The sequence below is a fragment of the Papaver somniferum genome, chromosome 6 (genome assembly GCF_003573695.1).
Source record: "Papaver somniferum cultivar HN1 chromosome 6, ASM357369v1, whole genome shotgun sequence".
Lineage (NCBI taxonomy): Eukaryota > Viridiplantae > Streptophyta > Magnoliopsida > Ranunculales > Papaveraceae > Papaver > Papaver somniferum.
Genome location: NC_039363.1, coordinates 65,983,679 through 66,055,767, shown reverse-complemented (window position 1 = coordinate 66,055,767; position 72,089 = coordinate 65,983,679). Strand labels below are relative to the sequence as shown.

Sequence of the window (72,089 nt, the reverse complement as noted above, 5' to 3'; positions counted from 1 at the left end):
TTAAAACTGGAATTATAAAAAAAAAATCCGGGAAGGTGAGGGGTATTATTATTGTTGATAAGGGCATTTGTTAAGGCCCATCAAAAGTAAGGGTATTTGTTCAATTTTCACTAATTGAAATATCACAAGTAGTACGTTAATCGACCTATATAGTTTTTTAGCTTGATAGTAAAGATCCTACAAGACTTATGTCTTGTTTAATTCGTGTCTTGAAACATAGATTAGAAGACTTTGTCTTGTTGGAATTCGATTTTTGAAGGTTCGGTACACACTAGGTTGACCTTGATATATAATTATGAACAATGATCTTATTATTAGAGATCGACATATTGACATAGTCCCTACAGGTTCACGGACGAAAAAGTTGGTGGTGTACTAGGTACCCTTTCCTTTTCAGTATCGATTTGTTCCTTTTGGATAATTCCCTAAAAAAACAAATAAAAATAGAAAACAAAAATAATACACATAATTAACAAAAAAATTATCAAATAAGAACATGAAATTAACATTGAAATATAGAAAATATGCTTTTTTTTTCTCGGTAAATATAGAAAATATGCACTTATCACAACTTGGTTACATATTTTTACATTCTATCTTGCTAGTCGTTTTTGCATGTTTTCAATGAGACAACATAAGACATATATTGTTGAGAAAAAAATGCCAAGGTATCTTTCATTTTCATCCATTTTCTTAATTATCTCTAAAAGTGTTGATTGTATCCCTTCAAGGATCCCGAATGAAACTCTTGTTGAAGCTAATACCACTTTTTTGATAGTTGACTAGTTGACCCGGGCATCTACTGAACATATCAAGATTCCCTTGCAAACTTCTGATTTCAATAAATTAACTTTTTTAAGAAAATTAAACGGTCATCTGCAAATAGCAAATGAATGATGGGTGAAGCTCTCCTAGAAATTATAACCCCTTTGATTTGTATTCTTGACTCAACTGCAACCATGATTCTAGAGAATGCTTTGATATAGTAATGATGAAGAGATAGGGAGGAATGGGATCTCCCTGTCTTATTCTTGCAGTAGGATGAAAAGAGATTTCAGTTAATTGTCATATCATGTCAATATTAAGATTTCAGCTGGGAACAAAGCATATGATAAATACTCAGCAATCTCGGCATTAGTAAATAATGCAGACAGAAGCTTGAATAAAATTCGTAGAATATTTGGGATTGTTTCTACATGCACCAATATTATTCTAATAAATTTCGTAAGTGTTAAATTACATAGTTCATATGTAAGCAGAGAGGTATAAATACTCATCAACTTCTTGGATGCTCTACTTCTTTGCAGAAGGCAGACATACAAATATAGAGTTTTACGATTTTAACCCTGAACTAAAAAAACACCATCAACACAGTCTAACTGAATGCCTTGACAAGAAAAACTAGTTAACTAACCTAGTGTTTGTCTTGTCTAAATAGAAAGGTCTAAGTTATTATCTGAATAATTAGAGTCTGATGAGACAAATAAAGTTAATTATGATCTTTATTTTGGTCTTATCGAAATAAGCGATTGTATGTTTGCAATCGGTTTAACAAGGGAATTAAGTTTCTTAGTCGATTTTTTAAACTATTAGGGAAAATTTCTTCGGGAAATTGTTTCCTTGATAACATATTAAAACTAAATTACTTGTAGTTTCGGTTTTAATATTGGTTATCTAAAGTGGTATGTGAAACCTTCGTGCTTAACTCTTATAGATTGTTTACAAGTCTTTTAGATTTGTAAGATCCTTTCGGTTTGTCCTTTATTTGCTCGAACCTTTGTCATCTTGTGACAAAAAGGGGGAGAAATATATAGAGTAAACAAGTTATTTGCAATCACTAATGAAAGGACAATTGTGCTTAAACATTATATCTAATGAAAGAGTAAAGCATTGACTAAGGGGGAGCAACATATCATATTGTTGTGTAGTAATTCTGACTACAAAGGGGGAATAACAATTGTGCAAGCTAGGTAATAAGAATATCTTTCCTTTAGGTGGAGTATAAGCTTTGTTATTGAAGTGTCAACATCGGCATTTATTGATTGAATATATGCAGGTTATTGTGTTGATAAAATTGGAATCAAGCGTATGTAAAATGAATTCTTGTAATTTTTTTACCCATATATGTATTAAGAGTTTTGTCACTAAAATTGACAAAGGGGAGATTATTAGAGCATAGATCGGTTGAACACGCCAAGCGTTGGTATGTCAAGTTTGGTTGTCACATTTTAGTGTGTCAAAACTCATCTAAAATCGCTTGATTGTATACTAGAGTCAACTTCGTTTACATTAGACTAGAAAGTTTGGGAATGTTAAGACATACAAGTATTACTCCGAAGACCTGAAGAATGTGAAGAAGAAACGAACTACAATGAAAACATCATCGTTCCTCTTGAGGTTAGTAATATTGACTTGAACTGTTTCATTCCTAACCTATCTTTCAATTCGTGTTATATTGAAAACATAATTGCGAAGCTGTACATACTGTACATATTGTATTATATTCTAGTCATGTGACATAGTCATATTTATATGATCATAGTATTAGGGAATTAGACTACAAAGTATGACGCTTATCTTTTGAACTTCGTAGACATGACATAGATATAATCTTGTATATAGTGTTATGATTATGTGAATGGGTTATGGTGAAGATTTCATCCTAGGAAACAATGTTTTACATTTGTTTAAAGGAAGTACATTCCTGAATTTGTTTTATGAATCGAAATGGAAATCGTTAGGCTTATTGGTATGGCTATTCATTGCAAATCTTTGGATTACCAATATGTGTGAGATGGTAGAACCGATCGTAACTTTGTTATGTATCTTGGTATAACTAATCACAATGCCTGACTTATGATTTGGTATGACTAGTTTTTATTAATTAGTGTAACCGATCCTAAGTAATCACCGTGAGATGGTATGATCGATTTTTGTAACTGGTGTGACCGATCCTAGTAATTGGTGTGACCAATCACGGAGTATGTGTAATCGATCCTTGTAATTGGTAATCGGTCCTTGTAATTGGTGTAACAGATCCTGGTAATCTGTGTAACCAATCCTGGTAACTGTTGTAACCGATCACAAGCAATACCATGACTAAATGGTAACCAGTACTGGTAATAACTGATGTAACCGGTCCTGGAAACTTGTGTGACTGATCACAAGTATTTCCATATTAAAGTATAACTGATACTAGTGATTGGTAGGAGCGATTGAACCCATGTATGTGATTTGATATTTGATCAATCACATAGTGATCTTGGAATACAGGTGAACCAATTCTAAACTTGTTTGGAAGTGTGGTATAACCGATTCCAAGAATGTAATCCATGTAAATATGAATAAGGATTTACAGTGAAAAGATGTCAACATACTTTGAACACGTACAGTAACTCATATCATTTATTGTTCAAATATATTCCTTAGTACTCAAGGAGATCTTGTACCGAAATAAACTGAGAATCTTTTGATTAAGGCTTTTGGTTTTATACGCTTTAATTACCAGCAATTAAATACATATCTCTAGAGAATAAAAATTAGTAGTGTGCATTTACTAATTGGAGATTTTCTATTGGGATATTTTGGAAATTTTGGACAAGCATTTATTGGAATTAGGAAAACCGAATTTTTTTATTCATTGCATATCTTGAGAATATTTTCGATTTTGGAAATTCCTTGTTGTCCAAACATCCTTGGTTTATAAATACCTAAGTTTGCATTTCTAGCAAACTATCCTAAGAGCCAGGCAAACTTCAGCTTTTTGTTGTTTTTGGTGGAGCGGTCTAATCGAAGAGAAAATTACCCTAATTAGGGGAAATCTCTTATGACCGCTCCTTTAAAGACTTTTGTGGAATCAAGAAGCTCTACGAGTACCGTTGGTGGGAAACTAGATAATATTAGTTTTCGATTGATTTGATTGACTAGCGGTTGTTGAAACTTTGATTGCACCTATTTTGTTTATTCTTGAGAATATTCTCTTATGATATAAGATTCACTCAAACTAGATCGAAGTATTGACAAGATCTTTAGAAATGTTTGTAGATCTAAAGACATTTTGTGATAATCCATTGTTAACATACTTCGTTCTATGTGTGATTGATCACAAGAGATTCAAGTGGTGTTGTGCAGGTGTTTATTGAAGATTAAAGAAGATTTGAAGACAAAGAAGATTTCTTATTTTGTTCACTTATCCTTGGGTGCGCACAAACCTTGATCGTCTGAGATCCAACTAGAATCAGATTTATTCGATTGATTAGTTGTGTGAGATCGGCATCACTTTATAGTTTCTTGTTGGAATCTATATCGATTGATTGCGAATCTAAACTTGACTACTTAGGAAGTTATTGTATAGATTGAGCTAACCAGGAAAAGGAGTTTATTAGATTAAACGGAAGAGCCTTTGCATATGACATAACATATATTTATCTTGTAAGAATCGAAAGAGTTGTTACCAAATAGATTTGTTGTTCCTTTACTGTTTGGAATACGATCCAAATGAATTGTTCCAGTGCGTTCACTTATCAATGTCGGAAGCGCATGGATACTGAGGAAACTAAGTGAACTAGGGGTAGTTGCTTGGTCTCAACTGTACGAAGTAGGTTTAGATTTTGTATAGCGGCTTAATTCTGAGAGTATTCAATTCTGGACTAGGTCCCGGGGTTTTTCTGCATTTGCAGTTTTCCTCGTTAACAAAATCTTGCTGTTTGATTTACTTTTATTTTCCGCAATTATATTTGTTTATATAATTTAAAGTAAATTACACAAACGTTAACTCCGACATACACGATAGTGACCTATTGAGCTTGGTTAAGTTCGAACCTATTATCAAGTATCACACGTTGGTAGTCGTATTGTCTCGATCTCGTATCCATAGACAATCACACAAAGTGTGAATACCGATTTGTTGCACTGTCTCAACTTTGTCCATAGACGATCATTTTCGGTAAGAGGACTTATAGGTGGATAAATAAAAGATTGTAGTGTATTTGGGTACCCTCTTCTTTTCACAAAGTAGATATATTCATCCTTGTTTGTTAGATACAACTTGATTGATTCTTGGATATTTATCTTTGGAATCGTCCAAGTATTCTCACACATAATTAGGTTCACGGACTTGGTTCTGTAAACATTTTAATTGTGAGAGAAAGATATATAAGCTATTCATATAATTCCTTAATTGAGATTCATTAAGTTGAGCTCTCAGAATTGTATTCGAGTTTAGTCCATACAGATTGCCTAAGAAAAAGTTGGTGGTGTATTTAGGTACCCCTTGCATTTTCATACTCAACTAAATATTTCATCCTTAGTGAACTTTTTAGCTAGATATAGCTTTGCGCTTACGAAACGTCATTGCAATGGTATAAGGAATGTAATCATATACTTAAAAGGAGTTTGGTTTATCTCTGCAAAGACATAAAATGGACTACTAACGGAAGTGCAATCCAAAAGTTATTTACTCCCATGAAAGTAATCAGGGGAAGACATTGAAAACGCGGGGGTACCAAAATACACCACCACTTTTTTCTTAGGCAATATGTATGGACAAACTCAATACAACTATGAGAGTTAAAATCAATCAAGGAATAATATCTAGAGTTATATCTCTTTTTCTCTCTTACGATTATAATGTTTACAAAAATAAGTCGGTGAATCTAATCACAAAGAGATTACTTGGAAGTTACCAAAGACCAATTTTCCAAGAATCTATCTAGTCGTACGTATCCAACAAACTAGGTCAGATGTATATACTAAGATTGATCAACGTACAACCTGTGATATTTCAAATATAAAGGTAAACAATATAATGCAGAAAAATAAATAACACAAACACCAGAAGTTTTGTCAACGAGGAAACCGCAAATGCATAAAAACCCCGGGACTTAGTCCTGATTGAACACCAAATTGTATTAAGCCGCTACAAACACTATCCTACTACCAATTAGCTTCGGACTGGAATGTAGTTGATCCTTAAAAGGTATCCCACCGATTAAGATACTTTCGCACTCTTTAGGCCTCTTAAATCCCAGCAGGACTTCGCGTAATTGATTCCCTTAGATGACGTCACACCAACTAAGAGTTGATTCAACTCAATTGAAGACTTTAAACCAAATCTGTCTCCCACTGATTAAGTCTATATAATGATTTCCTCTTGAAAAGAAGAAAACTTTGACGATTTCTATCTATCTTGATCGATGGAGCAAGCTCTACAAACAATCAAGATCAGGATACTCATGTTATCAAGGAAATATAACTGGACCTTGCTTCACAAACTCCTATGAAGGTTTTGTAGTCTCTAAGCCCTAAAAGGGTTAGGAAGAGGACGACTCTAGATACAACTAGGACAAATCAAAAAGTAGTGTCGGGATTCAAATATCCCAGTTGCTTGAAGTTCCCATTTTATGGACATTCAAAGTATAGGTTGTTTTAGGTTTAAGCTAAGATATAGCTTTGGAACCAAGCAAACAATATCCACTGTAGATGAATCTTTGAATTTGATTTACATAAGCAAGATATATACTCTGGTTAGGTGAAACCGTAACCGAACCATGTACAAAGACTATGTTCAACATGGTTAGCCGAAACTAGCCGGTTTGAACTTAAAAGCTTAACCTTCATTTTCATGAACACATAAGACATTAACTCTGAGTCACAAACATGTGATCAATTAAGTCTAGTGTTTATAGAGAATTAATCAAATGCTGATTATCTCGAAGAAATAATTTAAACAAACTTAAAAATATAATCGACATGGTTAGTAGGAGTACAAGGTACAAATACCATTCCCGTTCGTTAGTCGGTTCAGTCACAGTACGCATACCGGTTTGGAAATTTTAACCAAAACCAAGTTCCGGAGTTCACTGAACTTTTTAGGTTTGCATGTCAGTTTGTAAACTTTCCACTAAACCAAAGTTCTGGAGTTCACAGAACTTTTTAGATTTGCGTACCGATTTGGAAACTTTAAGACTGTCGCCAGTTCTGGAGTTCACATAACTAAATCGGTTTGCATACCGGTTTGGAAACACTACCGAGTTTAGGAACACATAACTGTTTTAGTTGCGTACCGGTTTGGATACTCACCCCGGTTCCGTAACCACAGCTCAAGAATGGTTTGCATACGAGTATGCCTACCGATACGGTTGACGAGTTAAACAGATTTCCATATGATTTGCATAAGAATATACGTATCACAAATCTGTAAGTCGATATGTATAGCTACTCCGCTACGTGTATGAGTACATGTAATACGGGTTCAGACGTATAATAGTTTCCTCAGTTTGTAAGACTGACATCACTGTTTTGTATCCGAATCTGTAGTATTTTTATATTTTTCTCTAAATCAATTCGAAACATTTCCGAATAACATCAAGGACACATATCACTGTTCCAGGATATTTTCGAATGATAAAACTTGAACCATGATTTTGATTCTGAACAGTAAATTGTCCTTAACCGAAATTCATCAAGCATGAATAAATGTTCATTAAGCTTAGACATTATATTTCGAAAAAATTATTAAGATAAACTTGACTCAAAATTCTTGTTTATGCATACTAGTGTAATTAGTTATGCGACATCGTCTCAGATGATAGAAAAGTGAATATAATTTGAGATATAGGTGGTTCAGTATTCACTTACCTTTTGTTGATGAAGTTCTTCAAAAGCTTCGGTTGATCTTCGCCTTCAAACGGTAGGATGCAATGATGACTGCCATGATCCCATGTTTATCACCTACATTTCTATCCTTGTCCGAGACTTAACTAATTGTAGACTAGAAATCAATATAATTTGACAACAATCTTGAGATAACAACACTTGTAAGTTCGGCCGAGTAATGCTCTAATAGACATGACTAACTTATTTACTAAGTAATTTCCTATATTCACTTTTGGAAAGTATATTACTAAAGGAACTATCTGGAAATTCCTCTGATTAGAATCGGGAGGAGATGCCGACATCAGGGGAGGATCCAAGGATATGATGTCGATATATCTGACTCCAAAATGTGAAGTTGTGTTGTACTATTTTTCCCTTTGATCGAGATTAGTTTTACCCCAGATGTTTCTTTCCCTGTTCAATCTTGACGTCTCCATCTCGGTTTGACTATATCTTCTAGTCGCTGTTGTTGTTGGAGAGGTATGGGACTCGTGAAGAATAGAAATGGAATTTCCATTTGAATCTCTTGTAGAAAACTCGACACAAACAATGAAGGATAAATATGCCTAGTGTACACCAAGATAGAGTTTACTCCTCTTGACCTTAGAAGCTCACGTGCACACTTCTTTAGATCTTAGTGGACTTGCAAGTGACTATCCCACTCTACCATCATCTAGCCGCAAGGTGGGTGAATTATGCGGAAGCATAGTAACTTGGCCTCCCATGATAAAGAAGAAGTGAGTAATTTTGGAGCTTTTCATCGCAAACACCATTTAGCTTCTATTTAGCCATTATTCTCCGGATTATCGGAATTCATCTGTACTTTCTACAAAAGCACTAAAATAGAGTTATTAGTCAAAATACCGAGTCTTAGCTAATATAAAATGGGTATAAAATGTAGCACATGCCGTGCTTATCAACACCTCCACACTTATATTTTGCTAGTCCCGAGCAAATCAAAACTAATAAATAAAATTCTTACTCACTGTAGCAGGCATCGTCGATTTCATTTAGCGTATGCAATAAGCCTTTAAACCCCTAGGTGTCCCTAGTGGCCGAGTTATAGTCTCGGGAGGGCTTACTAGAGATATACCCACAAAACCTTAATACTCCAGACCCTAGCTATCTACAACGAACCTTGGAAGGCACTAAAGAATCTCCTTGGTTGGCATACTTATTGACTACAAGAGGAAGTACCCTGATGCGAAATTCTAATTTATGTACACGAGTTTGCATTCAAGCATACTAAAATTCATATATAAGTGACAGAGCTCTACTCAGATAGTTGCACTATGGACATCATATTCGGAGTCAAACTAATCACATGGAAAGATTAAGAGATGGATATAGAAAAACATAGATAGTGTTGATGTTGACCAAATGATCGATGTTTCTCATATATGTCTGAAGGCCACTGCTAAAATGAACCTATCCTAATGGACTGAGATACCGGTCTGACTAATATCAACACTGCTGGCATATACAAGGGAACCAGCGGCCGATAACCTAAATCTAGATCAACAAACTGGCATATACAAGGGAACCAGTGGTTGACTACATAGAATAATAACCTTTTTTCTCGATTTTTTTTTTTAACGGCATGAATAAATCTTTTGGATCCAAGCGCATGCTTCTTGTCAGCATATTACACGATAGTTCCCACGGGTTTTGCATTCCACGCTTGTTTAGGCGACGGAGACAGGGAGAACACACACATATTGCTATCCAAGTGTTAATATTTATTACGATTGGTCTAATTGGTCCGGTCTCAACTTTTTTTTTTTTTTTTATATAGTAACTCAATCACTCTAATTCACCCTAGCAGTGGTAACAACTTGAATCGTGTGCCCCACCTAATCACTTAGAGAAACATAGTTTAAAATGAAAAAAAATAAAAATAGAAGTGAAAAGGACTCAACGAAATATGGTGAAACTATCATGTTATTTCATTTCTAACACCTGAGCTATGTGCTTTTATGAATAGACTCTTTAGATGTTTCCATCTATTCATATTGGTTCCTCAACTCCTACAACCAAAATGCTTCCATCCACTTAGATTGGTTAGTGCCATCCTAAATACGCATAAATTTCTAGGCTCTGGAGTTTATTTATTGCAACTAAAAAGTTTCTCCCATACCCCCAAACTTAAATCTAACATTGTCCTCAATGTTCTAAAGATAAAATTAAAAGCACGAACAAGGAGAAATTGTTACCATTTGAAGCAAAAGAGATAAGGAAAGATATTACCCGTTGCATGAGCATGGGATGCCTCCAAGAAGTGAAATGTATTTGTTTCCCTGCTGTCAGTAGAATGTTCTGAAACAAGGTGGGGCTGGTACCCCAAAGTAGATATCCAATCATATATATAAAGTCTGAAAAGTTTAGGATCATCCCAACTAGTCCGGTCGGCTGAAAATATGCAGCTGCAAACACTATATTCATCCAAAAATATATGTGAATCCATTCCCCTTATAAAATAATCTTTAGTAATCAAGTCATGTACTGTCCGGAAATGTAAATCATTCACACAATGAGATATAAATTGTTCAATAGTTTCTTGCTGAGGTGCATACCTTAAATCAGGCTCTAAATCAGCGGTAATAACTTCGACGGATATTGGTTCAAATTCAACAAAATCAGACATACAAACAGATATTGGCTCAAATTCATCCGTGGAACAAAGGCTCAATGGCGCAATAATATCATGACTAATTGACCCATTCTCAGAAACAACAGTTTCATTATTAATATCTCCAAGATAAAAACAATCATAACTTGATAGCTTAAGGGTCAAAGTCGGAGCTTCCTCGACTGATGGAACTAGTCGAAGCTCGGGCAAAACTAGAGGTTCTAGTTTGGGCTTCCATTTATTAGTGTCTAACAACGACGTGGAGTCTAACAAGGCATTGACTTCACAAATAACACTATCATCATCAAAATCATACCCAAAATGAGCTAAGCAAACCTCTAATAAATCTTCCGAGTGGCTCTTGCAAAATCCTTGCGAGTGCATAATTTCTTTTCGCCCACAGCACTTCAGGCTAAGGTACCTAAAAAAAGTCAAATAAAATGCATAAAAAGAACCAAAAGAAATCTAAAATAAAAACAAAATAAAATTATGTACAAAAAGATATCAATCAGAGAGTATTTTGCAGCCACTCCCCGACGGCTGCGCCAAAAACTTGGTAGGTTCGGAAACCTACAATAAAATACTGCAAGTGCACAGTGTCTAACTAGTAGAACAATGGCAAGTACAGGTCGTTCCCACGAGGAGTGTGAAATACTACTACTAACTAATATCAAAAGTAACTAATCGACAAAATGATATTTTAATGATTTTCAGAATTTTGGAACAAAATAAAATAATAATAATTCTAGCAATGAACAAAGTGTGAATGGGTTATTAGGATTTTCGATTTCCACCAATTCAATTATATAAAACTCTACTAATTTCTATTTATTACTCAAGACAAATATCGAAATAAATCTCATGTCTCGGAAGATGGTATATTAAATTCTAAAATATAGTTTCTCTGATGTAACTTCCTTCGCTTCATGGGTAGTGATTCTAAAGCATTACCTATCAATCCTAAAGCATATCACGTCATGGGATTTAATCAAAGCACGAAATATCAATCGAAAAGCATAAATAATCAAGAAAATCACATAATCGAATAAATACCAAGCTTTATGAAGAGAAATTATTACTCAATGAATCATTATTAGAAATATCATCGTAAAATTTATATTATCAAAATGGCTTCCATCTAAACCCTAATAAAAAGTTTAGCTAGACATGGCTTTCTTAAAAGCCATAAATAAATTTAAATGAAATCCCTAGCTAAACAAAATTGAAACAGAGAATGAAACAGTTGTTCAAACCCTAAACGGCTGTGTGCCGCCTCCGGCTTCCTCCCCTCTTCTCTGTCTTTCCTCTCTGTATCCGTACCAAAGGCAAGGGAAAAAATCCCAGTAGCCGCCCCCCTTCTGGTTTCTCTGTTGAAGTATAAATACCTGGTGTTGCGAGAAGTCCAAAAATCAAACCTAGCCAATAGCCAAGGCCCAATCCAATACTCTAAATCCAACTCCGGCCCAAGGTGAAGCACAACACCACTTTCCATTAGCCAATCTCCAATCTCCAATGCATGCATACACTACAACCATCTTATTTAGCTTCCATCTCAGCCAACACCGATTCAGTTCTCCTGTATTCTAAGTCTCATCATCTTCCTCACCAATTCCACATATTGAATTACCATTTCATTTTAGACAAGACCCACAGAAGACAGTACCACCAGCTAACCCATGGCATCAGTTCTATTCTCTCTGATTAATTTGCAGTCCATATCAACCCCAAATCCAGTGTTGTTGTTTACGACAACATTATATGCAATTCATAAAGAAACCCAAAAGCCACCAGATATTCATTCTTATTGTCATTAAATCCACAGCACCAACTACTTCGATTCTCGCTACCAATTACTATTCTATCCGATCCTCTAGCCATCTAACTTCTCACCACAGAGAACTTTTGTTGTTGCAACCTCAGTCCATCTCCAAGTTCTCAGTGCAGTCGTTGTGGGAAAACACACAGATCCTTACTTCACTTCGAACCAAAATTCCACCAGCGCCTTTCTTCACTGTCGACTGCCATTGTTGCTGCTTTCCATTAATCATCTCCTTTCACATCAAACATCCCATGTAAAACCAGTCATCTCCACTTTCTGTAGCAGACAAGCTCACGGTTTGTTTCTTGAAATCCCAGATGGAATAAGACCCAAACCTTCAAATACAACTGACATTTCCCTTCAACTTCAAGAGGAGCTGATGATTCTGATTTCGGTATCGAACTCGAACGCAATTGCCATTCATCTCAGGTCACTAGCCAACTCTGAATACATCATTCAGCTTCCAAACTGCACCACAGTAGACTCCAAGTCCATCTAGCCAATGCTTTCCTGCCTCCGGCTACAGCAACACTTTCTCCATTTATTTCTGCAGGCCTGAACTGATCTTCAACACCACTGACTAATATAGCGGCCCACATCAATTGTGATCCAACTGTGGGAAACAGAGAAGCCATTACCCCCAGATGTTTCTTTCCCTGTTCAATCTTGACGTCTCCATCTCGGTTTGACTACATCTGCTAGTCGCTGTTGTTGTTGGAGACGTATGAGACTCGTGAAGAAGAGAAATGGAATTTCCATTTGAATCTCTTGTAGAAAACTCGACACAAACAATGAAGGATAAATATGCCTAGTGTACACCAAGATAGAGTTTACTCCTCTTGACCTCAGCAGCTCACGTGCACACTTCTTTAGATCATAGTGGACTTGCAAGTGACTATCCCACTCTACCATCATCTAGCCGCAAGGTGGGTGAATTGTGCGGAAGCATAGTAACTTGGCCTCCCATGATAAAGAAGCAGTGAGTAATTTTGGAGCTTTTCAATCGCAAACACCATTTAGCTTCTATTTAGCCATTATTCTCCGGATTATCGGAATTCATCTGTACTTTCTACAAAAGCACTAAAATAGAGTTATTAGTCAAAATACTGAGTCTTAGCTAATATAAAATGGGTATAAAATGTAGCACATACCGTGCTTATCAACACCCCCACACTTATATTTTGCTAGTCCCGAGCAAATCAAAACTAAAAAATAAAATTCTAACTCACTGTCGCAGGCATCGTCGATTGCATTTAGCGTATGCAATAAGTCTTTAAACCCCTAGGTGTCCCTAGTGGCCGAGTTATAGTCTCGGGAGGGCTTACTAGAGATATGCCCACAAAACCTTAATACTCCAGACCCTAGCTATCTACAACGAACCTTGGAAGGCACTAAAAAATCTCCTTGGTTGGCATACTTATTGACTACAAGAGGAAGTACCCTGATGCGAAATTCCAATTGATGTACACGAGTTTGCACTCAAGCATACTAAAATTCATATATAAGTACAGATCTCTACTCAGATAGTTGCACTAGCAACAGTTTTCGGCACAAGTCAACTAGTAGTATTGATACTAATATTGCATATCAATACTAGGGGTTCACCAATCATCAACAAACATAAATAAGATTTTATGTATGGGTATTAGGCATAGGCATACTTCAAGACTTATCATGTTGTAATATTTTCCCTTCGTCACCACAAGGTTTTTTCCTTGTCATGGTTTTAACGAGGAAAATTTATGCGAAACAACTCTATTCTAAGTTTTCTTAGTATTGTACTATTTTTCCTTAGTTCAAGTTTTTCCCTCTTGGTTTTCTTGGCGAGGTTTTAATGAGGCAATAGACTTAGATACAGTGGTCATCGGGGAAACAACCACATTTAAAGAACTACATCTGAAGCACTATATGTGAAGCGCTACATATGAAGCATTAATTTTGGACCGCACAGGAGGGGGGGTGTTGTAGGGCCTTGGGCCCATGTATGTGCGGCACATATATATGTAACCAGGGTTTATCTCATAACCTATATATAGAGGCTCAAACCTGTGTAATATATAACTTACCTCTAATGAATAAGAGTTCTTCTTCTTTTGTTCTTCAATTTTCTATTTGTACTTCAACAATTTCACAAATTAACCAAATAAAAACCATTATCCTCTCCACTTTTCTTCTTCAATCCATGTTTCAGGTGAATCGTGAGATCACTCCTCAATTTTTCCTTTTAGAACTAATCTTCTAATCACAAAGATTATATTTTGAGAAGAACCCATGAAGGCAAATTATTTAAACCTTTAATCTTAGACTTTTCGGGTTATGAAGGTGTTGGAGAAGATGTGAACTACCAAATCTTGATTTACAGAGAGGTAAAACCCAAAATCTGTTATTTCTTGAAAAATCGAAAGGGCTTTATTCTTTATCTTCTTTCTCAACCTCAAATCTCTCATTCAAAACAAAACTAGGGTTTTATTCTCACTTTGACTCGATAATTAATGCCAGCAATCACAATTTTTCTTTGAGTTTTGCTGAAACCTAACCAAAACCTTTTATAACTTGGATGAAAGCTTACCCATGTTCTTTATTCTTCTCATACTACAGTTATTGTACAAATCTTCTCCAATCATTTCACTTATTTGTCTGACATAAGGTCTTCTTCTTATTTTTGTTTAATTTCTCAGCTGATTTGTAATTTAATGCAAACTCGTGTCTTTAATACCTTCCAGGACTCAAAAATCATCAAACCCATCTCTTAAGTCCTTCACAAATTCTAAATAACCTCTCCATCCATCTCTCAGATCAACACCAGCAGCAACAATTGTTCTTCCCTTACACATCTGAATCTACTCCATCCTTTATTTTCGTCTTAATCTCCTCCTTCATCATCTTCATGGATGCTTGATGAATCCTTTAACAACAACAAATCTGATTTCTTGTCTCGACCAAAATTCTGTCAATAATGATTGAAACACAACTCGATGTTTTTTTTGGACTTGTCTTAGTACTTTGGAAATAGACCTGTCGACTCACCGGAACCATGGAAGCCGCAGTAGGAGATATACCAATGGATAAATTATAGTCATCCATTAATAATAATAAAAGAGAATTTTAAAGAATAAAATTAAAATTATTTGAGTTAAACAGAGTCATCAACAACTGACCGTTAGTTCAGGTACCAACCCTTAATACGAAGTATTTTAAATGTTGGGTACTCCATCCATTTCAAAAACATAGGCTTGGTTTTCTTTTTTGGGTATGTCAAAAACATAGACTTGTTTCCTTTAGTGGATGGTCAAATATTGTAATTTACTACTTTGCCCATATTAGCAACCACATCTATATCTCTTAACAAATTTGGGGGACCATTTTTTTCTCCTGTTTTTTCTTTAAAATATAAAGGAGGTCACTTTTACTTTAAGGATAAATTTGGAAAAAAAATGAAAAAAATGGCTTAAATGATGGTTTTCTTATTTTTTGTGAAAAATTATGATTGGTTTTCAAAACAAGCCTTATCTTTTTGAAAAGCATGGATTACTAAAGTTAGGTGTTGGACGTTTATAGCTGGGTACTAAACATTAAATAGCCCTAAAAAAATATAATATTTCAAGTTTTGGTCCAAAATTATACCCCCCGTACCTATTATATAGGCGGAATATTGTATTTTCCTTGTACCATTAGATAGACGGAATGGCAATTTCAAGATGGCTTTTAACCATTTTATTCCTATTTATGTTGCTTGGTTAACATAAAAAATATAATAAAGGATAAAACAAGAAAAGTCATGGGTATTTATAAAATCAAAAAAAAATTCTTAATCTAAGAAATTCTTAAAATTATATATGTGGTACGGAGGGAATATTAAATTTCGAAAATGTAGTTTACAAATTTAATGGAAACTATAAGGAAGATTAAATTTTACTATGAGAATCTAATCCCCAATGCTCTAACAAACAAGGAAAAAGAAAAAGAAAATTAGGTACTGCCAAGTGCCAACCAACTGAGAAAAAAAAAAAAGGAAAATGACAAGAACGAGATTATGAACCCAGAGATCGTCCTCATGGACCTCATCTAGGATAAAGTTCACTTATTGAAGTTTCATTGATGCTCCATGCTGCTGATTCATCAGGTGACTTGTCCTGCGGGATTCCTTGTTCTTCACTTTGGCCTAGATATGGAGACGATTTGGGTTCTATGCACCTTGTACTACCAGCAAAAAAAGCAGGTGCTGAAGGTAAATCGAGACTGACAGAGTGGCTATTGAGCATTAGGAGGACCGTTGGCATTGTGGGTCTATCTGCAACATTTTCTTGAACACATAATAACCCAATGTGGATGCATCTCATCGCTTCACTTCTAGAACATGTGTCCTTTAAAGTTGAATCTAACAATTCTACAGGAGATCCATTCTTCCAATGTCTCCATGCCTGCATCAATTTATCCATTACTAAATTAGTCATCACGTCATAAAAAAAAAATACAGAAGATTGGACACAAACAAGACATTATTGATACTCACATAGCTTAGAAGGTCCTGAGAAACATCTGACTCTTGAAAACAATTGTTTTTCTGTCCACTGAGAATCTCTATAACTAAAACACCAAAACTAAATACGTCTGATTTCACAGAGAATTGTCCATGCATTGCATACTCAGGAGCCATGTAGCCACTGCAGCACAGAACACCAAAAGATATAAGAAACTCACATTTGATTTGATGTCATTAAGAGCAATAAACTGTTCAATGATTTGAAGTTTACACTTACTAAGTTCCGACAACTCTATTTGTATTAGCTTGTGTTTGGTCAACCACAAAAAGCCTAGCCATGCCGAAATCTCCAATTTTAGGATTCATGTCTGTGTCTAATAAAATATTGCTAGCTTTGAGATCTCGGTGGATAATTTTTAGTCGAGACTCCTCATGAAGATAGAGAAGACCTCTTGCTATCCCTCCTATTATCTTGTATCGTCTTTCCCAGTCCAGATGTGCACACTTATCTGGATCTACACATTCATCCAACCAATAGAGAACATTCTGAACAACAATTTCAATCTAAGAAAAGTATGCATATCAACTTATTTATGTTCCAATAACAATAAATGGACAGTGTAGGAGGCAAACCGAATAGGAATTGGTCAAGGCTTCCATTTGGCATGAATTCATAGACGAGTAATTTTTCTTCACCATCTATACAGAAGCCTAGAAGTCTCACAAGATTTCGGTGCTGAAGTTTAGCTACTAAGGTAACTTCATTTTTGAACTCTTGTGCACCTTGACCTGAATTTTTCGAAAGCCTCTTCACGGCTATTTCCTGTCCGTCAGAGAGTGTACCCTGAGGACATTACATAAATAAACACAAGAGAGAGAAGTTCTTAGCAATCTGATAACTTAAAATCATGACCTATTCGAACTTAGATGTGTGTTAAATGTTTTTACCTTATAAACAGACCCAAATCCACCTTCTCCAAGTTTATTAGCTTCAGAGAAGTTGTCTGTTGCGCCACTTATAGTGCTGAAGTTAAATTGCAATTCTGTACTTTGCATCTCATCATCAACATCTTCATGAGCAAGAAAGACAAACAAGAAAGTGAGTATCAAATAAGAAAGACAAACCATATGAAGTAGCATATGCTCCTAGGTGTTATGTTTGAGGTAGTAGCTACTTACTGACGAGCTTCTGTGTCTTTGTTCTCTTTCTTCGAAAACAGAAGAACCAAAAGGCAATGGTGGCAAGTGCTGCAATAACAGAAGGAATGACGATACTAATAGCTAGTATGGATGAATTTCCCTTTGCTGCAGAAATTTGAACATTAAGATTAAGAACAGAGTAAAAGTAGTCGAAAAACAAAGATCCTAACTACCAAAAAGCATTAACTGATATCTGAACTCTAAATGCTCAGATATCAGTCATGCTGATTTCTTTCCGCAAAACAAGGCCACGTAGACCTATACAGAGTTGTAATTTGAGTACTTGAATACCCAAATTGAACTCTCCCAGTTTGATTTATAATCACTAAAATGAATTAAAAATGAAACCGAATACAATTTCTTTTGGGCGTAACTGAGCATTGAACTCATAAATCACAGATTTCCTTTATAGTTCTGTTGGGTAGGATCGATATATCACATAACAAAGGAGTAGTACTTACCGTTTGGTGTAGTTGTACTCGTATTCGTCGATGATGGCTGTAAAACGGGAGGAGAAGGAAAAGGAGACAGTGGAGGCGGCGATGGAGTAGGTGCAGATTGAGCGAAAGGATATAATTCATATCTTAAATTACAACTTGGTCTAATAACCCTTCCACCTTGTTTCCCATAACAGCAATTAGGTAATTCAGAGATAGCTCCAACAAGACATTCATTACATCTCCTCGGTAAAATATCAGTAGTACACTGTACTAACCCATATACTTTTTGGAAATCATTAAAACTTGTATCCGCAGTAGCAAAATTTGAAGAACCATTTGTAATAGCTTTTTTCACCAAATCGTTCAATAAATCCGCTAAAATTGGATTAAACTTAACCGGATCGGTAACGTTGTTAACATTTAATAAATAAACTCTCGGACTATCTTGCATTAAATTGAAGTAATACTGATTTGAATACCTTATCATGCACATTTCATACCATATAATTGCTTGTTTAGAGGTTGGGCATCTCTCATCTGTAATGATATCTTTAGCTGCAGTTTCAGCACAAGTTTGACAATCCTCTGATGAAATATCACCTCTACATTGTAAAGAGCCGTAAACCGTATCCGGGTTTCGTCCGGCTGTGGAGTTATAGTATCCATTTCTTATTCTTGAATTGTTGGGTGATGAGAGAGAAGGTAAAAGAATATTAAGGTTCTTTTGAAACGCACTGTTAGTCGTATAATTACTTCCCAAACAGAAATGGTAAACATATACTGGCTGTGCTTGTGCAGCTGTGTTTTGTATGATCAGTAAGCTTGAGAGAGAAAACAAGTAGATGAAGAAAAGAAGTAGATTAAAACAACCCATGTTTTTTGTTCTGATGATCATACAATACATTTTTTACTTTCTGACTTTTGTAATGAACTCAATCAACCACAATCATAAAGGGTGAGGTTGGTTTCGCATTCAAGTCTGAAGACTAGCTAGAGAAATCAATTTCCACATTTGAAGATTATGTGGTTCTGTGTTATTGGGTGTCAGTCAAAGTCATGTTTGTTTAGAAGACTCGTTAGTCAAACCAGGCGAATATAAAGTGTTGCCGTGTTGGAAGCGGAACTGCGCTTTTAGGATTCCTACACTTAGGTGGGGTTATCTCATGAAAGATATCCGGAGGTTTGCCCGGAATGATTTATTTGGGGCACCACTGCGAGATTAGGGTATACCTGAAAAAAGTGGGGTCTAACAACCTCATTCAATATTTCGTTTAGACAATCTGAATGGACAAACTCTAATTACAATTTTGAGAGCACCAACTATTAAAGCTAGTTCAATCAAGAAATATATTCAAGAGTTATATTTCTGTTTCTTAATGTAATTAATAAATCAAACAGATAGAAATCTGTGAGCCTGATTATTATAAGAAACAACTTGGACGGTATCAAAAACCAATATCTAGGTGTCAATCAATTCAATCAACAATCAAAGGTTGGATTTACAATTGATTGAACTTACGCACAATCTATAATATATAAACCAATATAATGCGGAAAAGAAATAACACAGACACCAGAAATTTTGTTAACGAGGAAACCGCAAATGCAGAATAACCGCGGGACCTAGTCCAGATTTGACCACCACACTATATTAAGCCGCTACAGACACTAGCCTACTCCAAGTTAACTTCGGACTGGAATGTAGTTGATCCATAACCAATCTCACACTGATCAAGGTACAGTCGCGTTCCTTACGCCTCTGAAACCCAGCAGGACTCTGCGCACTTGATTCCCTTAGCTGATCTCACCCACAACTAAGAGTTGCTACGACCCAAAGTCGAAGAGTTGATAAACCAATTTGTCTCACACAAAAAAAAGTCTATTTAATAGATAAACCTGTCTCCCACATAAATACCTATGAGTTTTGTTCCGTCTTTTGATAAATCAAGGTGAACATGAACCAATTGATACACCAGACTTGTATTCCCGAAGAACAGCCTAGTAATATCAATCACCTCACAATAATCTTAATCATATGGTAGCGAAACAAGATATTGTGGAATCACAAATGATGAGACGAAGATGTCTGTGACTACTTTTTATCTTGCCTATTGGAGATTAAATCTCGAACAAATCTTAGAGAAGATAATACTCAATACCATAGAATACAGCAAGATCAGAACATGTTGATGCGTGTCGTAGGTGCACAAATTAATTTACTTATCTTCTACTTTACTAATAAATAATACAGCAGTGAATAAGATTCGTTTCCACGAAGAGCAGGGAGTTTTATTTGTCAAACAGTGTCACAATGGGGATTTGTTTTGGATTTTTAAAGCTAAATAAATAATAAAGCAATGAAAAGTAATTAAGATTGCAAGAAATGAAGAGAAATATGATCAGAGAACAGTTTTTCGATAAACGGTCTGACAGTTATGGTCTTTGGCTGAACTACGTGCAGTCTGAATTTTTCTGACGAAAAGGTATTCGTCATAATCTTCTTCTAAAATAGATTCCGGACTCAATAAAATTAAACATGGGGATGCAAATATGATATGAAAACAATAAAAACAAAAAATAAAACGGTTTAAGATACAAAACCTATGGGTTGCCTCCCATTTAGCGCTTGGTTGAAAGTCGTCAGCCCGACTTGGCATTCTCCTAATTACTTCTCCAGAGGGAGTAAATCTTGAAACTCAAGGGAGTCTAAATCCACCTTGTCATGTTGAACCTTCCCAAATACCAAAATTCTGAAAATTTGAGGATCCACCCATAAAATAATCTGCACTGCAAATAATAGCTTTACAACGATGTTAGCACAGAATAATAATAGTGATGCTATCACTCGATAGGAGTTTCCCACACACTTAGTCCTTTATACACCTGGAAGTGTATAGAGAACATATAATTTGGAAACCTCTATGGATTCCTCTTGGTGAACCTGCACAATGTGAGAATCAAGTATTTCCAATGGTGGATATTTAGAATCAAAGTCCAATAAAACTTCTGAAGCACATGCGTTCAAGCATAATTGAGGTAAAGGAGAAGAATCAATATGCAAAGGATTAGACAAACCTTGCAAAAATTCTTGTATTGCGGAATCCTCTTCATCCTTAGATAATTCAAGTGAATTACTTACCTCTTGTATCTCGTGGTCCTCTTTCAAACCTTGTAACCATTTCTTATCATTTTATGCTTCAACCAAAGTGTCAGCATCATTATAATCATTGGCAAGCATAATTGGGTCTTCCACGAATTCATTTAACTTGGTTTCATTCTCGAGCATCATATCTTCCATTGCTTCTCGGCAGCATCACTACCATGAACCACAACCTAACTCCTCCTTCACAGCTCCAACTTGAATCAGTAGCAATCAATCATCGCCAGCTTCAGGACTCCATCAATAACAACACCTAACTCGATTTCTCTGTCCATCACATCCATGGCAACAAACCTTCTTGATACTCTGCTCATCATCGACTCGCATCGTTAATCATTGGCAACACACTCCATATTATCTCGTAATCATCAATCTTCATAACTAAACTCGAGTGTCCATCGTATTTCGCTGCCAAGACTACACTGAAGATCCAACTACATCTCGTCATCACTGCCAGACTCGAGTTTCACCATCGTTTATTAATTGAGACTCTCCAAACCGAGCTTCTCCCATCTATTCCATCTTTATTGCCAATGACCGAGCAAACCATGGCAGCAACCCAGTTCTTTGTCAATATCCATCTCCTCCCTGTTTGGTTAATATCTCTTCGTAAACAAGACGACAATGGAAGCAATTCCATAGTGCAATTTTCATTATGTGACTGCCTTGAGTAAAAGGCACGTCTGCCTTTAACAATTCCGTGGGTACACAATTCTCGCAACTTTGACTTTCTTCAAATGTTCGTAACTTCTTCATATGAGGTCGGAATGACTCCATTCTTTCGCTATTGGCTTCGTCTTTTCGACCTTTTCCATGTGATAACAAGAAATTATAGGTTTGAATGAGTTCCAATTGGTCTTTGTCCCTTTTTCTTTTGTAGCTAACTTCTTTATTTGCAGAATTAAGTGTCAATTCGCTTCTTTTGGATGATTCACTTAATAAAACACAAATAGAGAAAAACAAACGTAATATACAATAATTTGCAAGAATATAAACAATTACTAGCATGGATTTGACACTAAATATGTGCAAAATATGCACCAACACATGCAACCACAGAGAAAATAGTTGGTTCTGGCTTCACAATCCCAATGAAGTCTTTAAGTTGTTAACCTACAGGGTTTTGGAAAAAACCTAAGCTTAAAGGAGAATCGACTCTAGTCGCAACTAGTATCACACAAGAGGTGTGGGGATTAGGTTTCCCAGTTGCTAGAGTTCTCCCTTATATAGTCTTCAAATCAGAGTTTGCAATCAATACTACCTTGGTAACGGATGGGATTTTGATTTATCGACCAAGCCGTAAAAACAATAACAGCTGGGAAGTTTTATTTTTCATTGCTTACTCATATTACGGATAGGAAAACCTAGACGTTACCACTACCGCTGAAACATGAATTCGAACACAGAGATATATACGGCTAGGAAAGTCCCAGCCGTGATTAAGTTGTTGCGGATGGGATTATTCTATCTCGTACGCATCGACTAAATTACGGCTGGGAGTTCTTAGTTTTCCCAACCGTGAGAATATAAACGGATGGGAGTTCTTGGATCTCCCAACCGTGATATATATAAACGGCTGGGAAACAAACATATCCTAACCGTGATACTTATTTACGGCTGGGAAACAAAGAACTCCCAGCCGTAAACAGTTTCTGAAACTTTTTTTTTCAGACCTAAAATCTTCGAAACTTAATGATAGATCGATAAAAAGCTTAACTAAAGAGTGGATATTTCGATTCATACCTTATTGTTGTCATCTCAGGAGTCTGGGAGGCTGGTGCATCTCCTTCATTCAATTCCTCTTCATCTTCACTTACCACTTCATTAGTTGAAGTTGGTTTCTCTGCTTCAATAGGAGGTTGATTCGACGAAGAATGACCTAACTTTTCTTTTGCTTTCATGCTTTTATATAATGAGTTTAACCGACGACGTAATTTTTTTGAATCGACGATTAATCGTTGATGAACGGAGAAGAATGGAAGAATGGAAGAAGAAGAAGAAGAAGAAGAAGAAGAAGAAAAAGAAAAGAAGAAGAAGAAGAAGAGGGGCAAAGAAGAAGAGGCGCAAAGAAGAAGAAGGGGAATGCAAATGAAAAGAGGCAGTTTTTTTCTCTTTTAATTCATTTGATTTTCAGTTTTTTTTTTATATTTAATGAAAATCAATTTTTTTTATTGATTAGATTAATCAGTTAATGGAAGGGTAGAAGTGCCTTAAATGAAAATATATGAGGGTATTTTTGAACTTTCACATAAATCTGATCTCCCCCAATACCATTTAGTCTCCACCTAGCATTTTAAGCCCCAAAATCACACCCCTCAAATCCCCAATAATAGGATTCTTGCTTTTTTTGTTCTTCTTTTGTGTGAATGAGTTGCTCAGTTTCTTACAGTGGGTCTATATTACACCTGTGTACATAGTGAAGTATTTCATTGGATTCGTGGTGCATTTTTGAACATAATCTCTTACCAATTAGTAGACACAGAAAGGTAGAACACACGGGACTACTTTTATCCTTTTAAAAAACTTCTCAATACGGCATATAATAACTTGGTTCCACTGAAGGGATTAGGGAGATCCATTTTTTGGACATGAACAAATTTGGCAAATGGCTTAAAGAAAAAGTATAACAAGTGTTGTACTAATGTATGCGCGCTTTAGTTCTCGCAAGTATAAGAAGAAAATTTAGATCGAAGAAAATAAGCATATATTTGGATTTGTTCTCTACCAAATCGGTATAAACGGAGAAGATTTTCCTTGGTTTGCTAAACAAGATACGTTAGCTAATAAAATGGCCGTAAAATATCACCTAAAACAGGGAAAGTTAACTGAGATTAAAATTTCGATTTGTTTATGTCAAAAAGGACCAAATGATTGGTCCCGATGGTGCTAGATCAAAAATGATCTAGCAGTGAGAGAGAAAAAAGTTTTCCGATCGGCCAGTATCTGAAAAGTATAAATTAATACATGTACCGATATAATAATTATTTTTCTTTTTCTTTTTCTAAATAATAGTATGGTTTCATGCGTGATTTAACGGATAAAATATGTTGGATGAGTATCAACATGTACAAATACGCCAAACCATAATCTTAATCTGTCATATTAACATTGGTATCCGTGGAAATCTGATCTCCAAGTCTTAAATTGGAAATCTGATCTCGAAGTTTTAAATGAATTAGTACATAACAATTTCAAATGAATCATAACTTATATAAGAAAAACAGAAAAGTTATGTACTCAAAAAACTGCATGTAGTCGGCTAGAGTCTTGTCATCGAGGGTATAACTCGGTAATTGAATTTTCATTCACACTCCATGCTGCCGAATCGCTGCGTGATTCGTCTTTGAGGATCACCTGCTCTTCACTTTCACGAAAGATGGGTGCAGTACCAGTCTTTGTATGTCTAGCACCATCTGAGAAAAATGCAGGTGCAGAAGGTAAATCTAGACCCATAGAGTAGCTGTTGAGCATTAAGACGACTGTTGCCATGGTGGGTCTATCTGCAACATTATCTTGCGCACATAATAATCCAATATGAATGCATCTCATTGCTTCACTTTTCGAACATGTATCTTTCAAAGTTGGATCTAACAATTCTAAAGCTGATTCATTTTTCCAATGCGTCCATGCCTGCATTTGATTACTGGGTGATCACTCAATGAAAAAACAAAGAGTCCCCCATACACAAAAAATCTCTCTATACTCACATAGCTAAGAAGATCTTGAGCACCCCCTGGCTCATAGAAACAGTTACTCTTCTTCCCGCTGAGAATCTCTAGAATTAGGACACCGAAACTAAAAACATCTGATTTCACAGAGAACTGCCCATGCATTGCATACTCCGGGGACATATATCCACTGCAAATTCAATACCAAAGCAATTAACCGTGTATTGATACAAGAGTATGTTTTAACGCATTCTACAAACATACAAAGTACTTACTATGTTCCAACTATTCTATTTGTGTTCGCCTGAGTTTGGTCCACCACAAAAAGCCTCGCCATGCCAAAATCTGAAATTTTAGGATTCATATCTGCATCTAATAGTATATTGCTAGCTTTCAAATCTCGATGAATGATTTTAAGGCGAGAATCCTCATGTAGATAGAGAAGACCTCTTGCGATCCCTCCTATAATCTTGTATCGCGTTTCCCAATCCAAATATGTACGCTTAACGGGATCTACACATTCATTCGACCAAAGACAATCAATCTTAAAGGCCAATAACTTGAATATATCTCAGACTCACATGGTTGCCTAAGTATAACGACATAGAGAGAGTAGAAAAGCCATACCGAACAGGAACTGATCAAGACTTGCATTGGGCATAAATTCATAGATGAGCAGTTTTTCTTCTCCATCCAGACAGAAGCCAAGAAGCCTTGCAAGATTTCTGTGCTGAAGCTTAGCTACCAATACAACCTCATTCTTGAATTCCTGTTCCCCTTGGCCCGAGTGTTGTGACAGCCTCTTCACAGCGATTTTTTGCCCGTCTGCAAGTGTACCCTGAGGACACCAGAGAACTCAATCAAATAAACTCCTCAATAGAAGAAAATTGTTGAAAACTCCCAGTGTTTGCGACTTGGTATTTCAAGGAAATCATTGCATGTATATTAGTACCTTATATACACAGCCGAATCCACCTTCTCCAAGTTTATTAACTTCTGCGAAATTGTCCGTTGCAGCACTTACTGTACGAAAATTTAATTGCAAGGATTCTGCACTTTGGATCTCGTCATCGACAACTTCATGAGCAGAAAAAAAAAAAAGACAGTAAATGATTTGAACCTAAGACTTAAGAAGCGAACTTTGCAGTGTCGTATTTGAGTTGTCGTTACTTACCATCTAATCTCCTTGTCCTATGTTTCTTTCTACGGAAACGGAAGACCCAAAACAAAGTGATGGCAGCAAGTGCCCCAATTACGGAAGGAATGGATATAATGATAGCAAGTTTGGATGATTTCTCCCCATTTGCTGCAAGAATATGAGCCACATTTCTTCACGGATGATAAAATTATGAATGCGTAAAATATGTTAAGAGACAGAGTAATCTAATGTATTGTATATAACAAATGAGTACTACTTACGGCTTGGGGTCGTCGTAGACGAAGGTGGGGGTGATGCTGGTACGCGAGGAGGAGATAACGGAGGTGGCGATGGAGTAACCGATTGAGCGAAAGGATATAATTCGTATCTAAAATTACAACTTGGTCTAATAACCCTTCCACCTTGTTTCCCATCACAACAATTTGGTAATTCAGAGATAGCTCCAAGGAGACATCGATTGCAATTACTCGAAGATATATCAACAGTGCATTGTACTAATCCATAAACTTTCTGGAAACTAGTAAAACTTGCATCCCCGGCAGCAAAATTTAGGGAACCACTAGAAATAGCTTTACTTACTAAATCATTCAATAAATCAGCCAAAATCGGATTAAACTTATCTGGATCGGTAACGTTGTTAACATTCGACAAATAAACTCCTGGACTATCTTGCATTGAATTGAAGTAATACTGATTTGAATACCTTAACATACATTCATCATACCAAATAATTGCCTGTCTAGAAATTGGACATCTCTCATCTGTAATAATATCTTTAGCTGCTGTTTTAGCACAACTCTGACAATCTTCCGATGAAATATCACCTCTACACTGTAAAGACCCATAAACTGAATCCGGGGTTTTCCCGACTGTGGCGTTATAGTATCCATTTCTTACTACTGAAGTGTTGGCTGATGAAATAGAAGTAAGTAGAAGATTGAGGTTCTTTTGGAATGTACTGTTATTAGTATAATTACTTCCTAAACAAAAATGATAAGAATACGTTGGTTGTGCTGTTGTGAACTGTATCAGTGTGCTAGAAAGAAAAAACAAGTACAAGATGGGGATGGACAGATTAAAACAATCCATTTTTTGTTTTCGATCATCAAGAGAACGGAAGTTTTATTGAGTCCGGAAATATGTGTTCATCAAAATGGACAAAAACTGTTGGTCTCTGACTTTTATGGTTGAATTGATTAGTCTTCCATGCCATGTTTCAACTTGGCAGACTACGTACCATCACAAAATCATATTTTAATACAGCTTCTAGATTGATATTTATTTGGTAATCGGTTTGGGATTCGGTGGTTGGAAAAGAATTGTGCCAACACCATAATGCATATGACTATGGGTATATGATTATTTTTAGTATTTATTTATTTTTGGTACTGTCATGATATGGTGAGCAAAGAATACTATGATCACGATAATGTTGAATGAAAATGTAAGATACTAGATCGGGAAAGGAGTAGAGGACTGTAATATCCAAGATTAAAGTGCAGATAAGATAGGTTGTTAGGTGATTGACAATGACGGCTTTGTCTTACAATATTATGGGTGCTAAAATTATAATATTAGATGTCTTTTTTTTTTCCCCTTTTTATTGGCTAGAATGCGAACATTGAATATGATGGAAGTGAGTCATTGGAATTTGAGTTTCCACTTTCCAACTTGAAGGCTCTGAAGCAAGCTAATTTGAAGATAGATCTAAGTTATTTTGACTTTCAGTTTTGGCTGACTCACGTGAGGATAATTATTTGCAAGTTACAACTAACCCAGTTGGTTCAACTCATGGAAGTAAAACAGTAAGTTTTTAGCTAGTACGCGCCGAATAAGACTTTAAAAGCTAAAAAGAAACATAAGTTGGAAAAACTGTCAGAATTAAAACTACTTTGACAACAATCAAAACTGTTTTTTGGATTACTCGGGTGAAATACAAGATTGAAGAATAAACCGGCTCAATGTATGATGCATATGTACAGAAAGCTATTGTTTATTTACTGTCAGCGAGGATCTACTTGAGTAACTGATACCTCATTCACAGTCCATGCATCTTCTTCCATTGCTGGGTCTGACACAAAATATGCGGGCCGTGTTGGTAATGGGAGAGTCACCGAGTTGCTATTAAGCATTAGAATGATTGAGGCCATGGTAGGTCTATCAGCAATACTATCTTGAACACATAATAGTGCAATGTGTACACATCTCATCAGTTCACTTCTTGAACAGTTCTCTTTCATGCATGAATCTAGCAGTTCCATGACTGATCCGTTTTGCCAATGCCTCCATGCCTGTAAAACGACATTTCTCATTTGGTTTAAAAAGAAAATTATGTCACAAACTTAAACTTTCTAGTTAAACAACCATAGAAACAAATGCGCAAAAAAGTGAAAAGTAAAAATAAAGACATTAATACTCACATAAGTCAGAAGATCTTGAGCACCTCCTGCTACGGATTCATAAAACGCCGTGTTCTTTTTTCCGCTTAGAATTTCAAGAACTAAGAAACCGAAACTAAAAACATCTGACTTTACAGAAAAATGCCCGTGTAGTGCATACTCTGGAGCCATATATCCACTGCAGTATCAAATTCCAATTAATACTAAGACATTTACAAATCATCTCAATGTTGCTTTGTTATGGATTGATGTTTGTTCAATATTGTCGAAGAGAACATATTTGTTAATGGTTTGAAGTATTTGCATAGATAGACTTACTATGTTCCAACGATTCTAGCTGTATTAGCTTGAGTTTGATCTAGCACAACAAGCCTGGCCATGCCAAAATCTGAAGTTTTTGGAGTCATATCTTCTGCTAACAAGATATTGCTAATTTTAAGATCTCGATGGATAATTCTTACTCGAGAATCCTCATGAAGATATAAAAGACCTCGAGCAATTCCTCCAATAATTTTGTAGCGTCTCTCCCAATCTAAGTATGTCCGTTTCACATCATCTACATAGATTCATTGAATAAACTTAGGCTACCAAATTTCATAAATAAGAAAACAAAATTAACCGCATACGGTGCTTCCCAAAAAATGTTGCATGTATACATACCGAATATGAGTTGATCGAGACTAGCATTCATCAACTCATATATGAGTAGCTTCTCTTGTCCATGTAAACAAAAACCTAATAGTCTCACAAGGTTCCTGTGCTGAAGTTTGGCTAATAACATGACTTCATTCTTAAATTCCTGATCACCTTGACCTGAACTTGTAGCTAGTCTTTTTACAGCTATTTCTTGTCCATCACAAAATGTACCCTGAACATACCAACTAGTACTCAGAACTGAGAACTAAAATTTCTTAAGAAACCTAAAAGAAACTCTAAATTCTAATATGAAGTTCGAGTTCTAATTGAGTATATATGTACCTTATAAACAGGGCCAAATCCACCTTCTCCAAGCTTATTAGCCTCGGAGAAGTTATCTGTTGCAGCACTTATCATATTGAAGTTGAATTGTAGTGATTCTGCACTCTGAATATCTTGGTCCATATCATTGGCTATACCACAATAAAGACTTGATCAGTATAGAGAAGGGGTAAAACTTAAACTTAAACTTGATCAGTAGATAACTACTTACCGTAAGAATATTTCTTACTAATCCTATTTCTCTTATGGAAACAGAACCACCAAACAGCTATGCAGAATAGTAATACTGCGATTCCCAAAGGAACAGCTATGCTCACTGCAAGTTTCGATGAAGCCTTTCCATTTGCTGCAAAATTCTGATCCAATTAGTAAATGCATGATAAAATGAAGATATCAAGAAGAATTATAAACGGAATTAGCTCTATTTATTCCACCCAAAAAAACGAAGTTGACAAGGTGTAATCTGTTTCGGCAGTTCAAAGGTTGAACTTAATAACCAAAATCATAAAAGTACTCACAGTTGGTTATATTCGATGTCGTTTGCGTAGTTGAAGGAGGTAATAGTTGAGGGGTTGGAGGTGATGACGCTCGAGTAGGAGTGTAAAAAATAGATCGACCATAAAAATTATAAATCTCAAATCTAAATGTACAACTTGGATATAGAACTCTAGCACCTTCAGTACCAGAACAACATTCAGATAAATGCCCAATAGCTGATCTTAAACATCTATTACAGATACTTGGTGTCAGGTCTGGTGTACACTGAACCATTGCATAGACTTCCTGATGTCTTGTGTAATTGGTTGAACCAGTAGCAAATAAAGGTCTTGAACTGTTGGTAACAGCGTCAATCACTAAATCATCTAATAATCCACTTACTATGTTCAAAAATGGACCTGGGTTTTTCATACTAGCTTCACTAGTAAGTTCTTGAGATGGTTCTTCTGTCAAGATTGAGAAAAAATACTTACTGGAATACCTCAGAACACATCCATTGTAAAACATAATAGCTCCTTTGGAATTCGGACACCCAGAGTCGCTCAAAACTTCTTCCGTTGCAAGCTGTACACAATCTGAACATTTATCTGGTGATACATCCTCTCGGCAGTGTAGGGATCCGTAAACAGTATCCGGGCCTTTTCCGACTGTAATGTTACGGTAGCCATTTTGAGGGATTGTGTTGTTGTTCTCGAACGTTGTTGAGAGAGAATTAAGTAGGAGATTTAGATTGGCTTTATATGTACTGTTGTTGGCAGTGTAATTGCCATCTATACAGAAGTTCCAAGCTAAATAATTTGGGGTAGGTTCGTCAGCTTGTGCGGGTACTATTTGATCATTGTAAGATATGAACATCAAAATGAAGACAATGAGTTTATCAGAGAAACCCATTGCTTGTTTTTCGATTAGAATTTGCAAACAACTCAAAATCGGTACTATATAAATGAGTACCCGTTATCATGTTTGAATAGAAGAAGTTGAAGCATAGTTTTGTGAGCAATTGGAGGTTGGTTTTGAATGATTAAATTCTATGCACTTTTCTTCTTTTCATTTGTAGTTAGCAAATTGTCCTCGGTAGGGTGATGGCCTGCCTAGGCGGCTTTGTGCAAGTTGTACTATAATATTTGAAGATACTCATAGAACTTAGAGGATATCACAATCATTTCTTTTTACCCCAAAAGTAAGAAAATCCTTCTTTCTCTTTTAATTTATTCATGAATCTATAGAGTTGTCTTCAATTAAGCATTGTCAAATTGACAGACAATCAATGACATGAATGTTTAAATTGATGTTCATTTTAGTGGAAGCACTTAACCCGAGAATATGCGACGCTGTTTTTATCCAGTCACCAGATAATTCACCCACACATGAGACATTTCGTACTACATATTCATTGATACCAAAATATGGTGATTGGATTTTCAAAAAAGAATACGGTGATTGGGTAAAATCACCATATTTTACATATATATTGTTGGAAAATAATTAATAAAAAATAATTTTTTAAAGTTTTAATAAAAAATTATAATTTATTGTTTTCTTTTGCGAATGAAACTTATTAGTTCACATCGTGGAGTTTTCAATTTTAGTAATTTTAAGAAACTATATAAATCTTTTAATCCCACATCGGTGAGTTTTTCTTCTTAAATTGTATTTGTCAATTATATAAACAAATTCACTATTTTTGTAAAATCTATGGGAAAGGGATTGCTCTATATTTAGAGGGACCCCTAAGGGGAAAAACATTTCATTTTGTTTTCTCAAGTGTTCGAGATTTTCCATTATGGTTTTTCCGGAGTTGCCAAGCTCAAGTTGAGCACCTATTACATATGCTAGTAGTAGGTGTTGTAGGGTGTTTTATCTTGGAGATATCCGTCCTGTGAGGGCTATAACATCACTCTTGAGTGTAGCCGGGCGCTAATGTCTTAAGAGCAACGTGTTGAACACGTGACTCACTCTGTTTTTCCAAAGTTTTATCTTGTTGCTAGCGGAGATATGGGGAGCTCATCCGTTTCATCAAATCGATCACTTCCATTATAAAGGAGTTAAGTATCAATAACTTTTGCTTATTTGATTTTTCCTTGTTTTTGATTATGCACCCAACAATCTTAAGACATTATAATTTGTAATAATCGAAAAATGGTTGGTTGGTTTGTGAATCATGGATGTTAATTGTGGAGTGAAAAACAAAAACGAATTTTTGGTCAGTTGTATAGTTTCGAGTTTATCTCTTAACCTAGAAGGAATTTCGATGAACCTTTTTGACACAACGTAGTAGACATCCTGATAGTTACCCACGTAAAATTTCAGAATTTTTGGAGTTGTAAAAGTATTTTTTTGATATTTTACAAAACAGAGAAACGTTCCTGAAAAATTCTGACGGGCAGAATTTTGTTGTTAACTAAAGTAGTTTTTATGGGGTAACCATGAGTTTTTTGATATGGTGGTTCAAACGAAGTTTATAAATCTAGATATTATCTTCAAAACTCATATTTTATCTGAACTAAGGTTTGTGAGATGTGGTGTATTAGGTGATTAGGAAATTACCGTGTCCGTGGTCAGAGTATAAACGAAGTTTGTGACATGAAAGTGAAAAGGAACATGGCTACCAGGCGCATGTGGATGAACACAAGTCTTCCAAAGTTGACAAAGGCGAGAACATCAAACACAACTCTAAGCATAGTCTTCATAAGAAAGATATGTTTCGTAAAACTGAATCCGGCATTACTTTAATTAAGGATGATTGTTATGTTTGTAAAATTCATGGCCATACGGCAGTAAAGTGTAGACAACATAAAACCTTAATAAGTACAAAGTTAATGCTAATTTAGTTGAAACAAATTAGAACAAGTTCATTGACATGATGTCGGAAGTTATTTTAATAACCAATGTGAGAGACAGGTGGCTGGACTCTGGAGCCACTAAGTATGTTTGTTGAAACAGAGACCTGTTCACCTCTTATCAGAGGATAAGGGATGTCGAGAAACTCTATATGAGTAACTCATCTGCGACAGAAGTTGCATAAAAGGGAAAGGTCGAGCATAAACTCATATCTGCAATATTCTCACACTGAATGAAGTTTTCATGTTCCGAGCATATGAAAGAATCTTGTATCTTGTTCTCTTGAAGATGGTAAAAGATTGAAGATCTTAATTAAATGTGGAAAACTTGTTATAACTAAGGGCATTGATTTTTTAGGCAACAGTTATAGGACTTAGGGTCTATATAAATTTAAAGGAAAATCTGATGAAGTGAACATAGTTGATTCTTGTGCTTTCTTTTGTGTGTATTTGAATGTTTTGTGTGGTAGACTTGGAACCGTAAATTATAAGTTAATGCATAAACTTCCTAGCATAGGCTACGTACCCAAATTTAGTTTGGATCTTGAACACAAAAGTGAAATGAATATGCTATAAAATCTTTAGCACAAATGTTCATAGTAATTCTAAGCCCTTAGAATTAATTCAGTTAGGCCCAGTTGACATGAGTTCAACCCAAAACCACTATGATAAAAGATGGTTTATAACTTTCGTGGATGATTGTACGATGTACTATCTTGTATACTTTATTAGGGATAAGGATGATGCCTTAGAAGCCTTAAGATGTATAAACTTGAAGTTCAAAACCAATTAGAAGCCTTGAACATAACAACTGTATCCTTAAGAAGATGATAATTGCCATATTGATTAGTTCAGGATTACCTGCGGCCTTGTGGGAGGAGGCAGTCCTCTTAACTAGTATATTCTGAATATAGTACCCTTAAGGATCAGATGAAACTCCATATGATTTATGGAAAGGTAGATGACCTTCTTATGAATACGTCAAAGTGTGGGGGTGTTTGACTAAGATTGTCATTCCTCTTCCTAAAAGAACTAGATAGAAACTAAAAATGTTGATCGTGTCTTCATATAGGGTATGTTGAGTATACTTCTATATATAGATTTTTGGTTGTGTGTTCTGATTTTTCTGACTTTGTTGTTAATACTTTTACATAATCTATGGATACTGAGTTCTTTGAACATGTTTATTCTTAAACCTGTACCTCATTAGAGATGTATTGTTGATCCCCTAGATTTATTTTCAAATAGTCAGAACTTATCTTAATGGAAGATGAAGTTAAGGTTGAGCCTAAGAGAAGTAAAACAATTAGACTTGAGACTTCTTATGAAGCCGACTTCATAACATTCCTAGCTTAGACTAAGCCCTGGACTTGTAAACAAGCCTTGATATTTACTGAAACCCCATTCTGGTAAGAAGCTTAAATAGACTCAGTCCGTCGGAACCTGACTTGGAAGGTTTATAGTTTACCTCCAGAGAGTAAGACCATGAGATGTAAATGAGTCTTTAAGAGGAAACATTAGGTATATAGAACTGTGGAAAAATATTAGGCTAAGTTGGTAGCTAAAGGCTATAAACTAAAAGAAGGTGTATATTTCCTTGGTTCTTATTCACATGTGACGAGATTTACTTCCGTTGAGATGCTAATTGTTATTGCTGTCATAAACAAATTAGAGATACATCAGATGGATGTTAAGACAACTTTTCTAAAATCGTGAATTAGATAAAGAAATTTACATAGACCAACCTGAGGACTTTGTAGTGAAAGGTTATAATGACAAAGTTTGTAAGTTGAGCAAAATTTTGTATGGTTTATAAATAAGCACGTAAACAGTGACATTGAAAATTTGATCATGTGATAATGTGTAGTGGATTTAAGTTAATGAATCTGACAAGTATATTTACAAGTAACTTGTTAAGGATGCATGTGTCATTGTATGCTTGTATGTTGATGATATGCTTATACTTGATACAAACATAGATGTGATTAATTCCACTAAAAACATGCGCTGAATGAGAATGTTGACTTGAAAGACTTAGGCCTTTTTGATGTAATCTTAGGGATGAGGATTAGAAAATAATCTAACATATGTAGTCTTAGTCATTCTCATTATGTTGAATTTGTGCTTAAGAGATACAATCAGTGTGATTTTAAAGCCTGCTTGTACTCCGTACGATTATTCTTATAGACTCAAGAAAAAAGGGTAATGAAGTATCTTAACTTGAATACTCAAGAGTTATAGGATGTCTGATGAATTTAATGAACTGCAAGAGTCCAGAAATTTCCTATATTGTGAGTAAGTTAAGTAGATATAATTGTAGTCCAGAGCAATAGCATTCAGATGCACTGAGTAGAGTATTATGGTACCTAAAATACTCTATTACCTTTTATTTGATTTATGAAAGGTATCTTGCTGTCCTTGGGGGACTTTGTGATGTAAACTGGATAGTTTACTCAGAAGAGTCTAAGTCTACGAGTGGATATGTTTCACTCTAGCATGAGGGTTTGTTTTTGGAAGATTTACAAACAAACATATATTGCTCAATTCATTATGGAATCTGAGAGTATTGAGTTAGATAAAGCACGAGAGGGGGTCGAGTGCCTAAGATGCTTTTTAGAAGGCATTCCTCTCTGGCATAGGCCTGTGCCAGCTATATCTATACATTGTGTTAGCCAAGGTATAATAGCTAAAGCTGAAAATAACTAATCTCAATCGGCATTATTTCCATTGATTGGATAAAGTCCAAGGAGAATATCGCGCAACCTTTGATGAAAGGTTTATCCCAAGAGATAGTTAAAAATGCATCGAGGGGGAAGGAGCTTAAGCTCATAAATTAAACTTTCCATGAAGGATACTCAACCTTGCTGACTGGAGATACCAATATCAAGGTTTCGAATGAGACAACTAATTTGTGGTGGGTAAAGGTAAACACTATCAGAGAATTTTATTCTCTGTCCCTCCCCTATGATGTAGACGTGATAGTGTGACAGCATGTGAAGGATGACTTTTAAGAAGTCTTAATGAGTTATATTGTTTCAATTTAAGATTGAAGTGGGGTATAGCAGTAACACTCTTTATGGAAACTCACCTATCTGAATGAGGAAGTGGGCCGCTTCCTATGAGAATATGAGCTTTGATTCTCTAGAGCATTATGAGAAACAGGATATGTCCATGGACAAATTGGACAAAACGGCACGAGCTTGGCAACAACCTTGGAGATATCACCCGTGGTTGTTATCGCGAATTACATCAAATGCTAGCAGTTCAAGACATAGTTCACTGTCTCTAGCAAGTAATTCCGGTAATATCTCACTAAGCAAAGGTTCAAGACCTCATGGACACCTCTGCCTAAAATGGTATTTCCTGCGCTTTTTATGTGGTTTTCGTTTTGATAGTTTTGGTATTACTGGAACTTAGGACCTAAAGGTCACTAAGGTTTCACTAGTTCATGTTTTTTCACTTTGGTGAAAGATACCTATAGTCTCATCATGTGAGAACTAAAGATGAAAGCTCTCAATACTATTATGATTTGTGCAATCCATAGTATGACCATGGGGTCAACACACTTTTGTGTGAGGGAGAGGACGTAGAAATGACTAGTATGATTTCAACACTTGCACGATCAGTCTGTTTGGATCGTGAGATTGGGATGTTGATTTACCAAGATCTATCTGTGTTTTCATGTTTTATTGAGTTTTCATTCATGTGGGGGATTGTTGGAAAACGATTAATAAAAAATAATTTTTTAAAGTTTTAATAAAAAATTATAATTTATTGTTTTATTTTGTGAATGAAACTTATTAGTCCCACATTGTGGAGTTTCCAATTTTTAGTAGTTTTAAGAAACTATATAAACCTTTTAGTCCCACATCGGGGAGTTTTTCTTCTTAAGTTGTATTTTTCAATTATATAAACAAATTCACTACTTTTGTAAAATCTATGGGAAAGGGGTTGCTCTATATTTAGAGGGACCCCTAAGGGAAAAAACATTTCATTTTGTTTTCTCAAGTGTTCGAGATTTTCCTTTATGGTTTTTTCGGAGTTGCCAAGCTCAAGTTGAGCATCTATTACATATGCTAGTAGTAGGTGTAGTATGGTGTTTTATCTTGGAGATATCCGTCCTATGAGGGCTATAGTATCACTCTTGAGTGTAGCCGGGCGCTAATGTCTTAAGAGCAACGTGTTGAACACGTGACTCATTCTGTTTTTCCAAAATTTTACCTTGTTGCTTGCGGAGATATGGAGAGCTCGTCCGTTTCATCAAATCGATCACTTCCATTATAAAGGAGCTAAGTATCAATAACTTTTGCTTATTTGATTTTTCCTTGTTTTTGATTATGCACCCAATATATATAACTACACACTCCGGTAAGCATATTTTACATGTTCATTTAGTTGTCATTTGCAAGACGATTTGGAAGGCATAAGTCAAAACCGACTGATCTTTCCGTTTTCGTAATGTTAAGTCTCCGTGCATTTGTCATTTCTGGCTAACTTTTGTGCCGCATTTGTTGAAATTTTGCAGCTTGCAACTTGCTGGCTAGTGGAAGTTATAGCTGGAGTTACAGTATGGGCACATGTGAACGCCTAATTTGTTATCAATGAAGTTTTGACTTACGTGATGTGTACCGAATGGTATCTCTTATTCTTAAACCAAGTCTAGTGGAGAAGGGAAGTGGTGAGTTTAACAGTGTCCCCATGTCAGTTTGAAAGAATGTCCGAGTGTAGCAGTGAGGGAGGGAAAAAAGATTTGGACGAGGGTTATATTTTCGCTCAAATATATTATATTTATTTTAGTAAGATATATTAAGTAAGGCTAAAATTGATTAATAATATATGTTATTAGATTTTTTTTAATAAAAAAGTTAATAAGCCTCGCTTTTTTATTTTTTTCAGGATTAAATCCTCGTCCCTCTAAATCCCCAATAACGTTCTCTGCTTTCGAGCAGAGAAAAACGGACGAGACTTTAAACAATTGTTTTATGTCTCAATCGTCCCACTCTTTCTCTCCGCTAGACTCAGCCTTAATGGGCTTAATAGAATATTTTCAGCACAAGTGCAAGGCATTTCAATTCAGTGAATTTCTCCTTTAAATGTGCAAAATTGGAGTGTCCACATTAATTTAACGATTTTGTTTATTATCTTCCAAGATCTTCCACGGCTTTTTCTATATTAAAGGCGAGTTTAGTATTGTTGTGAGTTTTAGGAAAGCGTTTTTATGTTTTGTTGTGATGTACGTTGCTCTGTTGTGCTGCAAAAATCAAGTAGCAAGGCTTGAGTAAACTATAATACATAAATTATGAGACGTGTGCAAAGCACAAATATATAGTACTTAAAGAGCAATTTGAGTCTCGGTAGAATTCCAAAAATTTTGAGAGATTTTAAAAGGAAGATTATTAACTGTGAAGTTCCGGAACCAATAGAATTTAATGAACAAAAAGATTGTGTTCACGAAGCAAATATCAAACTAGAGAGGTAAATGTCATGTACCTGTATTGGAGAGGAGGATGACCCATATCATAATTAGGGTGGTAGTTGATAGACGCATTTATGTGTCTAATTTGTCCTCAATGTTCCGTATTGTTAGTACTCGTTTTCGTACTTATTATGGTGTTTTGTGTGTTTGTAAGTATTTTTTGGAAATAAATAATGTTGGAAAATTCGGCTCGAAAAGTTGCTCGGAGTACCCCGGAGGACAATTGCTATTCGGATCCCCACTTTTTCTAAGGGGCACCCACGGCTATGTGTAGCCCATTTGTCTATAGCACCCACTGGTTATTTGGCACCCAAGACGTTGGATAAGGGCTAACCTCCTTCTTCGTTTGAATTAAGAAAAATGGCGGGAAAATTTTCAGTTCTTGATTTGGAGTGGTTATAGTGTGATTCAATGGCTAAAATTTCATGGGAAGACTTGATTGAGCGTAACGGGCATGGTATGATTGGTGATTTCGATTGAATTTGGCTAGATTTTCCAACAGACAAAATATGGCAGTTCGTACACCGGAAGGAGATTTTCACGAGATTACAGCAAGTTAGACGTGTGCTGCTCGTGTTTGGATAACACTCGGTCTCTACAGAAGCATGGAGAAGTTAAATAAGGGAGATTCTTAAGCTGTAGGAGCATGAAGTTTTAAAACAGGAAATAAAATTTCCGTATCTTGCATGGGAGTATTTTTCATTGACTGCCGGATTATTTGGAGTTATGAGGGCTTATTCTCAGTCCAATTGAGTATTTAAGGGCTTATGGAGTCACAGAGTGGGATTACGGAGAGTTGGGAGAGTTTATAGCATTACAGAGTCAAGGAATTTCGAGTTGCAGAGAATAGCCATTTTATGCTACTGTGAAGAACACCAAGAACATAAGACGTGCACGGAACAGTCGTTGTTGCTACAGTGACATCAACAGTTTTCATCTATCGTTATCTGTAACAGTGCGGTTTGTAACACTTATAACTGTTACAAACCCGGTTTTTAATAGTTTCTCTCCATTTTATCATTTGTACACCACCTTTGAGCAATAAAAATGAATTTTGAGCGTGTTTTCAACATGATGATGAGCATTCTCCCGTGACCAAGGCGACGGAGGAAACTATTCACTTATGCTTGATTGGTAATTTCTTTTTATAATTTTAATTATTATTAATTTAATTTAATCCACTAAGATCATTATAATTGTGTGTTTTTATGAGATGAAAATGGTTTTCTTAATTAGTTGTGAATCAATTTGATGTCTTATGCTCAGAAATATTTCCTTGATAATTCATGCTTAGATTACAATTTAATGTTTGGAAACCTTACAAATATTAGTGAGTTAATGTGAAAAAAGGGCTTAATAATAATTCTTGAAATAATATTTATCAATTAATCAGTTAAAGGAATAGTGGAATCCGGAGTGTTGGTGTAATTTTAAAATATTGATATCACTTTATTTGAGTTTATCTTTGTTTAGCTTAAAAATTTAATTTAAAAAATCGAACCTTCACAAGTCTCAACAAACCTTTTACTACAACTCAATTGAAAATCTCTTCAATACGAACTATCTTTGTAAGGCTAGTGTCTGTGTAATGAAAATTAATTATTAGTTAATATTATTAGCCTTTAATATTAATTGTTAATTAGTAGTTTAATTATAGTTAGGGTAATGAATGGTTGATATGTAACCATATGTATGTCTTGTGATCGTTAGATCGATTTGGTAAACCTATCTTTGTAAGGCTAGTGTCTGTGTAATGAAAATCTCAATCAATTCAGAATCCAAATATCGAGTTTATCGATTAAGCTGTGTTCTTTGTGAACCAGTAGGCTTGATCCTCTGGGATTAAGAGAGGTTTACCTCAATTTATCTATCCAATCTTGTTATGTACATCTAGGTACATAACAATTGGTATCAGATTCATGATCCCACGTACCTGATTATGATGGGAGGAGGTGATCCAACACTACAGGAGGTTTCTTCTCAGCAACAACTTCAGGGTGAACGATTATCGGTGTTAGAACATCAAGTGAAAGATATCAAGATCAAGTTGAGTTCTATCCAGGAAATCCTGAATCAAATACTAGTTCATCTTCCAATCCCAGCAGTTTCATCTTCAAATTCACCACCAAATCCAAGTCATATACATGAAGATTCCAATCAAGTTTCAATTCTTACTAACTCAAATAGAGATTTCACAATTCCTCAATCTGAGAAACAACATCAATTCCTAATAGTGTTGATGAAGATTCTATCGATTCGGAATTGATCCCTCCATTTTTCTTCATCGAGAACGAAGATGTGGATTCGCTTCATGGTGTGAGGTTACAGTTTGACGAAATTGCAAAAATAGAGATCACTGGCTTCTCCAAGTTATCTCCAGTCACAACTGAAATATTAAAAGGTTTTGAGTTGCAGTTTTGCGTCAAATATTTTGAGGAGCGTTGCACAAATCCTGCGTACTTAAAGAAGTTGTTCTTTCTCCACAACAAGTTACTTCGTAGGGATTGTTTGGTCTCCATTTTGATTATACTCGCTCCTTATTTGATCAAGGTAAGTGTCCTGTGATCTCACCACTTACTTGTGAGAAATTACTTCTTCACTTGCTTCTTAGCCTGGGGTATGATTCAAATTTGCGGTTTATAAATCTGTTTCCTCGGTTATGGCTTACTGATGATATAATTGTGTGCTCGAAGAAGATGTTTGTTAAAATGCCTGAGAGGGGTAGATTTTCGCTACTCTTGTTTGATAGAGTAAATACTGTCGAGAATTTTTGTGAAAACCTTGCAAGCTCAAAGGATTTCATAGTTCTCGAAAGCAAGTTGACCTGTAACTGTGAGGACAGTGTTACTCGTAGTTTTGATTATACTCTTTCATTATTTTATCGAGGACAAGTGATCGAGCTCAGTTTAAGGACTTTTACTTAATATTCTGAAATTGTGTCTCATATTGATGTGTGCTTGCAATTTTTTGATGAATGTTATAGAGTTTCTGTTCCAGAGTAGATTCATGAACATAGTGTTTCTATTACACAGCTGCATGGTATAATGTTTCAAATACATATTGTGTGTATCCATTTGTTTTAGGGTGAAAACGATTTCTGCTGATTTTGGTAATTTCGGGTGTGTGGGTGAGAAACGAGTTTAAACCCTAAACAATGTACTGCAAGGGAGTACTTTAGATTCGAGAGATCAATCTGTACAAATATGGCCTAAACCAAGAAATTGTCGTTCCAGACTTGCTTCGGTCAAAAAGTGAAGGAGAAGGGTTGGTCTTGGGGAGGGAAGCGAAGAGAGAATTGAGACCAGAATAGTTGATTCTGGAAGAGTAGTTGTTTCACGACTTGTATCAGAAAATGGGAAGCTAACAGATGGAAAGCTAGCAAATATTTTCTGAGTGTTGTATCCTCCTGACCTGAACTTGTTGTTCGGTGGAAATAGGTAATGCCTATTTATACCAGTCGAAGTGAAACGTACTCTGGTATCATTATGAAATGGTAAACGGGTGAGTAAATGGGAGGAGGTGGTAACCGGTAACGCCTGGAATTGATGTTCCATAAATGAAAGTGTTTCACCATTAATCTATGTATTTACTAACCGCATCATTATTATGACACTATCTTATAACGGGCGTAGTGTACGCCGCACGCTGTAAACCACCAAACCAATACCCAATGAGTATCCCCCAGTTCGTGACATGTGCTGATGTCTCGAGCGTTTTCGTGGAAAACATGTAGCATGTTGTTGTTGTCTGGAAAGTTGAGCTTGGGAGACTTGCCGATTCGGTGGTGACCTTCGACGGTCGAGATTTTGCATCTTAAGAGGAAAGGTAGCCGTTGATTATTGTAACCTTTCGTTTGGTAGCCAGTGGCATGAAAGCATGATCAGTATGGCTTTAATATGGCCTAGTTTAGGCGCGGCCAAAATTTAGGGTTTTGGCTTTGTTTATACGCGACCAAACTAGGGCCAAAGGTTGCCATGCGTTAGCTGGTAACCTTGGACGGCTAAGATCTGCATCTTAGATGAAAAGTGGCCGTTGAATGTTGCAGGCCTTCGTTTTGGTAGCCGCATAGGGAAGGCTAACATGGTATGGCGCGGCAAGGTGGATGACATGCTATTGGCACATGTGGCATGGCCGGCATGCCTTGGTGCGGTTTGGCGTGGCCAAATTTAGGGTTTTGTCGTTGGGGCAAAGGTTACCATGGGTTGGTTGGCGACCTTGGACGGCTAAGATTTGCATCTAAGATGGAAGGGTGGCCGTTGACTGTTGCACGCCTTCGTTTTAGCAGCCGTGAAGGGGAAGGATGGCATGGCGTGACAAGGTGGCTGGCATGCCATTGGCACATGTGGCATGGCCGGCATGCCTTGGCGCGGTTTGGTGATGAGTGCTAAATAGTGCATATTTATATATATTTTTGTTGGCATTTAACTCATCTTTTGTGCATTAATTCTACATTTTATCCCATATTCTGTATTTTCATTGTTTTCAAGAATAAATATTTTTCTTACTTAATTTTTCATTTTTAGGTAACAAATAAAATCTGGATGAAGTGAGGAGCAAAAAGAGCAGAAAAGTAGTGAAAAGCCGGGAGGAATTACGCAAGGAAGCCGCGAAGAATGTTGTGCACAAGACCAAGAGGGTAGAAATGGGCTCAAGAAGGAGGAATTGTTCTTAAAGAAGTTATGGGCCTGGCATACCCAAGGCCCAAAACCCTTTCTCAAACCCACTTCCACTACCCAAGCCCGTATCGGATTTCAGCCGTCAGATTGAAGCATCTCAGCATCCTACGGTCGCTCCATCATCGCACATCAAACTCCGAAGCTCCCGCTTTACATCGCAACGCCGATCTCCATCTTGGGCCGTCCTTTTCGTTGCATTCCTCCATCCGACGGTCGCTACCCACAGACTCCCATCTCATCGTTGGATCCACCTACCATCGTCACATCCTACGGATCAGCTCGCCAAACATCGAATCAGATGTTCCCGCTTCACACCCTAGCACCGATGCCTATACTACCACCCAAACACCTCCTTCTTCCCAAAACTTCATCTCCTTCACCCGACAGTTGCAGAGCTCTGCAACTCCACCACCTCCCCTCTCTGCCGCTGTCACTTCCGTCACCACCACCAGTTCCATCACTGCCACTACTATCTCTTCACCGACAACACCCCCATATCCCTAGCCTAGTTATTTTCTTCTTCTCACAACCTCTGAAACCCTAGGTTTTGGGGTGAGTAAAATAACTCGAAATTAGGGGACAATAGGAGCAGAGGAAGAGCATCAAGGACTAGAGGAGGCATGGGTCGAGCAGATTTTGGGAGTTTGTAAGTTAAATTTTGTGTAATTAAAAAACCCTAATTTCTGATTTGGGGATTTACAATTAGGGTTAGTGTTCTGGTATAAAATTGTACACTGTGTAACATTGTGAGAGGGAGGAGGAGACCCAAGTTTAATTTCAGTAAGAATTTTCTCTATCAATTGGTTTTTGTTCTGTGTTCTGTCCCTGTAGCTTTTCTCCATGTATAATAACCCTCTTAGTATCATGTTAGGCTCTCTAACTATGAACTAAGCATCCTAACTAGGGTTAAGATGAAACCCTTAGCCTTAATACTAGAATGTATGTCTATTGCTGCTGTTTTATGCCAAGATCACTGTGTAGGATATAATTTTTGTTGATGAACAACATGTTGCTTTCACCTAGAATGTCAAGCATCCTAGGTAGTTAGAATTCCCCTATGTATGTTCACTGACTCTAAATTGCTTGTTACTGTGTTTTGATTAGTTGTGCTTTAAACAGACAACTAATGCTTGCCTTGATTGAGTGATTGGAGGTGATTTATCCACTTTAAGAAGCTGAGTAGTGCAATAGCTAACATGCTAGTATGGGCTGAGAGGTGAATTCTCAAATCCTAGTTTCCATTCATCTGATTCACCATATCCTTATTGCTGTTCAGAAATTTTCTCCTCATCATTTGCTTGTTCACTTCAGTTATCTTTGTAACCTTGCTTCAATCTCAATGATTGAATTAGTGTAATGTTCTGCATCCAAATCTGCTGTTCAGTTAATGTGAATGATTAGTATCAATGATTAATGATTAGTGCTCCAGAAATAAATGCTAATGTTAATGTTCAGTCAATGGTTAATGATTAATGTTAATGTTCAGTTAATGTAAATGATTAGTAGTTAGTGATTAATGCTTCAAGAATAAAGACTGTGTTGATTTTGATGCTAACCTGAAGTCAATGCATTGAATGTTTAATGTTAGTGGAAAATTAATGTTAGTTCTGTCAAATAAATGCTAGTTCTGTTTATGATTGAGAAATTAATGCTAGCTCAGTTAATAACTGTTAATGGTTGTGAATTTAATGCTTGTTCTGTTAATGGTTGTTAGTGGAAAGTAAATGCTAATTCTGTGTAATGATTGGGAAGTTAATAACTGCTAATGATTAGTTCTGTTGAATGCTAATGATTAGTTCTGTTTAATGTAATTTGCCCTGGTTAGTGTAATCAGCAAGAATTTGGTCACAATAAGAAAGATAGCACCTGCACCCCCTTGTCCCTGTGGAACTGACCTGTGCTTGCCCTGTGTTGCTTGCCGACACTGTGCACTTGCAGTAGAATTTTTAGGACTACATTTCTAGCCCCAACAAGTTTTTGGCGCCGCTGCCGGGGACTCGGTTGCGGCGCAATTGCTCTTTCTTTCTTGTGTTGTGTTGCTGAACTGCTGCTGTTCACTGAACTGTGCTGTGGAGCTGCTCCTCTTCTTGCTGTTGTGCTAAGCCTGTTGCTGAACTGGGCTGCCAAGCTGCTGTGCTGCTGCAGTTCTCTTTCCCTGCCAACCCACTTCTCCTGCTCTGCTGCTCTGTGCTTCTGACCTGCTAGCCTCTCCCAAGCTGCTGCTCTCTGCTGCTGTTGTGTTGCTGCTGCTGGTGCACTTGCAGCTTTGCTGAACCAAAAGCCCAACTGGGCTGAAAGCTGAAGAAGGTGCAGAAACTGAATCAAAGCCCAACTGGGCCTCAGAAAAACTAAAGCCGCGTAGGACGATCCAAGCCCAACTGGGCTTTAGCAACTTAAACCGAACAGCTGGGCTGTGCTATTCAGGTAGGCCTAACCCATGAGATAACCCAACTGGGCCTCATTAAATTCATCTGGGCTTGTGTTTAAGTATTCATCTGGGCTTGTATAATTTTAAATTTTCTTTCTTTTTTTTTGGGCCTGTAATAATTTTTAATTTTCTTTCTTTTTTTTTTCTTTTTCTTTTCTTTTATGGGCTTGTATTTATTGTTTGTTATTATTCTTTTCTTTTCTTTTGTGGGCTTGTCTTTTAATTTGGACTTTAGGTGTATATCCCATCCATTAGGCTTCCATCTGATTAAAAAAAAAAAAAAAAAAAAAATTAGGGCTCTACATTTCATAAACCAAAACCCTTTGTGAAACCAAACCCATTCAAAACCAAATCATCAAGAAACCCATTTTAAACCAAAATATTGGGCCTTTTGTGGTTCCAAAAATTGTTTCCGACTGCTCTGACCAACATGTTAGCTGAGGTACCTGCTAGGACATGATTGTGACCTACAGAGACCAAACCAACAGACTCGTTAGAATTAACCCGGACGATCCAATCGAAATCCTTAGTTCTGAGGTAGACAGTCCAGATCAATCAGAAACAATGGGAACCCCGTACACTCAAGGATTATATGTACCCAACTAGAACTAGTCAACCATCTTGTATTGTGCTACCAGAAGCCAATGGCCATTATGAGCTGAAATCAAGCACAATACAAATGCTTCCAGTTTTTAGAGGTGTAGAAAATGAAAATCCGTACCATCACGTGAGAGAGTTTGAGGAGATTTGTGGAACTCTGCGTTTCACTCAAATGTCTGACGAAATCCTAAAGTTGAGGCTTTTCCTTTCTCCCTTAAAGATAAGGCTAAGGCCTGGCTGTATGCTTTACAGCCTCAATCCATCATGTCTTGGGATGACCTCATCAAGGAGTTTTTCAAAAAGTTTTTCCCAAATCACAAGACTGCGACAATTCGTCAAAGTCTGAATAGCTTTGTGCAATTAGAGGGTGAGACCCTAGCTAGATACTTGGAGAGATTCAATGAATTATTGCTCCAATGTCCCCATCATGGTTTTGAAAAATGGAGACTTGTGCAAATTTTGTATGAGGGTCTAGATGTGTCCACCCGAACAACGGTTGAGTCAATGTGCAATGGTCTTTTTGTAAATAAGACTGCTGATGCGTCTTGGGACTTCCTGATTGAAGTAGCTGAGAAGACGCAACAGTGGGAATCCATTCGTGAACCTAGAAAGACTACACCTGTAGCTAGGGTCCATAGGATTGAGTCTGATTTTGAAGGAAGTGTAAAGATGGCTGCGCTAGCAAGAAGAATAGAAGCGTTAGAACTACAGAAAAACGCAAACCCTTCTCCCACTACCTTTGTGAACATGTCGAAATGGCTATCTGTGCTCTATGTAATGGATCTGATCACCAAGTCAATGAGTGTCCGGAAATGCATGCATTCCAGGAATCTAAGCTTGAGCAAGCACATGCTATGTTTCAAAAACAAGAGCACAACCCATATTCACAGACCTACAATCCAGGATGGAGAAACCACCCCAACTTTTCATGGTCCAAAGGCCCTGCCCAAGGAGGACCATCTCAACCAAATCAAGGCTATCAAAACAACCAAGGCTACCAATACCCTAGAAATCCTCAACAGCAGTCGTACCCTCAATACACTGCTGACAAGAAATTGTCCAGCATTGAAGAAAGTATCAATCAATTGACCCAACATCTGATGAAAAACGAGAAAGCAACTGATCAGCGAGTCACCGCTCTAGAACTACAGATGGGTCAAATTTGCGATGCATTGAATACAAGAGAAAAGGGTAAACTTCCTAGCCAACCCCAACAAGAACCAAAGAGGATATTTCAAGCAGGCACAACATCATCATCTTGCGAAAGAACCTCACCCGATCAAGTCCATTCCATCACCACTCTCCGAAGTGGTAAAGTTGTTGAGAACAATGTAGGCATACCACAAACAAGTGAATCTGAGCCAAACTTAGCATTGCCTACACCACCTAAGGAAACCTCTAGTCCAGAAAAAGAATCCGAGCACATTAGTGAAGCCGACAAACCTACTGCTAGGAATGTCCCTCTACCTCCTAATGTTCCTACTGCTCCTTTTCCTCAGAGGTTAGTTCGCCAACAGATAAGCACCCACTACAATGAGATGTTAGAACTGTTCAAAAGAGTCAACATCAACATTCCTTTTCTTGAGGCAATTAAGCAAATCCCTGCATATGCCAAATTCCTCAAAGATTTGTGCACTCAAAAGCGCAAGATTAATGTGCACAAACGTGCTTTCTTAGCTGAACAAGTGAGTTCCATTATTCTCAACAAAACTCCACCCAAGTTTAAGGACCCAGGTTGTCCAACAATCTCTTGCACTATCGGAGAACACACGGTCAATAGAGCTTTATTAGATCTAGGTGCAAGTGTGAACCTCCTGCCATATTCTGTTTATGTGCAGTTAGGTCTTGGAGAGTTGAAGCCTACACCTATAACTCTCCAATTGGCAGATCGATCTGTCAAAGTTCCTCGTGGAGTGGTAGAAGACGTTTTGATTAAGGTTGAAAATTCTATTTTCCTGTAGACTTCATTGTCTTAGATACCCAACCTGTCCAAAACCCAAATTGTCACATTCCTGTCATTCTAGGACGTCCATTCCTGGCGACGTCCAATGCGATCATCAACTGTCGGAACGGAGTGTTGAAACTCTCTTTTGGAAACATGACTGTAGAATTGAATGCGTTTAATGTTAGTCAACAACCTGTGAATCTTGATGATGAGGAGATACATGAAGTCAATATGATTGAGAGTTTGATACAAGATTCATTGACTAGCATTATGTCAAAAGATCCCCTGCAAGCATGTTTGGAAGGTGTTAACTGGAGTTGTATGATGATGAATACACTAGTGAAGTCCAATCTTTGCTCGAATCTGTACCTCAAATGGACATCACTAAGTGGCAGAATACAGTGGAACAACCCCCACTTTCTGAGGAGTTTGTTATATCTCGGAGAGTCGCCTAAGGCCAACCAGGAATTGAAACCATTACCTGAGACTTTGAAGTATGCATTTCTAGGTCCTTCTGATACTTTACCTGTTATCATTTCTTCACAATTAAACATAGAACAGGAAAACAAGCTTTTAGGAGTCCTTGAGGAGCAGAAAGAAGCCTTAGGATGGACCATCTCAGATCTCAAAGGGATAAGCCCCACCATTTGCATGCACCACATTAATCTTGAAGAGAATGCCAAACCATCTAGGGAAATGCAAAGGAGACTTAACCCTAACATGAGAGAAGTCGTTAAGAGTGAGATCTTGAAGCTACTCGATGCGGGTATCATATATCCGATTTCAGATAGTAAATGGGTTAGTCCCATACAAGTTGTGCCTAAAAAGTCAGGCATTACTGTGGTTCGGAACGAAAAGAATGAGTTAGTCCCTTCACGTACAACCACAGGATGGCGAGTATGTGTCGACTACAGGAAGTTGAACACAGTAACAAGGAAGGATCACTTCCCGCTCCCTTTCATAGACCAAATGCTAGAACGTGTGTCTGGACACAGTCACTACTGTTTTCTAGATGGCTTTTCCGGTTATAACCAAATCCATATTGCACCAGAAGATCAGGAAAAAACTACATTCACGTGTCCATTTGGGACATTTGCTTTTAGACGTATGCCCTTCGGGCTGTGTAATGCACCCGCTACTTTTCAGCGGTGCATGATGAGCATTTTTTCAGACATGATAGATAGTTTTCTCGAGATCTTTATGGATGATTTCTCTGTGTTTGGTTCCTCTTTTGACGAATGTTGGACCATCTAGTCCTTGTGCTATCAAGATGTAAGCAAAAGAATCTGATTTTAAACTGGGAAAAATGCCACTTCATGGTGAACTCCGGCATAGTTCTAGGACACATCGTATCGGAAAAAGGAATTGAAGTAGATAAAGCTAAAGTCGACCTCATTCAGCAATTACCTCAACCCCACTCTGTGAAGGGGATTCGATCATTTTTAGGTCACGCTGGGTTCTACCGGCGATTCATCAAAAACTTTAGCCAAATCTCAAGACCTTGTGTAACCTACTTGCCAAAGATGTTGTCTTTACTTCGATGCTTCTTGTGTGAAGGCATGGGAAGAAAGACTCAACTCTCCACCACCGCTCCTATAGTCCGACCACCAGATTGGAAACTGCCGTTCGAGCTCATGTGTGATGCCTCTGATTATGCCGTTGGCGCTGTTCTAGGGCAACGTGTTGATAGACTACCATATGTGATATACTATGCTAGTAAAACTCTTAATGATGCTCAACTCAACTATTCGACTACCGAGAAGGAGTTACTTGCCGTGGTTTTCGCATTAGACAAGTTTAGATCTTATCTGATAGGGTCTAAGATCATCATATACACAGACCATGCGGCTTTGAAGTATCTTCTTTCCAAGAAGGATGCTAAAGCTCGCCTTATTCGATGGATACTCTTATTACAGGAATTCGACATCGAAATCCGTGATAAGAAGGGGTGTGAAAATGTGGTTGCTGATCACTTGTCTAGATTAACTTTAGAGTCTATTCATGAATCTGAGCTGATTAGAGAATCATTCCCAGATGAACAGCTGATGTCTATCTCAGACCTTCCTTGGTTTGCTGATATCGTCAACTACCTTGCTGCAGGTAGGATGCCCTCACATTGGTCGAGACAAGACCGCTATAAGTTTTTGGCTGAAGTTAAACACTTCATCTGGGATGACCCATATCTGTTTAAGTATTGCCAGGACCAAATCATTAGGAGATGTGTCCCCAACACTGAACAGAAAGATGTGATATCTTTTTGCCATGACCAGGCATGTGGAGGCCATTTCAGTGCCAAGAAAACCGCTGCAAAGATCTTGCAGTGTGGATTCTATTGGCCATCATTGTTCAAGGATTGCCATGATTATTGTGTTGCTGTGAACGCTGTCAAAAGCTAGGAAGCATTTCGAGGAGAAACATGATGCCATTGAACCCCATTTGATTGTGGAGATTTTTGATGTTGGGGGATCGACTTCATGGGTCCATTCCCTATTTCTGACGGTAGATTGTACATCCTAGTCGCAGTTGATTACGTTTCTAAGTGGGTAGAAGCCATAGCAACCAGAACAAATGACCACAAGGTGGTACTTTCATTCCTAAAGGAAAACATATTCGCACGTTTTGGTACCCCTAGAGCTATCATCAGTGACGGCGGTTCACATTTTCGTAACAAGTACTTTGAGTCTTTAGTACGCAAGTATGGCATAACTCACAAGGTTGCTACTCCGTACCACCCTCAGACTAGTGGACAAGTAGAAGTTTCTAATAGGGAAATTAAGCACATTCTGGAGAAGACGGTCAACCCGTCTAGGAAAGATTGGTCATTAAGGTTGAATGATGCTTTGTGGGCCTATAGAACAGCTTATAAGACACCAATTGGCATGTCCCCCTATCGTCTAGTGTATGGAAAGCGTGCCATCTACCTGTGGAATTAGAACATCGTGCCTACTGGGCAATCAAGGAGCTAAACTTTTCTCTGGACGAAGCTGGAATTCAAAGGAAACTTCAACTCAACGAGTTGGAAGAATTGAGGAATGAGGCTTATGACAGTGCCAAGCTGTACAAGCAGAAGATGAAGATGTTTCATGACAAGCGTATTCTGCGCAAATCCTTCACTCCTGGTCAGAAAGTCTTGCTGTATGACTCCCGATTACATCTTTTTCCAGGAAAACTGCGTTCCAGATGGAAGGGTCCGTACCTAGTACGCACAGTTTTTCCTCATGGAGCTGTAGAGTTGGAGGATGTCTCCAACAAGAACGTTTTCAAAGTCAACGGGCAGAGATTAAAGCCATTCCTTGAGCCATTCCCACCCGACATTGAAACAACCAACCTGGAGGACCCGGTCTATGTGGACTAAACTAGTCCACTCTTTCCCTAAATAACCAAACAGTTTTCCAAATGTTTTTCTCCCCTAAAAACCAAAATTTTTCTTTTTCCCATCCAAACCAAATGTCTCCCGACAAAACCAAAATTTTCCAAAAAGTCCAATCCCATTAAAAACCAAATTTTCTTGTAGATAATGTGTTAGTTAAATTTCCTTTTGTATATATTTTGTGCTCATCCATTGTGACTGCTAATATGATGGATTTTTGCCTTGAATAACGGAGTTTTAATCGAGCTACCACCGTACAATCGGGTATTCTCTCTCCTTTTACTCTACTCAGCATGTTCCTCTTCATATATTGTTGTATAATTCTTTCCATGTTTTGAAACATTGAGGACAATGTTTAGTTTAGGTTTGGGGGTATGGAATGGATACCATGATAATATGCTATAATTGAAAACGAACTCCTTCTTCTTTTTGAAAAAATCGAAAAATTCAAAAAAAAAAAAAAAAAAAAAAAAAAAATGAAAAAACATAAAAATGGAGCTCATTTACCTTGAAATGTTGACTCTTGTGCAAATATGTATTTTATTAGGAGTCTTAGTCTAGATATTTAGGCACCCTGATTCTAGCACAATTCACATAGTGATAAGAAATTTGCACGCGCACGATCTACCAATACATGTATGGCCTCGATCTTCAAGGTGTTGGATAGGAAGTTACGATTGCCAATCACTTTAGAATACTGAACGAAACTTGACTAGCTTGTTCTTTGGTTGGTTGGGATAGAAGGTGGAGGTTACATTAAGAAAGACAACCATCGAATTTAACTGGGTGCATCAAAAAGGGCTACCTCTTGCAAAGTGTCATGTAATTTTTGTTTCTTTTGTTATGTATCAAAAGTGTTTCCTTCAAAAAAAAAAAAAAAAAAAAAAAAAAAAAAAAAAAAAACGATGTATATATTCAGAAAAAAAAAAAAAAAAAAAAAAAATACAAAAAAAAAAAAAATCAAGTATTTATCAATTCCATCATCTCTTGTTCCAAAAATAAAAAGAGATTTGTCAATGTAAATAAGAGTCATGTAAATATCATCTTTTGTTGTTTCTTTTGTAAGCAAGGAGGGTGTATGCCATTGATGTACAACGCGAGAAATTGTGAAATACCTCCAACTCATTCACAATTCTCGTAAAGTCCGGACAGCTAGCTAGATTTCGACCTCAGTTCTTAGCCTGAGAAACTATCTCTTGGTGATTAGTAGTCATGACTTCAGATCTTTCTTTACACATGTGTAGATACACTTTACACTCTTATCACATGTCCTTATTTGTTATCAGTGCTAGGATTGTGCCTTGATAGCTAGATTGACATCTCCATTTTGCTGTGAGCTTACTGTTTGCACATGTCACATTTGATGGAATCTGAGCTTATATTTTGACCTAGGTTTGTAGGTACGTCTGGTAAACCTTCACGAGACTTCAACTCGTCCACTAGGGACACTTAGTGGTTTAAAAGGCTTAGTGCATACGCTAAATGCATTCGAGAGACCAGCGACAGTGGTATAGTTAGGATTTCCTTAGTTTTGTTTTACTTGAGGACAAGTAAAATTCAGGTTTGGGGGTATTTGATGAGTGCTAAATAGTGCATATTTATATAATTTTTGTTGGCATTTAACTCATCTTTTGTGCATTAATTCTACATTTTATCCCATATTCTGTATTTTCATTGTTTTCAAGAATAAATATTTTTCTTACTTAATTTTTCATTTTTAGGTAACAAATAAAATCTGGATGAAGTGAGGAGCAAAAGAGCAGAAAAGTAGTGAAAAGCCGGGAGGAATTACGCAAGGAAGCCGCGAAGAATGTTGTGCACAAGACCAAGAGGGTAGAAATGGGCTCAAGAAGGAGGAATTGTTCTTAAAGAAGTTATGGGCCTGGCATACCCAAGGCCCAAAACCCTTTCTCAAACCCATTTCCACTACCCAAGCCCGTATCGGATTTCAGCCGTCAGATTGAAGCATCTCAGCATCCCTACGGTCGCTCCATCATCGCACATCAAACTCCGAAGCTCCCGCTTTACATCGCAACGCCGATCTCCATCTTGGGCCGTCCTTTTCGTTGCATTCCTCCATCCGACGGTCGCTACCCACAGCCTCCCATCTCATCGTTGGATCCACCTACCATCGTCACATCCTACGGATCAGCTCGCCAAACATCGAATCAGATGTTCCCGCTTCACACCCTAGCACCGATGCCTATACTACCACCCAAACACCTCCTTCTTCCCAAAACTTCATCTCCTTCACCCGACAGTTGCAGAGCTCTGCAACTCCACCACCTCCCCTCTCTGCCGCTGTCACTTCCGTCACCACCACCAGTTCCATCACTGCCACTACTATCTCTTCACCGACAACACCCCCATATCCCTAGCCTAGTTATTTTCTTCTCCTCACAACCTCTGAAACCCTAGGTTTTGGGGTGAGTAAAATAACTCGAAATTAGGGGACAATAGGAGCAGAGGAAGAGCATCAAGGACTAGAGGAGGCATGGGTCGAGCAGATTTTGGGAGTTTGTAAGTTAAATTTTGTGTAATTTAAAAAAACCCTAATTTTCTGATTTGGGGATTTACAATTAGGGTTAGTGTTCTGGTATAAATTGTACACTGTGTAACATTGTGAGGGAAGAGGAGACCCAAGTTTAATTTCAGTAAGAATTTTCTCTATCAATTGGTTTTTGTTCTGTGTTCTGTCCCTGTAGCTTTTCTCCATGTATAATAACCCTCTTAGTATCATGTTAGGCTCTCTAACTATGAACTAAACATCTTAACTGGGGCTAAGATGAAACCCTTAGCCTGAATGCTAATGTGTGCTGATGTGCTGCTGTTTATGCCAAGATAATTGTGTAAGATGAATTTTTGTTGATGAATACATGTTGCTTTCACCTAGAATGTCAAGCATCCTAGGTAGTTAGAATTCCTCTATGTTCACTGACTCTACATTGCTTGTTATTGTGTTTGATTAGTTGTGCTTTAAACAGACAACTAATGCTTGCCTTGATTTAGTGATTGGAGGTAATTTATCTATTCAAAGAAGCTAAAGTAGTTCATTGGTTCACATGCTAGTATGGGCTGAGAGGTGAATTCTCAACCCTAGTTTCCATTCATCTGATTCACCATATCCTTATTACTGTTCAGAAATTTTCTCCTCACATTTGCTTGTTCATCTTCAGTTCTCTTGTAACTTTGCTTCAATCTCAATGATTGAATTAGTGTAATGTTTGCCTCCAAGTCTGCTATTCAGTTAATGTGAATGATTGGTATCAATGATCAATGATTAGTGCTCCAGAAATAAATGAATGTTAATGTTCAGTCAATGGTTAATGATTAATGTTAATGTTCAGTTAATGTAAATGATTAGTTTAGTGATTAATGCTTCAAGAATAAACTGTGTTGATTTGATGCTAACCTGAAGTCAATGCATTGAATGTTTAATGTTAGTGGAAATTAATGTTAGTTCTGTCAAATAAATGCTAGTTCTGTTTATGATTGAGAAATTAATGCTAGCTCAGTTAATAACTGTTAATGGTTGTGAATTTAATGCTTGTTCTGTTAATGGTTGTTAGTGGAAAGTAAATGCTAATTCTGTGTAATGATTGGGAAGTTAATAACTGCTAATGATTAGTTCTGTTGAATGCTAATGATTAGTTCTGTTTAATGTAATTTGCCCTGGTTAGTGTAATCAGCAAGAATTTGGTCACAATAAGAAAGATAGCACCTGCACCCCCTTGTCCCTGTGGAACTGACCTGTGCTTGCCCTGTGTTGCTTGCCGACACTGTGCACTTGCAGTAGAATTTTTAGGACTACATTTCTAGCCCCAACATTTGGCGTGGCCAAAATTAGGGTTTTGGCGTTGGGCCAAAGGTTTCCATGCGTTGGTTGGCGACCTTGGACGGCTAAGATTTGCATCTAAGATGGAAGGGTGGTCGTTGATCATCGCACGCCTTCGTTTTGGTAGCCGCATGGGAAGGCTGGAATGGTATGGCGTGGCAAGGTGGTTGGCATTCCATTGGCATATGTGGCATGGCATGCCTTGGCGCGGTTTGGCGTGGCCAAAACTAGGGTTTGGGCCAAAGGTTACCATGCGTTCTTTGGCGACCTTGGACGGCTAAGATTTGCATCTAAGATGGAAGGGTGGTCGTTGATCATCGCACGCCTTCGTTTTGGTATCCGCATAAGGAAGGACGGCATGGTATGGCGCGGCCAGGTGGTTGGCATGCCAATGGCACATGTGGCATGGCCTGCCTTGGCGCGGTTTGGCGTGGCCAAAACTAGGGTTTGGGGCAAAGGTTACCATGGGTTTTTTGGCGACCTAGGATGTATAAGACTTGCATCTAAGATGGAAGGGTGGATGTTTGATCGTTGCACGCCTTCGTTTTGATAGTCGCATAGGAAAGGCCGACATGGTATGGCGCGGCAAGGTGGTTGGCATGCCATTGGCACATGTGGCATGGCATGCTTTGGCACGGAGGTGCGGCTGGCATGGCATGCCATTGGCGCATTGGTGCGGATGGCATGGTTGGTATGCCTTGGCGCGGAGGTGTGGCTGGCATGGCATGCCATTGGCGCAGTGGTGCGGCTGGCATGGTTGGCATGCCTTGGCGCGGAGATGTGGCTGGCATGTATGCCATTGGCACAGTGGTGCGGCTGGCATGGTTGGCATGCCTTGGCGCGGAGACGTGGCTGGCATGTATGCCATTGGAACAGTAGTGCGGCTGGCATGGTTGGCATGACTTAGCGCGGAGACGTGTCTGGCATGGTATGTCATTGGCACAATGGGGCGGCTGGCATGGTTGGCATGCCTTGGCGCGGAGACGTGGCTGGCATGGTATGCCAATGGCACAGTGGTGCGGCTGGCATGTTTGGCATGCCTTGGCGCGGAGACGTGGCTGGCATGGTCTGCCATTGGCACAGTGGTGCGGCTGGCATTGTTGGCATGCCTTGGCGCGGTAGCATGAGAATTAGGGTTTGGCATAGATGATGTCAGTCAGTGTTAAGGGTTCTTCCGTGGAACATGACCCATGTTAAAAAAAAGGTACCCCGGTAATTCTTACGTCGGCATGCTGATTGATTCAATAAATGCACTAATGGTCATAGTGACGTCATGTCAGATGTATAGATTTACGATTTTTACCCTAAGCTAAAAACCACCTTCAACATTAAGTCCCTTGCTTAGCTCGGAACAGGAGCATTGTTGCGATGTAAGCATAAGATGGTGACAGGTGAGGACAAAAATTGAAACGAAAGGTCGTGAAAAGATAGTCAGGAAGGTACGACTAACCTTTTTCGAGAGGTAAGGAGAGTTCATGATCCTCGTGTTTGGCGGCCTTGCATAGATTCTATTTGTGGTGTAGAACGTGAAGTGGTGAGATGAAGATCGTTGGCTTGGTCTGGCCATGCATCGCCTTGGCTGGGTTAGGGAGCATCATGACGCTGGCTTGGTGAGTTGTTGGTGTTGACGCGGAAATTCATGGCGCGACACGGTGGTGCAAGGCATGACGCGGTTTGGTGAGGCAAAGCATGCGTGTACGGCTTGGCATGGTGGGCCTAAGGCATCGCGGTCCTGGCGAGGCAAGCATGAGGGACGGATCGGCGTGGTGGGGCCAATGCATGGCGCGGTTCTGGCGAGGCAAGATATGCACGGACGGCTTGACATGGTGGTGATTTGTATTTGCGGGCCCGATTGCCTCTTTTCCTTACTTGGATCAAATATGAAGTCATTTCCTCATTTAAATGCCAAAGTATCACGCCCTCCTGTCTCGTTTGGATTTCATTAGGGTTTTGATGAGGGGTTTCGTTTGAGGCTGATTTCCCGGCCATGATGTAATCACGTTCTGTTTACTCAATCTTTGTTTCTCTTTCTTCCTTTAGGGGTTCCACAGTATTTATGCCGGTGAAGTTGCATCGTCTTCCCCGTTTTATAACAAAGATTTCCTCTTGTTGAGTCTGTCTCTCTTCATCATGTCGATCAGAAGTGAATCATCCTCGAGCCAGCTAGATTCTTCAGTCAAACGCGTGAGGCCTGACTCTTGCAACAATTCCCCCGTCTGGGTCATTCGAGTCAAGAAGATTATACCGATATGTTTTTATTGATCAACATGTGTTTCATTGTTTGCCGATGAATGACAAAAGTTCTCTTATGTGTAGAGATATCCTGTCGGAGCATGCGTCACCATCATTGATGAGGATGATTTGGTTACCCGTTTTCCTTCGAATCCTCTCCTACCAACACCTGCAGATATGGAGAACGCCGACTTAGGAATTTCTTGTCATGAGTATCCTAATGCAGGTTTGTCGTTCGGAACCCGCATGAGGTGTCTTTCCTCTAACTACAGGAATGTCGGTAGGTTTCTCGTGCGAAAAGAATTCGTGACTCTTTACACAAAGATATGGAGAATATATGTCCATATTTCCACCAGGAGTGTGGTGCAGTATTGTTCGTCTGCTTTAGTTTCTATAGTGAATTGTCTCTTTCCGATGGTCGCCGAAATGGAAAGTATGTCTATCCGTGCTATAGCGGACTTAACTATTCAAAAGTAGGAAAACATGGTGTCTACCTGTGAATATCTGAAGTTAAACGTTAGTTGGTTGCGGCACCGTATTGATATTGTGAAAGTCGACAGAGCCAGCAGTCTTGCTGGCGTGGTCCCTGCTACAAAAGCTATTCTGGAAAAGGAGAAAGCTCTGACCATGGAGTCACAGAAGGTGACAGAGTCAATCCGGAATTTGAAGAGTAGGACTGAAAGGTATCAAAGCCGGTTAAAGATGATGCTTTCGAGGGATTACAATCTGTTGGATGGGCTTTTCTGAGTTATGTAGTTGTGAGATGTTTGTTTTTTTTCTGGGCTTTAAGCATGTTTTGCCCCCTTCTTTTTTTTTGTATCGTTTTTTTTATTATTTTTTTTGAAAGAATAAGAGAATTTTATTGATATGCTTCAATCAAACAAAGGAAAAGAAACTTAATATTTGAGATGTGGAAGAAAAGTGGAGAGATGCCTGGATATCCATGCTTGTGATATGGCGGGGTGCGAGGTGGCGGTCAGGCGTAGTATGCCTTAAGCCACTTTCCGTTGATGACTGCCTCCAGTTTTCCTCCGTCTTCTTTAATGACCTTGTAGTACCCACTGTTGTACGCTTTCGTGACTATATAAGGCCCTTCCCACTTTGCGGAGAATTTTGGTGCAGACGCGTCTTGCTGAATGTATTTGGCAGTATTTAGTAACAAATCTCCCACTTGAAAAATCCGAGGCTTCACGGTTTTGTTATATGCTCTGGAAACCCTATTTCTATATGCTTGTGCGTTTTCTTCCGCCTTGGATCTTCTGGAATCTACAGTGTCCAATTCTGCGACTCTGGCGCTCAATGCTTCAGCTTCATTCCATCGAACTCCGCTTGCTTCGGCAATCCTAGCCGACGGGATTTTAACTTCTGCTGGGAGGATGACGTCTGCACCGTAAACGAGGGAGTAGGGAGAGGCGCCGGTGGAACTTATTGGTGATGTCCGATACACCCAGAGTGCCAATTGGCAATTGCTCATGCCATGTCCGAGGATTATCATGCACTGTCCGACTGAGGATTCAGATCAGAGTTTTGTTGGTGCTTTCAGCCTGCCCGTTCCTTTGGGGATAGTACACGGTGGAGAAGGCTTGATTAATTCCGTATTCTTCGAGTAGCTCCCGTACTTGCTTGTTTGCAAAAGGAGTGCCGTTGTCGGTGATGATGTGTTTAGTCACGCCAAATCGGCAGATAATGTACTCCTTAATGAATGCCGCGATTGTAGTTCCATTCGTCCCTCATAAAGGTACGGCTTCGACCCATTTGGTGAAATATTCCGTTGCTGTTATTATGTACTCGTGATGCTTTGAGAACGGTGGATTGATCTTTCCAATGATGTCGAGTCCCCAGCTGTGAAAGGGCCACGGACTGCTTATCAAATGCAGGGGAGTCGACGGTACATGGATAAGTTTTCCGTGTATTTGGCATTTTTTGCATCTCTGGGCGAAAACAGCTGCATCATCCTCCATGGTTGGCTAGTAGTATTTCTCGTGTATCTGAAGAAATAATTTTCCGTTTTCCTTGATGTTTGCCTTCGTGCATTTCTTTCAGCATGATCGGGATTTCTGCTTCGTTCAAACATCGTAACAAACTTCCTCCAAAGATTTTACGATATAAGATTCCTTCGTGGAATACGAATCTCTCGGACCTTTGTTTTATCTTGGCTGCATCCTTCTTATTGGTGGGGAGTATGCCATCGCGAAGGTAACTGATGTACGGTTCCTACCAGTCCCCAGCGTGACCAATATTGAAAACTTCTAATTGATGCGGCAGCGCTTGACAGTTGGAACAGGTTTTTTGAAGTAACCGGAATTGAGCCTAAATTTCTGGTCAGTAATAGCCAAGGAGTTGCAAACGGCGATATAGTGTTACCACTAATGTTTGCCCACAGATTTCATCATGGACGCGGTTGAGTTGTTGTTGTGCTTCTCCCTCCCCAAGACATCTTGACAAGGAACCGTCTGGATTTCGATGATATAACACCCCTCAGAGCATGAAGAAATTTTGTAAGATTTTGAGACTGACCTTTCCCTGGAAAAGCGAGTTGTTAAGCTCTTGGATAATTGGTGTTCTCCAGTCGCCAGCTTCATCTTCTTCGGGTTGTGAAATCCATGTTGAAGCCACGGTTCGTCTCTTCACTGTCAAGGTTTCCTCAAAACCTTCAAATTGCAGTTTTGATGCTAGCGTGGCTAGGCAATCATTATGTTGGTTTCCGCTGCGCCCAATATGCGTTATGGTCGCGTTGGCGAAGTAGTTTAGCAGTTTTTGTGCCTCGGCTCTGTATGGGACCAAAGTTACTTCCTTCACTGCGTGTACTCCGTTCACCTGGTTGACAAGTAATTTAGAATCCGCTCTTATTTCCAGACGTGTGGCTCCAACTCGTTTAGCCAAGGACAGTTCGATGAGAAAGGCTTCATAATCTGCTGAATTGTTGGTGCAGGGAAAGTCTATCTTGAAGGAGTGCGAGAATACTTCACCGGATGGGGATACTAGAACCACGCCTGCTCCTCCAATACCGTTGTTAGGAGTAGCGGAGCCGTCGAAGAATAGTATCCATGTTTCTTATTTGATGAAAGAGATTTCCGGAAAGTCTTCAGGAAGGTCCTCGTGTAGTGTCATGGTATTCTCTCCCAGGAACGCCGCCAGCAAATCCGCAACTGCTTGCCCTTTGATGGCTCTCGGGGAAGCACATGTTATGTCTAACTCTCACATTTGGAGGAGTCATTTGGTCGGTCTTCCTATCAGGGAAGGTTTTGAGAGGAGGAACTTCACAGGATCGGACTTAGATATCAGCACCACTTTATTGGAAAGTAGGTAATGCATGAATTTATGGATGGAGTGGATCAAAGCTAAGCATGCCTTTTCTTCTTTGGGATATCTGAGTTCGGCATCTCTTAAAGTTCGACTGAAGTAGTAGATGGGATGTTCAATCCCTTCGTCATCTTCTTGGGCGAGGAGAGCTCCGACAGCAGTGTCACTAAAAGCAGTTTAGAGGTGTAGCGGTCTTCCTTGTACGGGAGATTTCATGACGGCTGGGGAAGATAATGTTTGTTGAATCTTCCGGAACGCTTCCTGTTGTAGTGTGGTCCAGACAAAGCTTGCTCATTTCTTCAGTAAGGGGGTAAACGAAGCAACAAGTTGAGCCAATCCTGGTATGAAGCGGCGAATGTAGTTTATTTTACCCATGAAACTCTGGAGTTCTTTCACGGTTCGCGATGGTGGCATCGTGAGGATGGCTTGTGTTTTGACTGGGTCAACTTTAATTCCTTCGACAGTCACCTGGAAACCTAGGAACTTGCCCGAAGATCCACCAAAAGCACACTTCTATGGAATCATCTTCAGTTTGTACTCGCGACATCTTTCAAACACCTGCCACAGAATTCCTGCATGGGATTCCCGAGTTTTTGACTTGACCACTATGTCATCTACATAATCTTCGACTTGCTTGTGTATCATGTCGTGAAAAATAGTGGTCATGGCACGTTGGTATGTAGCGCCAACGTTTTTCAAAATGAAGGGCATCACAGTGTAGTAAAAGTTTCCAAAAGGAGTTCGAAAATCCGTCTTACTTGCGTCGTGTTCGTACATCTTTATTTGGTTGTAGCCGTTGTATCCATCCATGAAAGAGAACATACCATGTCCAATGGTGGCGTCTACTAACATGTCAATGTTGGGGAGCAAAAAGTCATCTTTAGGGAAACATTTGTTCAAATCTCTAAAATCGACACAACACCTGATCTGGCCATTTTTCTTTTTTACCGGAACTACGTTAGCCAACCGAGTAGGGTGGTGAATCGGTTTGATGAAACCAGCCGCTAGTAGCTTTTGATTCTATACCTTAATCTGTTCTTCCACATCGTGCCGGAATTGTCTTTGGGTTTGCTTGACCGGTTCGGATCCGGGTATCACTTGTAAATGATGAGTGACCAGCTTCTCGTCCAAGCCAGGCATTTCCTCATATGTCCATGCGAATACGTCTTGATATTCCTTGAGAAGGTCAACCAGCTTTACTCGTTCGTCCGCGCACAGAGTCGAGCTGATCGAGATGGGTCGCGGAGATTCTTCACTCCCGACATTAACAACCTCAAGCTCGTCCATGGTAGAGTTGGTCCCGTCTTGTAGTTGTCGTGGTCCATCAGGTACTTCCTCCTGCGGCTCGTTACTTCGTTTGTGTTTCATTGGGCGGAGAGACTGTGTGGTAGTCTCTCATGTTAATTGCTAACAGCGGCGCTGATATACGGTTTTCGCTTTTTCATCATGAACCATGATAAAAGCCCGTCCTCGCTTGTTATGGGTGCAATCCGATCTCCGGTTTGGCGGGTGGAGGCTGGCGTGTCTTTCTTTCGAAGGGGGAATGTGAGACTGGGTTTCTCCGTGAAGCGGTGCAAGACCATCGCTTTATTCAATGGACGTCCACTTTGGCAGTGGAGTGTGGTGAGCCTTGTTAGTTGTGGCCTGCGGGCCCTTTCTTGGTTCAAAAATCTTCATGCCACAGATCGGCGCATAGGGAGATAATGATGCAGCGATGCGAACGACTTCTCCATTTAACATGGTTTTCAAGCACTGGTGATACGACGAAGGAATGATTCTGTTGTCGTGGAGCCATGGTCTTCCCATTATCATGTGGTAATCTGGATCCTTTTCGATTACCTCGAACCTTACTTTTGACTGGACGGGTCCTATTGATAGATTCTGGTTACGTGCTGGTTTGGTTGCCTTCGAAATCGGTCATTGTAATGGAATGTCGCACGACTTCGTTCGGTCGTACCCTGGCCGTTCTGAGTGTCCTGAGGGTAACAACGTTGGGGGATGCTCCCGTGTCGATGAGAGCCTTTTGAATTACACGTCCTTGATACGGGCCGTGACGTGTAGGGCCCGTTTATGCCCTTCCTCCGCCATCATGTCGTCGTCGGTAAATGTGATATTGTTGATGGACATCTCTGGCATTCTTGATGTTTCCAAGCGTGAAGGAATCAAGGACGCGTTTAGCGCTATTCGGTTGATGGCGGTGAACGTCTCCATCCGTTGATCTTTTGAAAGATGTAAGAGTTCACATAAATTTTCCACCAGTGAGGCCGCTTCCTGGACTAGTGGTTTCTGATCAGTAGTGAAGCTGTTGACTTGAGAGTGATCGTTTGGAATGTTAGTCCCCAGTCCTGGAGCTTCCGGGGTAAGTGAATCGTTCAACTCTGTCGTTAAGTTGATGAGGAGGTCCAGTATGATGTTAATCGTATCTTTCTTAGGACCCATGTTCTTGGTGTGGATCTCCTGAATCCGCGCCAAGTCAGTCATCCTTGGTATTCCTTCGTCGATTGCGTTGGAGGAGGGAACATTGCCGTTCACCTGAGTTAAACTTGAGGACACGGATTCAGCCCTAAAACCGACCATCTTCCTAAGTTAGAGAAAAGTATTCTGGAATTGGTATTGGAACCGAGATATTGATCTCCCACTGTGGTCGCCAATTGTTTGAGAGTGAAAACGATTTCTGCTGATTTTGGTAATTTCAGGTGTGTGGGTGAGAAACGAGTTTAAACCCTAAACAATGTACTGCAAGGGAGTACTTTAGATTCGAGAGATCAATTTGTACAAATCCGTCCTAAACCAAGAAATGGACTTTCCAGACTTGCTTCGGTCACAAAGTGAAGGAGAAGTGTTGGTCTTGGGGAGGGAAGCGAAGAGAATGTTGAGACCAGAATAGTTGATTCTGGAAGAGTAGTTGTTTCACGACTTGTATCAGAAAATGGCACGCTAACAGATGGAAAGCTAGCAAATATTTTCTGAGTGTTGTATCCTCCTGACCTGAACTTGTTGTTCGGTGGAAATAGGTAATGCCTATTTATACCAGTCGACGTGAAACGTACTCTGGTCTAATTAAGAAATGGGAAACGGGTGAGTAAATGGGAGAAGGTGGTAACCGGTAATGCCTGGAATTGATGTTCCATAAAAGAAAGCATTTCACCATTACTCCATGTATTTACTAACCGCCTCATCCTTATGACACTATCTTATAACGGGCGTAGTGTACGCCGCACGCTGTAAACCGCCAAACCAATACCCAATGAGCATCCCCCAGTTTGTGACATGTGTTGATGTCTCGAGCGTTTTCGTGGAAAACATGTAGCATGTTATTGTTATCTGGAAAGTTGATCTTGGGAGACTTGCCGACTCGGTGGTGACCTTCGACGGTCGAGATTTTGCATCTTAAGAGGAAATGTAGTCGTTGATTATTGTAACCCTTCGTTTGGTAGCCAGTGGCATGAAAGCATAATCAGTATGGCTTTAATATGGCCTAGTTTATGCGCATCCAAAAGTTAGGGTTTTGGCTTTGTTTAGTCGCGACCAAACTAGGGCCAAAGGTTGCCATGCGTTAGCTGGTAACCTTGGACGGCTAAGATCTGCATCTTAGATGAAAAGTGGTCGTTGAATGTTGCGGGCCTTCGTTTTGGTAGACGCATAGGGAAGGCCGGCGTGGTATGGCGCGTCAAGGTGGCTGGAATGCCATTGGCACATGTGGCATGGCCAGCGTGCCTTGGTGCGCTTTGGCGTGGCCAAAATTAGGGTTTTGGCGTTGGGCCAAAGGTTACCATGCGTTGGTTGGCGACCTTGGACGGATAAGATTTGCATCTAAGATGGAAGGGTGGTCGTTGATTGTTGCACACCTTCGTTTTAGCAGCCGTGAAGGGTAAGGCTGGCATGGGATGGCGCGGCAAGGTGGCTGGCATGCCTTGGCGCGGTTTGGCGTTGCCAAAATTAGGGTTTGGGCGTTGGGCCAAAGGTTTCCATGCGTTGGTTGGCGACCTTGGACGGCTAAGATTTTCAACTAAGATGGAAGGGTGGTCGTTGATCATCGCACGCCTTCGTTTTGGTAGCCGCATAGGGAAGGCCGGCATGGTATGGCGCGGCAAGGTGGTTGGCATGCCAATTGCATGCCTTGGCGCGGTTTGGCGTGACCAAAACTAGGGTTTTGGGCCAAAGGTTACCATGCGTTGTTTGGCGACCTTGGACGGCTAAGATTTACATCTAAGATGGAAGGGTGGTCGTTCATCATCGCACGCCTTCGTTTTGGTATCCGCATAGGGAAGGCCGACATGGTATGGCGCGAGAAGGTGGTTGGCATGCCATTGGCACATGTGGCATGGCCTGCCTTGGCGCGGTTTGGCGTGGCCAAAATTAGGGTTTTGGGCCAAAGGTTACCATGCCTTGTTTGGCGACCTTGGACGGCTAAGATTTGCATCTAAGATGGAAGGGTAGCCGTTGATCATCGCACGCCTTCGTTTTGGTAGCCGCATAGGGAAGGCCGTCATGGTATGGCGAGGCAAGGTGGTTGGCATGCCATTGGCACATGTGGCATGGCCTGCCCTGGCGCGGTTTGGCGTGGCCAAAACTAGGGTTTTGGGAAAAAGGTTACCATGCGTTGTTTGGCGACCTTGGACGGCTAAGATTTGCATTTAAGATGGAAGGGTGGTCATTGATCATCGCACGCCTTCGTTTTGGTAGCCACATAGGGAAGGCCGGCATGGTATGGTGCGGCAAGGTTTGTTGGCATGTCATTGGCACATGTGGCATGGCATGCTTTGGCGCGGAGGTGCGGCTGGCATGGCCTGCCATTGGCGCAGTGGTGCGGCTGGCATGGTTGGTATGCCTTGGCGCGGAGGTGCAGCTGGCATGGCATGTCATTTGCGCAGTGGTGCGGTTGGCATGGTTGACATTCCTTGGCGCGGAGATGTGGCTGGCATGGTATGCCATTGGCACAGTTGTGCGGCTGGCATGGTTCGCATGCCTTGGCGCGGAGATGTGGCTGGCATGGTATGCCATTGGCACAGTGGTGCGGCTGGCATGGTTGGCATGCCTTGGCGCAGAGACGTGGCTGGCATGGTATGCCATTGGCACAGTGGGGCGGCTGGCATGGTTGGCATGCCTTGGCGCGGAGACGTGGCTGGCATGGTTGGCATGCCTTGGCGCGGTAGCATGAGAATTAGGGTTTGGCATAGATGATGTCAGTCAGTGTTAAGGGTTCTGCCGTGGAACATGACTCATGTAAAAAAAAGGTACCCCGGTAATTCTTACGTAGGCATGCTGATTGATTCAATAAATGCACTAATGGTCATAGTGACGTCATGTCATATGTACAATTTTATGATTTTGACCCTAAGCTAAAAACCACCATCAACACCAGCGCAAGAATTTTCTTAAGCACCAACCCCCAAGACGAAATCCTTAATTGATGGTAAAGTAATTGATCGCGGAAAAAGATTTGGGGCCATTAATGGATGCTCTCATTTTACTGGTGGCTGAGAATTTAGTTTGGGTTTAACTGCTTCAGGTTTATTTATCCTGGATATTTGTTCACTTGTAAGAAATGCAAACAATGGGAATTTTGTTTATCTGCTGTTTTTTAGACATGAGTTTCAATTACATTCATTCTCTGTGAATTATATCTTATTAGTGTCCAAAACTGGTGAGGTTTTTCTGTGGTGTTCTCAAATGCTTTCGACGTGGACAACAGTGAATTTTCTTTTGCAGTTGAAATGTGGTTTACTTGATAAGATTGCAGTTCATTCTCTCGGATCATTAGGTGTTCACGTAGAGATTTTTAAATGTACCCAATCGTCTACTTCCTGCGCTACCTCAACTGTCATTCATCATGGTTTCTTGGTATTGAAACTATGGCATTTTCTTCTTCATATGTTGTTGGTTTCTGCAGCCAATGGTAGTTGGTTTGATCGAATTAGTAGAGCCGATTCTGCATCTTTTAGAGAGGAATTTTCACAAGCGATTACGGGATTCAGTTTCGAAGATAATTCTGCTTGGATTCAGGACATTTCTCTTAGACTTCCAACTGGTTTGTTTTATGATACAGGATACACATTCTGTGGAGCAATGACGAACCACTTTCTCTGTTCTGGATGCTCTGCAGTTTTCATTCTTAGCACGCCATATTCACATCCACGTCCGTTCAATACTTCAACTGTCTTAGTGGATACGTGCTATCAAGGATTCGATCTGGAGTTGGTTTTTAAGATGGGGTACCAGAAAGAATTTCAGTTTATATATCTTATCATGTTTGTGTTGGATGGCAAGGGTGACAGTGGTGTAGATGGTAATCTGCACGAATGTCTACTTCAAGAATGCACCACGAGAAATCAGAGTTTCCCTAAGGTATACTTCTTCAAATACATAATTCATATTGCTTTTATATGTGTCAGCTTACCTACTGCTGAGTATATTCGCCTCCTATTTTATCGTGGTAAAGAATTTAATCCTATTGAGTGGTGGTGTGTTTAGGATATATATATATTTAAATTCCACCTTACTTCTTGGTTGATTGTTCGTAATGGATTGATTTTCACCTATGCTTGTGCGGGAACATCTTCTCATCAAATGATTTTGGATTTTGGGTACCCTTTCATTTTGTTCTTTGGAGAATTGACTGTACGTGAGTGGGTTATAACTGAATAAAGGAATGATGCTAGTCCACTTGTTATTGAAGTGCCGTAACAGGATTATATTATTTGGTCTATTTCGATACTACAACTGTCAAGGAAAAATGAGGTCGGTAGTGTGCCAGAATTGTGTGGTCAGTTGCATATAAAAGTCACTAGTCTAATTCTGTTGAAGACACCTTACAAGACCGACCCCTTGGATGATTTTTACACTGCAATCTGCACTATTCCATTGTTGTTCTTACTGTTGATACAATAAATGACTCTGATATGGGGATGCAGTTACCATGGAAAACACAACCGGATTCAGGTCAAGGGTGGACTTTATAGAAAGAACTACAGCCTTGTGGTCATTTTCTTGTTGATTAGTTGCAGACGGTGGACTTTTTCTAGCTTCTCTTTTTCTCTTATTATCTCGCTACTTTGGAAGTTGCAGCCTCGGATACTTACCAACATGTACTTGCATTGGAGAACAGACATCCTGGCAACTCAGTTCACATCCTTGAGGACAAGGATGTTCCCAAGGAGTAGGGAATTTCATGTACTTGCATTGGAGAGGAGGATGGCCCATATCATAATTAGGATGGTAGTTAGCCTTTAATATTAAATGTTAATTAGTAGTTTAATTAGAGTTAATTAGAAGGGTAATGAATGGTTGAGATTTAACCATCTGCCTGTCTTGTGATTGTTAGATCGATTTGGTAAACCTAGCTTTATAAGGCTAGTGCCTATGTAATGAAAATCTCAATCAATTTAGAATCCAAATATCTAGTTTATCGATTAAGTTGTGTTCTTTGTGAACCAGTAGGCTTGATCCTCTGGGATTAAGAGAGGTTTACCTCAATTTATCTATCCAATCTTGTTATGTACATCTAGGTACATAACAGTGAAATACAATTTTACTTATCCTTCAGTTTGTACACGGGATAAGTCTTTACAATATCATTACTTGAAAAATAGTTTGAGAAGAATGGATGAGTCACAATGTGAAATCTTTGAACATCATATTAGTCTAATGTGATAGCATCGAGTCATAGACTTTTTAAGGATGCAATGAGAGTAAATTTTTTTGACATCTAAGTCAAAAACCAAAATAATTATACTAGGCTAGATTTAATGGAGCAAGGCTCAACGTGAACTATTATTCTCCCTTTAGAAGACGACATAACAAAGAATTTCAACAAGAATTTGTGAAGAAACAATTATGGAAATTCAAGTAATAATATTCAAGACAAAAACTAAGTGTAGTTTGACCCAAAGCCCTTGAGGCGTACAATTCTTTTCTCTTTAAAGGGCGCCTGAGACAAGAAAAACCTTCTCAACACAATTAATCTGTGTTAGAGAGAGCATTAGTGAGCTCTCCATTAGATTCCTACACATGTTTGTCAACCTCTATTTTCACTGATTATTTAGATCTAGATCTCTTCTTTAATTTAGGTTCATCCTTTCCCTTATAATCATTCACACTTTGATGAGAAGAAGAAGAAGAAACAAAGTTACATGCCTTATAAGGGTTTGACTTTGGGAAGAATTAAAGCACATTTGTCAATCGACTAGCCATCCATTGCATTTTGTTGACATATCTTACTTTTTGTTTGTACTTGAAACATTGTATGAGTTCGTGACCTTCAGAGGTACAGTAAGGACATGTTAGGTTTAGAGGAAGTTCTGGAGCATATCTTATTTCTGTTCCTAAACATAATAGAGACGATCCTGAAATATTAGTACTAATATAATTTTCATTTGGATAACAAAAATCCATTATATCCTCAAACGTAATAGACGATGGATCTCCAAAAGTTTATCAAGATTGATGTGAGTATTGCTAAATTTATCAATATTGGCTACTTGTGCCAAAAGTTTTATGCTTGGTATATCTTTCTCTGTTGAATCATGATGATTAGAGTTTTCATGGAGAGTTGCTGCAAGCTTCTTGTTGCCAATTTATTTCCTGCGGTCTGGACATTCATTGGAAAAGTGACCAAAACCTCTGCACTTGAAGCATTCAGGCATATCTTCATCATCACTATTGTCATCCACTTTTTTAGAAGGAATATGATCATGTGGCTTGGTTGATGATGATGATAGACACATTGTTGTGCCTTATTTTTCTCGGTTTTATATATTGTTAATGCTCATTTTTGTACTTATTATGATGTTTTATGTGTGTATAAGTGTTTTTGGAAAATAAACATTTTTGGAAAAATTGGCTCGAAAAGTAATATAAGGCACCCGAAAAATCATTAAAGTCACCCATGGACAAGTGCTAAAAAAAACCCAGCAACGGATAGGGGAACACCACCTTCGTCCCTTTTCAGATTTCAAATTCAGAATTCTGGCGGGAAAAGTGGCAGCAAAGAAGCAGAATTAGGGTTCGACTTTTGGACGAGTTTTAGAGAGATTCAATCGTTGATTCTTATAGGATGGACTTTTTATGGCTAAACATGGTTGGTATGGTGGTTGGATTTGAAAGAATTGAGTTGTATAATCGAGTTGAAGCAACACAGGGGTTAAAAAAGAGTCTCGGGTTTTCTTGAGTTTATTTGTTACAGTTACGTGAATAATAAGGGAGGATATCTTCTAAATATTTTATGCAATCCCTTGGAGGGTCTATAGCTCAGAATACACGTCAATATAGGGAGAAAAAAAAATGTCCGTGACTTTCACGAAAAGAAAAGGGGATATTTAATCGGGTTTTTTTAGGGTTTCTTTGGTATATAAAAGGCGTAGTCAATTCCCAGAAGAGTTTACACAAGTTTAGAGAGGGTTTATAGAGTTTTGAACGCAAGAACGGAGCGAAAAATCGAGTTGCAGAAATATATTTGTTGCTGCTGTAGTGAAGAACACAAAGAACATTTGACTGCGGAGAACAGTCGCAGAAACTGTCGTTCTTCAATAGTGCTTGCAACAAGTTTTCAGCAGCACCTATCTTGAGTTTGCAACTGTTTATCTATAATACTCGGATCTATAACGTTAATACAAAGTTGCAGATTCTCTGTTTTATATTATTTTTCATCTCCTTGTACACTTTTGAGCCATGAACCATTATTTTCTGCAACTGATTAATATGAGGAGCTAAATCCCTTTGCTGGGGCGACGGAGGAAGCCATTGTTCCAATAAAAGTGGTATATTTCTATTTTAAGTAATTTTTGCAATTCAATATTATTTGCATTGATTTAATATTGAATTGGTTTTTATTGAATGATTGTGATTTATTATGATCATGCTTAGGTTAAGACTTTTGATGGTCCATACTTGAGATTTACAATTGTTACTTCGAAAATCTACTATAGGCAATATATTAGAATCACTTGGAACGCAAAGAATGGCATGAATATTGATTAGATCGAATCACTTAATTGGTTAATGGTGAAATCCTAAGTCTCCGTGTGTTTTATTATAATCTTGCTATATATCAACTTTGTTTTGAGTTTTCTAGTTTTATTACTAGAATATGAGTCTAAAAATCAACCTTCACAAATCTGAGAAATGAATTACTTATTTACCACTAATAAAATTACACCAATTAATGAAGGACGATCTCCGGAGAACCGTTTGTTTCTTTTCTTGAGAAGATCGCTAAACTGTCTTGTAATAAGAGAAACAGAATTTTCAAGATCTTCATCTGATAATTCATTTACAAAACCTTTCTCAGAGATGTTAACACTTTCACTTTTATCAAGTACTTCGGTGTTTTAAATTGCTTTAAAAGCAATACTTTTGTCAGCTTTAGTTTGTTGTTCATGATTAAAGATCTTTAACTTTCTAACGAGGGTTCTTCTGGAAAGTGTATCAAGATCATTTCCTTCTGTGATGACATGTTTCTTAGACTCATGTCGAGCTGGTAAAGATTTCAGAATTTTCATCACAATATCCTTTTCAAGAATAGTCCTTCCTAGGCATAGCTGGAAAAGCAAAGGTATAACAACCACACCCAATAATTCGTTCGGCAATCTGTATGGGCTAACTCCAATATAATTCCGAGAGCACCACCTTATAAAGCGAGCTCAATCAAGAAATATACCAAAGAATTATATCTCAATTTCTCAATACAATCTGCAATCGAACAGATAGAAATCTGTGAGCCCGATTGATATGAAAAATAACTTGGACGGTAGCAAAGACCAATGCTCAAGTATCAATCAATTTATGAAAATAAAAACCTGCTATAGTTGGGTTGGTAGTTGGTATTAGATAAAACCCGATCCACCCGACCCATGTGCAGCTCAAGAAATGCAAAGAGAGTGAAAGTTCAGGGAGATGTCAAAGAGCTCTTTTAAGAAAACCCTAAACATTATGAATTCCAGCAGGACTTTGTTGTTTGGGAGATGTCAAAGAGCTCTTTTAAGAAAACCCTAAACATTTCCAGTGTTATTGCAAGCTTGATGTAAATCTCTTACTTGTTTTTCTTTTGTTTCTTGGTGTTGGGATATGCCTTTGATAGCCTTCCTTTCTGGCCCCGTGGTTGCAGTTTTGTTGTTTGGAGTTTAGTTGTTTTCCCTCCTTGTTGTTACGCTGAGATGCTCCTCTTTTTATTCCTTTTTACCAATTTTAACCGCTATCGTCAAAAAAGAAAAAACTCCCCAAAATCATGTTTAGTTGTCAAGTCAAGTTCGGTTGCAATTTCTGCCTTTTGAGAAAGAATATGTAAAAAAAGAAGTT

The 72,089-nt window shown here is 38.5% G+C and overlaps 3 protein-coding genes across 4 annotated transcripts; all 3 read right to left on the bottom strand.

Moving 5' to 3' along the window:
• Positions 1–15,939: 15,939 nt before the first annotated feature.
• On the bottom strand, positions 15,940–19,208 carry LOC113287829 (putative receptor-like protein kinase At4g00960). Its single transcript, XM_026536678.1, has 7 exons — positions 18,249–19,208; positions 17,767–17,892; positions 17,536–17,657; positions 17,221–17,431; positions 16,865–17,102; positions 16,618–16,768; positions 15,940–16,525 (listed from the first exon to the last, which is right to left on the bottom strand). Exons 1-7 carry the CDS (start codon positions 19,129–19,131, stop codon positions 16,166–16,168), a joined length of 2,091 nt encoding a protein of 696 aa, XP_026392463.1. The 5' UTR covers positions 19,132–19,208; the 3' UTR covers positions 15,940–16,165.
• Positions 19,209–24,459: 5,251 nt separating this feature from the next.
• LOC113287830 (cysteine-rich receptor-like protein kinase 10) lies at positions 24,460–27,385 on the bottom strand. 2 transcript variants are annotated; one of them, XM_026536679.1, is made up of 7 exons: positions 26,475–27,382; positions 26,230–26,361; positions 26,008–26,132; positions 25,683–25,893; positions 25,331–25,568; positions 25,095–25,245; positions 24,460–25,017 (listed from the first exon to the last, which is right to left on the bottom strand). In XM_026536679.1, the coding sequence occupies exons 1-7, from the start codon at positions 27,301–27,303 to the stop codon at positions 24,658–24,660; spliced, it is 2,046 nt and encodes a 681-aa protein (XP_026392464.1). In that variant the 5' UTR covers positions 27,304–27,382; the 3' UTR covers positions 24,460–24,657. The 2 variants fall into 2 exon arrangements, with proteins under 2 accessions (XP_026392464.1, XP_026392465.1); XM_026536680.1 differs by having other exon boundaries at positions 24,659–24,989; positions 26,475–27,385.
• A 715-nt stretch (positions 27,386–28,100) lies between these two features.
• Positions 28,101–31,089, bottom strand: LOC113287831 (cysteine-rich receptor-like protein kinase 10). The gene is made up of 7 exons (XM_026536681.1): positions 30,110–31,089; positions 29,803–29,937; positions 29,592–29,722; positions 29,274–29,481; positions 28,932–29,169; positions 28,635–28,791; positions 28,101–28,505 (listed from the first exon to the last, which is right to left on the bottom strand). The coding sequence occupies exons 1-7, from the start codon at positions 30,978–30,980 to the stop codon at positions 28,218–28,220; spliced, it is 2,028 nt and encodes a 675-aa protein (XP_026392466.1). The 5' UTR covers positions 30,981–31,089; the 3' UTR covers positions 28,101–28,217.
• Positions 31,090–72,089: the final 41,000 nt, after the last annotated feature.

Bases quoted from the DNA above. Each gene is read 5' to 3' on its own strand.
- LOC113287829 (XM_026536678.1), bottom strand. From the start codon at position 19,131: ATGTATTGTATGATCATCAGAACAAAAAACATGGGTTGTTTTAATCTA. The intron at 17,658-17,766 runs GTAAGTAGCTAC...TTGCTCATGAAG, and splicing joins AAAGACACAGAAGCTCGTCA to ATGTTGATGATGAGATGCAA. The intron at 17,103-17,220 runs GTTTGCCTCCTA...ATGAATGTGTAG, and splicing joins CCTTGACCAATTCCTATTCG to ATCCAGATAAGTGTGCACAT.
- LOC113287831 (XM_026536681.1), bottom strand. From the start codon at position 30,980: ATGGGTTTCTCTGATAAACTCATTGTCTTCATTTTGATGTTCATATCT. The intron at 29,170-29,273 runs GTATGTATACAT...GAATCTATGTAG, and splicing joins TCTCGATCAACTCATATTCG to ATGATGTGAAACGGACATAC. The intron at 28,792-28,931 runs GTAAGTCTATCT...TTGATACTGCAG, and splicing joins GCTAGAATCGTTGGAACATA to TGGATATATGGCTCCAGAGT.
- LOC113287830 (XM_026536679.1), bottom strand. From the start codon at position 27,303: ATGGATTGTTTTAATCTGTCCATCCCCATCTTGTACTTGTTTTTTCTT. The intron at 25,894-26,007 runs GTACTAATATAC...TGGTGTCCTCAG, and splicing joins GATTCGGCTGTGTATATAAG to GGTACACTTGCAGACGGGCA. The intron at 25,246-25,330 runs GTAAGTACTTTG...TTGAATTTGCAG, and splicing joins AATAGAATAGTTGGAACATA to TGGATATATGTCCCCGGAGT.